The sequence below is a fragment of the Pistacia vera genome, unplaced genomic scaffold (assembly GCF_008641045.1).
Source record: "Pistacia vera cultivar Batoury unplaced genomic scaffold, PisVer_v2 Contig277, whole genome shotgun sequence".
Taxonomy (NCBI): domain Eukaryota; kingdom Viridiplantae; phylum Streptophyta; class Magnoliopsida; order Sapindales; family Anacardiaceae; genus Pistacia; species Pistacia vera.
In genome coordinates, this window is record NW_022196087.1 from 510284 (window position 1) to 580736 (window position 70453).

A 70453-nucleotide genomic window follows, 5' to 3' on the forward strand; every position below is an offset into this window, starting at 1 on the left:
CTGTGTGGTAATTGGAGGAGGATCACAGCTGAATCAAAAACATACTGAAATAATGGCTCAAAATGTTGGAAATCTGCAATGTAATTTTCATTGGTTTATAGAAGTACCTGAAACTGGTAATAACTAAATAAGAAGCTAGACACCTCATGCATATATCACTCTTGATAATGTGTCCCTACTGGCACAATATAGCTGTTTGTCCTGATGTAAGATATAAAATGGTTCTTTCATAATTTTGTACTGAAAGGTCGGTACTAAGTACTAGGAGACTATTAAATCACCTTTTCTATCTCAATGTCTTTTTCTCTCAGAATTGCAGCAGAATCAGATATATTAGAAGTTGCTCCTGAACTTCTCAACTCATTCTCCAATCTAGACAATTCTCTTTGCAAATGTTTTACCAATGCTTTATCAGACATGACTATGTTGACTTGTGCATTAGTAGCCACTTCTTTAGCACAACTTGCAAACAAGAGGGTATTCCTGGATTGCTCAACATGAATTCGTGCAGGGCTCAAGGTACAGATGATGGCAGTTCTAGCGTTGCCTCCTAAGGAGGACTGCAGTATGCGAGTTAGCTTTGAATCTCTATAAGGAACATGTCCACTTCTTCCCTTGCTGCATACAACCATGTAAGCTATATAGATAAATATTAAGTATAATATAATATTATTCAATATTCACTGAATGCTAGAGCTTAGTTACAAATGCTAAAATAAAAGGATTAAAAGAAAGAAAGAAAGAATACCAGAGTGAGCTAACATTCTTAATAACTAAAGTGAACTACAGGAAAGAAATATGGCAGTTCCTGATGTAATAAGTCAATCCATCACAGTATGCCAACATATTAAACTTTCTGATAACACATTACAAACTGTTGGAAGAAAAGGAAGTTATGTAAAGTTTTAAGGCTAACAGGTTGTAACATATTGAACTCAGAAGGTACATACTGAACAGAGAAGGAAATATCAGCGATGATTTTTAAGTATTGTGATACAGCATAATACATTTTCTTCAAGCAGACAACAGAATTGCCACAGCATAGCAACATGATACACTTTTAATTAAATAGAAGGTAAAAAATTTGATGACAAAGTGCAGAAAACTACGACTTTTCATCAATTAACCAGCCATTAAGGATTTTGTTGAACTGTTAGCTTTTCAGAAACACCCATTAGAGGAAGGAAAAATGGGAAGATCTTTGCAATCACTGCAAGAGCAACGAAGGAGATAAGACCGAATGCAACTTGCTCAACCTATGGGTGCATCCAATTCTCATTATTAAAATGCATCATCACTAAAGTTACAAGTAGTTTAATGCACTTTAGTTGTTCCTACTGGTGCGTTTTGTTCTCCTTCTACAATGCACTAAATATAAGTGGACAGGTATCCGAAGAAATTTATCCTTCCATATGACAAGCTCTTATGCACACAAACTAACCTTAGCTTACGGATAACAGTTCCCAGTGTCAGTAAACTACGATTTATATGGCAACCTTCTTTCAATCGTGTGCCAGCTGATAAAGCCTGAGAAGCACGTTCACTTCCTGCAAGATCAACAAAGTTCTGCAAAGGAAAATAAAAAAGAAAAGAATGTTAATTATGTTTGTTTCAGCTTTAGCAATATTACAAATCAAATCATTCATGGAAAAAATGTAATTTTGCATACCACAGTGGCTGCAAGGCAGCTAGTACCATTGCCAAAGAACTCACGTACAGAGCTTTCCATTGTCTGAAACAGAAACATAGGTCAATAGAAGGAATATCATTTAGTTTACCCAGCAGTGTTACATACAAAATTTTGTAAAAATAAATCACAAATTACCAGTCTCAAAATCTGATGAGATCTGGAGCTTGTTTCATTCAGAGAAGTCTCCCCAATCTGTCTTTGAGCTGCCAAAATGCAGTAGGGCATATATAAATATACATTTATGGGACATACAGCGAAAACAACATTACTTCAAGCCATCCCTACCTTCACAAATGGATAGAAGCTCCTTAAAATGACTCCAGTTCTTCAGAGTTTCCTCTGTGAGTTTCTCAACAATAGTTCCTTTCTATTAAGATTGATATATCAGCTTGGTAAAATATATTAAAAAAAAAATTTAGTTCACCTAGCCAATAATGAAATCACCTCTGGATCATCAAGGACTCTAAGTGGACTGCTGTCTGTACTAAGAAGGTCTCTAACAGATTCATTATAAATCTCCATAGCAGATAACTTCAAAATGAATTCTCTTTCCTTGTGCTACAAAAAGGAAACAGAATTATTATTTTTTTTTTAAAAGGGGGCAATGAATAATTGTGAAAATGAGCATAATTGCATGTAAGGAAAATTGATAAATATATTAAGGTTGTCATTACCCTATCTATGTAGTCATATATATCTGCCATGCTGTACTCAGTAATTCCAGTCATCGTGTACGTCTTTCCACTGCTTGTTTGCCCATAAGCAAAAACACTTGCTGAAAAATAAGTGGATGTAAAATTTAGTTGATGGAATTCAAGGCAAAGTTCATGTAACCTGTACAAAGGGAGAAGAGCCTGTATATCACTCACAGTTTATGCCACTGACTACTGAAAGAGCAACCTCCTTAGCTCCTTCCTCATACACCTTCCTTGTAGTGCAATCATGGCTAAACACTCTATCTAGAACCAAAAATTAAACCAACAAATAGCCCAGAAAAATCAGATCATAAGAGTATGAGCACACCAATTCTTGGAAGATAAGATGCTAACAGATGCAATCTGTCAATAGAACTTGGTGGCGACAAACACCAACTTCAAGTCTTCTAAAATCTTAAAAAGAGTTGACAAAATTCAATGCGGCAAAAAAACAATATATCTTGAAACTAAAGATTGGAGGTAGAACCATCATAAAAAATTCATAGACAATGAATAACATCCATATGAGACAAACTTATGGAAAACGTGGTGAAGTCTATCTTATTACAATGGTCAGTCTGCTAATAAATTCACATATTGAGAAACTTAAACCAACTTAACATTCAAATAAATCCTTACCAAATGTATAGGCAGTTGGATACATGGACCGTTCAGCAACTGAAAGATTGTTCCTGTATATGATAGTGGTTTCGTTGATGCATTCCCAGTCTGACGCATCATTTCTTGCAATTTCTTTCTCATTCAAAGGCCGCAATCGAACTGAAACAAAAATTCTCTCCACATTGCTGCTTGGCCCTTGCATGGGTTCCTCCTCATTGGCTGCTCCCATCTTCACCTTTTCCCCTTCTTCACAAACCGAACTCTAAAGAACATATATAAGATGAGACCATATACAAAGAAATCAGTGTACTATGACCTAGACTGTATATCTTTTGCTTCTTTTTTCTTCACCACCTCACAACTTTTTCTTCACTATTCAATTAATGAATCACCATTCAGATTCTGTTGAATAAAGCAAGTGTTGATCTTCTAGAAAACATAAGGGCCACTCAACTTTTTCATACCTTACAATCATCTGCATCAACAAACTAATCATGGATTAGTGCTAAATCCACCCACCATTTTCTCTGTGTTCTATCTCAACCCAGACACCCATATCTTAATTTGACTTTTTTTTAACTCAAACAAGTCATATAAAAACACAAATCGTCAATCATCAGCTACCATCATTCTACGAAACAAACAAGCAAACAGTTGTTTATGGACATTTAATAATTCATTTAAACTTTTTCTAGTATGGTCCCCAATTACAGTCTGTCAAAAGTCTTCGCTAATATAAAATACCTTGAATAATTAAAAAAGAAAAAAAAGTTGCAATACAATAATTTTTACCTAGTAGAAACGAAAATGACAGTCGTTTTCAAGGAATGTTTGTAATTTTGTGAAGATTATTCTTCACTAGCTCCATGTGCAGCGCCGTGCAGAATTGTTCGTTCAAACTGTAAATGATTTGTTTGGTTTTCTTCCAAAATTCGTCTTTTTGGCTGTTCCTTAGTTGTCTGAAATTTATTTCTGTTGACAGCAAAATCCAAAGCGTATGAATTAGCTAGAATCCCAAACATAGAATCTAGGAAACACACCTTAATAATAAAACCAATTTGAACCATGAAGAAAAACAATAACTATATTAATATCATGAACCAAATTCAAATTTTCTGGCATTCAAACGATAAATTCTCTTGACATAAAAATTTTAAGATATAATGTGAGTACAAAGCTCTGCAAAATTCAGAATTAAAATCAAATTTAAACTCAGCAAAACCAAACACAACCTTGAAAATGCTTATATTTTTAAAATTGACTATGAAATCTTCATGAATTCTTTAATAATTATAAATAAATAAATAAACAAAAGTAAGCACATCTCACCTCCTCATGCAGATGTGATGTTATTTCGAAAAAGGAAAAGAGAAATAGACGGAGAGAAGATCCTAACTCTTCCCTCTCCCTCTCTTTTTATCTGATTTCGAAATTTTTAAAAGAAAATGTAAATGTAAAGTTAAGGATGCTTAAGTCATTCTGTTTAAAGACCTGCAAAAAATGTGAGTGGTTATGGCGTCGGCTTCTCCATTATTTGATATTAACCTTTGAATTAAAACTACCGCGCTAAACCAAGTCGTTAACTTTTAATATTACTAATCTGCCCATAAAGTTGCGCCACAATTTCTCATCACGCCCTCATTAACTAATAAATTATTAATATATAGTACTTTTTTTTTTTTTTTTTGGCCTTCCTTACGTCAAAGTACAAATATATTTAAATTTCCACCGGTCCATGTTCAATACGATGCAACTGTCATTCAACAGGAAAACAATTTTTTTTTTTTTTTATAGATGTTCGACCAATTTACGTATATTTTAACTAATTTTTTAGGATCTTGAAGTTAACGATCAGATAAACCCCCCATTGATTACCTTTAATAGTAATTCGGGATTTTGAAGTTAACGACCGAATAAACCTTCCGGTGGTCACTCCTCTTAGTAACCCAAGACCCTTGAAGTTAATAATTGAGCAAACCTTCCAGTGATCAGTGATCACCTATATTAGCAACCGAGAGAAATTGAACTCAAAACCTTTTAAATAATACACCCAAGAATCTTTATCGTCTCGCCTAACCATTCAATGGTGGTTAAAACATTCCTTACTACATCTTTGCAAAATAAAATTACTCGCTTCAAATATTTAAAATAGATTTGACGTTGTATTTTAAAATTAAATTTATATTGAAGATATGAATAATATAAATATAAGACAATTGATTATTAAAACATTCACATCTATATCAAATACGTTGCAGTCTCATTAAATAAAAATAATTTATTTCTTTATTAAACTTCATAAATGTGAATTGATAACACAGCACTGTCTTATTGTTATTGATTATGGCAATCTCATCTGCCACAACATCGATCAAACAATCACTGAAAGCGCCATACTGCCAATAATAAAAATAATACGTTCAAAGATACGAGTAGAAATATACAAAGTAGAATACATATTTTATAATGTAAAAGGATATTAGCTGGCTTTGAATTAATTTCTTTCCCCACAAAAGGGCGGGAGGGAGGGAAAGAAAAAAGCTGCAGCTGCGAAAATGCATTGAGGAAGTGGGGACCCTAGTTAGTAAATTCGCGTTTTATACGCGAATTATACGGCTAGCCGTATAATTCCCGTATAAAACACGAATTCACGTATTTTATTAGGGCTGCCGTATAATTCGCGAATTATATACCCTATCCGATATAATTCGCGAATTATTGCCGAATTTTGCAGACAAAAAAATATTACATGATAAGGCAAAACGACGTCGTTTTGTGGTGGGTGGGGGTTTGACTAAAATTAAAAAATCTCCTTCTCCTCTTCTCGGTTCTCTCTTCCACAGTCTTTATCTCTCTTCAAATCTTCAACAATTCAACTCTTTTTTCTCATCTCTTGACTCTGAGTCTTGATCTCTTCTTCTCTTCTCTTTTTATATTTTAACTCTCTTCTCCAAGCTTTAAGTCCAAGACTTCAACTCTTCAAGCCTCAAGCTAACACTTCTTCTCTTCTCTTTTAACTCTCTTTGAATCTTGTATTGGTGATTGTGTGTGTTTGTGTTGGGGGGTGAGTAGTAGTAATAGGGGCTGTGGATTGATGGATTTGTTATGTTGGTGGATTGATAGATTTGTTTGAAACATGTTTGATGAAATGCTTGTGAGAGTTTATTTGGTATCTGTTTTAAACATAATATTCATTTAGTTCTATTGTTTTGTGTTGTATGGGTCAAAATGAAAAGACTAAAGATCATCTATGAAAGCAAAAGGTAAAGGCAAAACTGCAAAAGAAAAGCATGATTCATAAAAATAATATTGTCGGGCTTGAGTTGGAATTGCAGATACTTAAAGAAGAAGAAAAAAAGCAACAAACCATCAGTTTACAACCAACGCCAACTGCAAATTGTAAACCATGTGCACTTTGTCATGTTTTTAGATTTCATAACACTATTATTATTTGACCTTTGAATGTACTGTCCAATTAAATTCAGAAAATAAAACAACTATACTAATTAGAATCCAAACTTTGTATGCGTAGCTATAAAATTAAGGATAAAATACTAGTCTAGTTATTGTTCAAATATACTTTAAATTAAAAGGAAAATAAATTGAGGACGACCACAATGGATTATTTAAATGGGGATGTTTGAAAAGTGCTAAAACCAAGATTGCTATTGCCGTATTTTTCAAAACGTATTATTGACAATGTGTGTATTAAACCCGTATATATCTGAATCGTATTTTTTCCGTATCCAAATTTTATGACCGAATTTTTACAAACGTATTTTTCACCATTTGCCGTATCATACCCGTAAAATTCTCGTACCGTTTTTTGCCGTACCCGTATTTACTAACTAGGGTGGGGACTATTTTGACTAAGAGTGTATATGATAATAAACACCCCATGTGATGTGATCCGTCAAGTGTTTGAAATTTGGTTGTTAATAATTAACTTGTTAAAGGAGAAACCAGAATGGGGACTTGTAATTTATAACTTTGTGCTATCAATGCATGTGCATGTGCATGTGCATCTGTTATCTACCCATAATCCATTTTTCTTTTCTTCTATTCCAATTCAGTTCATTGCTGCGACAGTGATGTCTCATAAAAATTGAATTTGAATTGTATTATATATATTCATATAAGGTCACTAAAGTCTAAAGTATAATAAATCCTATATACTCTTCTCACTTTTTTTTTTTTTTTTTTGGTAACCGATGTGTCCGGACTAAATTGCGAGCACCTCAACAAATTTAGTAGTCTATTGAACACCCTACAAACCCAAGGATTAGATAAGTTATAATGTATTATAGTAGGTGGTCCCACGGTTTGAACTCAAAAACTAAGGAAGTGAACAAACTTCCTTAACCCGTTAACCCAGGGTAACCCCTTGGGGTTATGTACTCTTCACTTAAGTTTGTTTGTAATTTTTTTTATTTATTTACCAGGAGTGTCCAAGCAAGCTTATGCGCACCTTAATTAATTCTCAAGACTTTAAAACTGTCGACCTCCCTATAAGTGTCTGGGGGACTCAAACTTAGGAGCTTATGAAACGTCTTTTGCTCCTGTATACTCAAGAGCTTATATATATTATATAAGGTCACTAAAGTCTAAAGTATAATAAATCCTATATACTCTTCGCTTGTTTTTTCTTTTTTTGGTAACCGGGGTGTCTGAACTAACTTGCGAGCACCTCAACAAATTTTTGGAATTCGTTGAACACTTTACAAGCCCAAAGGATTAGGTAAGTTACAATGTTATTGTAGTAGGTGATCCCCACGGTTTGAACCTAAAAACTTAAGGAAGAGAACAAACTTCCTTAACCCGTTAACCCCCAGGGCAACCCCTTGGGGTTATGTACTCGTCACTTAATTTTGTCTGTAATTTTTTTTTTTAATTTACCAGGAGTGTCCAAGCAAGCTTGTGCACACCTTAATTAATCTCTCAGGACTTTAAAACTATCGACCTCCCTATAAGTGTCTGGGGAGACTCAAACTTAGGAGCTTATGAAACGTCTTTTGCTCCTGTATACTCAAGAGCTTATATATATTCATATAAGGTCACTAAAGTCTAAAGTATAATAAATCCCATATACTCTTCTCACTTTTTTTCTTTTTTTGGTAACCGGGGTGTCCGGGTTAGCTTGCGAGCACCTCAACAAATTTCCAGAATCCGTTGAACACTTTACAAGTCCAAAGGATTAGGTAAGTTATAATGTTATTGTAGTAGGTGATTCCACGGTTGGAACCTAAAAACTTAACGAAGAGAACAAATTTCCTTAACTCGTTAACCCCCAGGGCAACCCCTTGGGGTTATGTACTTTTCACTTAATTTTGTCTGTAATTTTTTTTTTTATTTACCAAGAGTGTCCAAACAAGCTTGTGCGCACCTTAATTAGGGGGTGTTTGTCTGAGCTTATGAAAATTAGCCTATAAGCAACAAGTGCTTATAAGCTAATTTTAGCTTATAAACATTTGAAATTTTAAGCAATTACGTGTTTGGTTAAAGTACTTAAAAGTGACTGATAAGTAGTTGACGTGTTTGGTAAAATGTGGCTTATAAGTACATTTTATTATAAAATGACTAAAAAAGGTACTACATTAAATAAGGGTATACTATGGAATTTTAAAATTAAACAAGGATAATGTGGTAATATACTTGGTCAAACTAACTTATAAGCAGAGTGCTTATAAGCAAAAAAAAAAAATAAGTACCTCCCCCCCAACTTATTTTTTTTTTTTTTTTGCTTATAAGCTCAAAAAAGTTATAAACAAACAAGTCAGCTTAATTTTAGAACTTATAAACTAGTTTGACCAACTTATAAGCTTAGACAAACACCCCCTTAATCTCTCAAGACTTTAAAACTGTCGACCTCCCTATAAGTGTTTGGGGAGACTCAAACTCATGAGCTTATAAAACGTCTTTTGCTCCTATATACTCAGGAGCTTATATATATTCATATAAGGTCACTAAAGTCTAAAGTATAATAAATCCTATATACTCTTCTCTCTTTTTTTCTTTTTTTGGTAACCGGGGTGTCTGAACTAACTTGCGAGCACCTCAACAAATTTTTGGAATTCGTTGAACACTTTACAAGCCCAAAGGATTAGGTAAGTTACAATGTTATTGTAGTAGGTGATCCTCACGGTTTGAACCTAAAAACTTAAGGAAGAGAACAAACTTCCTTAACCCGTTAACCCCCAGGGCAACCCCTTGGGGTTAGGTACTCGTCACTTAATTTTGTCTATAATTTTTTTTTTTTTATTTACCAGGAATGTCCAAGCAAGCTTGTGCACACCTTAATTAATCTCTCAGGACTTTAAAACTATCGACCTCCCTATAAGTGTTTGGAAAAACTCAAACTCAAGAGCTTATAAAACGTCTTTTGCTCTTTTACCATCAAGTCATCCAATGATGATTAAAAGAACGTTTATTTCTATGTTATTATTTTTTTTTGTGAAGTCGAGAATAACGTTTATTTTAGTTAAAAGAATAACATCTATAAATTATAAGAAATTCTAAAAATATAGGAAAGTCCATGCACAGGATACATCTTAAGATGAGCCGCTACTCTCGATCGGTCACATAGTTATTGTCTTCATCTACAGTCATACACTGAATTATAATAATTCAGGTACAAGAGCATCTGACTTGTTCCAATGAATCCAACAGAAAAGGTGATTCCTTTGAAATATAATTAGGGGCGTATCAAATGGGCCTTCTGCCCTATATCATTTCTAGACAAGGGACATGCAGTGGGATGTGTATTGTATGAAGCCTTCGTACCACACCTTTTAAGGTCAGGGTCCACATACCCAAAATTTTGGGGCCGGAGTTGGACATTGTCAAGGCAACGCCAACTGCCGTTTATGTCTACCCATTTCAAGTATTTTCTGTATCTTTCCACTATATCTTTATAATTTAGTGAGACAGATAATTGTCATGTTGCTTGTCAATGGACTTCCAACACTCAATTTAATAATAGAAAACCAAAGAAATTATATAAATAGAAAACAAAATCATAGAAAAATAGAATATTCTTCTATCTTTTATTTTACAACATACATTAGTCGATAACATTAATCTAACAATACTATTTATTCGTAAGTGTATATAATTATATTCGTGAGAACGTAGATTTAGGAGTATTATTTATTCGTAAGCTTGATCGGGCAATACCCTACTTGTGTCCATCTTCAAAGATGGATGATTAGAATATAGATTGAGGCCTAAACTAATCTAATTGTCCGTTTGCCACAATAAGAACATAATTTGTTTGAGACATAAATAAAAAAACAAATGTAAAAATTAGGTAGGTGAGTAACACCTCTCTGATAGACTCATCAGAACCCCTGGAAAAGACCTGCACTTAAATTAGGAAGGTATATATAATATAATGGCTTAATAAAGCCAGGTACTAGCAGCCATGCAGCTTGTAGACGTAGTAGTTGTGGAACAGGTAGCCGTAAATTAATTAAAATTAACAAACAATTTAGGTAAAGGCCTGCCGTTTAGCTATGACATGCAGAGCGGCTGTCGTCTATGAAAAAGTTGGACTTAACACAGTATGTCAATAGTGATAAACTCAAGCCAATCATGCTAAGCTGCCATGAGCTATCAGCCATTTGCTTGCGTGAACCCGCACTTGGATTAATATGTTTAATCTATATAGGAGTTAACGACTTTATTTTCCCATCCAAATAATGGTTTAACGATACTTTTCTATTCACAAACTTTTAAAATTCTAACGACGAATAGAGAGCAAACTGAGTTCAGGTTGTTGGGGCTCTTAAAGTGAAGAAACTGATGAGTCTTTTAGTGGTGAAAGGTTAGATTTTGGTGGTTATAATTGATTAGATTTGACTTGGAAGTGGTGATTACGTAAACCCTAATCGTTTGATTACCGGCAATTGACGGAGTCGATGGAAGTAGGGTTTGAGGGGTTTTGGTGAGTGATGATCGGGGAAGAGAATGATGGTGGTGTGGGGTCACAACGATGCCAAAATCAGAAACGGAATATAAATTTGGTAGTAAAGTGGTATTTTAAAAGTCTATGAGTGAGAAAGTGTCATTAAACCATTATTTGAGTGGGAAAAAGTCATTTACTCATCTATGTGGAGAGAAATTCTTGCATAATTACAATATAAAAAGGACGTAGAACGTCTGGCGGATGAATTCATAGAGCGGGCTGAACGTTAGAAGTCCATGCGGAAAGCCCAAATGTCTTAAATGAGCATGCCTCATTCAAACAGCCACAACTTTTGATCCGGGAAGAGTTACGGGGCCCGTAAGATACCATTGAAAAGTTTATTTCGAGCCCATCGAAATGGTAACCTACTTTAGCTGGTTGGAGGTCATTTTTGAGGTCAAAATCCACTGTATTGGCGTGTTTTGGGGTTGTTTTAGTTGTTTGCGTGTTTTTTTTCCCATTTTATTTTGGGTTTTCTTGTTTTAATTAATTTTGTTTTTGTTTCATTTTGTTATTAGGAGTCTTATTAGGGTTGGTTGTCATCCTATATAAACTTATTTTTCGTTTTGGATGTTATTCAATAAATTATCCAGTTTTTACTTCAGATTTTGCAGTTTAAGTTTCTGGATTGAGACTTATGTTATCAGTTCTAAAAGTTTAGTTGTGTGTTAGCCTTGTTTATCACACTAACTCGCTGTGTCAGTTGGTATCAGAGCAGGCAAAATTCATCTGATCTAATGGCAGGTGATGTAGTTATAAGAGGCGACGGTTCTTATGACCAAGATCAGGGAGCTGAGACCTCGCAAGGGGTGGCGTTGAGGGCTTTGGAGCAACGAATCGATCTTAGATTCTAGTGTTTGGAATGACGTTTTGAATGACACTTTGAAGAAATTGTAGATCGACTTGATGCTTTGAGCGTAGATGCCAACAGAAATAGGAATGACGAAAGGCAACATACCGAGGATGATGCCGCTCACGAACGGCCTATTGGCAAACTTGTTTTTGCAAATAGACGTAGATAGCCAATTTATGTGGAAGAGTCAAACGAAGAAGATGGTTATTATGAAGAACTTGAAAGGAACATGGGGTATGGCAGAAATCAGTATGGTGACAGAGACTCCAACGAATTCATATTAAAGGTAGATATCCCTTGCTTTAGAGGAAATTTAGATATTGAGGAATTTTTGGATTGGATGGCAGAAGTAGATAGGTTTTTTGAATATATGGAGATCCTAGAGGGGAGAAAGGTGAAACTGGTCACATGTAGGTTGAAGGGAGGAGCTTCTACATGGTGAGACAGATTATAGACAAGAAGATTTCGTGAAGGGAGAGCACCAGTTAGAACATGGTATAGAGAGAAATAGTTGTTACAAAAGGATTTTCTTCCTCCTGATTATGAACAGATCTTGTTCTAGTAGTACCAGAGATGTCATCAAGGACATAAATCTGTGCATGAATATACCGCAGAGTTTATGAGGTTGGCGGAAAGGAATGACTTGCGGAGAGACGTGACAAAGTCTGTGCAGCGGTGTTACATATGCCAAACTGCCAAGGGGTAATCCCAAAACATTGGTTTATATATGCCTTTACTAGTTCCAGAAAATATTTGGGAAGATTTATCTATGGATTTTGTGCTTGGATTGCCTCGGACACAAAGAGGCATAGATTCTGTTTTTGTTGTGGTTGACAGGTTTTCTAAGATGGCGCATTTTATTCCTTGTAGGAAGACATCAGACACAAACAGAATAGCCAAATTGTTTTTCAAAGAGGTTGTCTGTCTGCATGGAGTGCCTAAATTTATTACTTCTGATCGAGACAACAAATTCCTTGGCCATTTGTGGAGAACATTGTGGAAGAAGTGTGATTCATCTTTGAATTACAGCAGCATTGCTCATCCACAAACCAACAGCCAAACTGAAGTTGCAAACAGAACTCTCGGCAATTTGATTTGAAGTATTTGTGGCAATAAACCAAAACAGTGGGATGTAGCTTTATCACAAGATGAATTTGCCTACAACAGCGCTACTCATAGCGCCACTGGAAAGTCTCATTTTCTATTGTGTACACCAAGCCCCTGCAACATGCTTTCGACTTGATCAAACTGCCGAAAGTTCTTGGTGTTAGTGCAGTTGCAGAAATATAGCTACTTAGTGGCAAGATGTTCAAACAGAGGTGAAGCAAAAGTTAGAGCAAGCTAATACCAAGTACAAGAAAGCTGCAGACCAACATTGCAGAAAACATATTTTTGAAGTTGGTGATCGGGTTATAGTGTTTCTTTGAAAGGAAAGGTTTCCAGTAGGGACTAATAATAAGCTATAGCCTTAGAGGTATGGGCGTTACAAGATTTTGCAAAAGATCAATGACAACGCCTACATTGTGAATCTACCAGACACAATGGGAATTTCTAAGACGTTTAACGTGGTGGATATTTACCCATTTGACTATTCTAACGAACCCTTGTATCTCGATGCCTAACTTAACTCGAGGTCAAGTTTTTCTCAAGTGGAGGGGACTAACGTAGAACGTCTAGCAGATGAATTTATGGAGCGGGTTGAACGTCAAAAGTCCATGCGTAAAGCCCAAAAGTACTAAATGAGCATGCCTCATTCAAACAACCATAACTTTTGATCAGGGAAGAGTTACGGGGCCCGTAAGATACTAGTGAAAAGCTTATTTCGAGCCCGTCGACATGCCAATCCACTGGTCGTTTTTGAGGTCAAAATCCACCATTTTGGCATGTTTCGGGGCTGTTTTAGTTGTTTGCGCGTTTTTATCTTATTTTATTTCAGGTTTTCTTGTTTTAATTAATTTAGTTTTTGTTTCCTTTTGTTATTAGGAGTTTCATTAGGGTTGCTTGTCATCCTATATAAACTTATTTTTCGTTTTGGATGTCATTCAATAAATTATTCAGATTTTGCGGTTTAAGTTTCTGGATTGAGACTTGTGTTATCAATTCTAAAGGTGTAGTCTTGTGCTAGCCTTGTTTATTATGCTAACTCGCTGCGTCAAAAAAACATATGTCAACTAAGTTGTATTTATCTTTATTTATATATCTTTGTATTCACAGGATTACGTTAAATTAACTGGCACATGATGTAGAATGACAATTCTGCATATAAATCTACGTACAAACATTTTCAACAGTAAAATATGTTGTGGGCTTGGGATTTGCGATTAGGTTGCTGTTGTGAAATTTCCTCTTGAGCCAGCATTGAACATCCAAAATATGTTTCTGGGCTGAAGCCCCGAATTTCTTTTGTAGACCCAGCTTTGAGATGCGTCAAGATCTTCACGGCAGCCTTTGGACCGAGAGTGACTGTAGCTTAAAATCTGTCCCAGAATGAGAGGCCAATTAACAAATAATACTGGTACTGTATATCAATAATCAAGACAAACCATGCGACTGCAAAAGCTATTACTGCTGTGGCAAATGGACCATGGGTAGAAATTGTTAAGTTCGTTAGTTATTTCAGGGTTTGAGCATCAACGTTTATGATAAAGATCTTAACAGTTTTGAGGGGAAAATTTCGTGCAAAGTACTTAATGCAAGGTGGGTTATACCAAATTTCTGGCAGAAATCAAAGTTACTTGCCAACAGCAACTGCTATCATGTGGAACTGAAAAGACAATATAAATCAAATGCCATTGGTTATCATTATCATCTCTCATAGTAATAGTTATATAATGAGAAAAATATGTAAAATGGTCAATATTATCACTGGGCAAAAAGCACACTGAATCCAAACAATGAGTATTTTCTATTGCAAGCTCCTTGTTGAGAGTTTTGATTTACGCATTTGTTGAGAAGCAGCTGAGTTAGATAATATATCTGATGTGATGTGAATCATGTGATACATGCTATTTCGTAGAAGCTGATAGTGTCCACGGACTCTCTGTCCTTGTTAATGTTGAGTGAGTATCAGGGAAAGAAAGTGATGGTATCATGTGAGACGAAACAACGAAGAAGTTTCTTGTATTTTGGAACCTTCTACTTTCAGTCTTGTGAAAGCTTCGAAGAGCTAACGTCTACTCGATCGAGGAACGGGACACCTGCAACATTTTAGGAACAAACCAACATAGAATTCAGAAAAGTTTGGCATCCTTCATCAAGCCATTAGTTTAGCTTATTGTTCACTTGACCAGTCATGCTGGAGCTACCACTATTCTAAATCATTTCGGGCTCAAGTAAAACAAATATATGTCATGAATTTGAATGGTTTTGTTTGCACAGTAGTTCGATTTTCAAATTCACCCTTGATTCGAAGGAGGAAAAACCATAGTCATTTCACAAAATTGGATGAGCTGATATCTCCAAACTCTCTGAGTACAAAAAGGGGCGTGCTAAATTGAAATCACATGCAAGGAGATGTTATTGTCAAGGCATCTTCTACGAAGCCAACAAGAGAGAAGTGTATTAATTGTACCTGATCAAATAAGTGAAATGAACAAGATTGATGATTTCACAGGCTTAATAATTAAAACAATTTAATCTGAAATTAATTCATGACCCTTTTTAGAGAATCTAGTTAAATTTGCATCATGTAATTGGTTATTTAATTAGCTTAGTAGTATTCTAAAGAGTAAACGACTTTTTCCCACCTAAGGTTTGCCTTAATGACACTTTTTCATCCAAAAATTTCAAAATATCACTTTCCCACCCAAAGTTTATATTTTGTTAATACTCAAAATACACTTTATTTTCTTAGCCGACGTTCAACGAGTTACTATAAGTCGAAGTGAGAGGAGTTTTGTAAAGAAGAGATCCGAGGTTGGTGATGACGGAGAGAATTTTTACCTCTAAAATCAGTTTTGGATAGTAGCAGAATATTAACTTTAAGTGAAAAAAAGATATTTTAAAACTTTTTAGATGGGAAAGTGTGATTAAGGCAAACCTTTGGTGGGAAAAAGTCGTTTACTCTATTCTAAAATGTAACACCGAGTGTTACCGATAGTATGTTGTATATATATGTAATTAAACTGGTAAAATTTATAACTCTCCTATATATAATTATATTACAAGATGCATGCAATAAATACGGTAATTAGAGTGCAATTACACACAAAAAAATCCGTATCCCATAATAGAATATTAATGGCTTTACACTAACGTATAACAAGGGTTGTTGCTTGGACTGTTTTATGTTTTTGATGTGACATGATATATATAAATATATCAGAACAAAAACAAATGTGCAGTTAATTAGACCCACACAATGCGAGTACGTGGTCATATTGGCTCAAAAAATTGAAGGGAACGAAATGTGTATCAGACAATATCTATCCGATGGCTGCATTTCATTTGTCTGATTGGAATGAGAGAATCTGCGAGGAAAGTTCCTCTCTCACAACTCAATTTCTCATAATGCACATGACCGTTAGTAAGACGGTAGTCCAAAATATTTCTCTATATAAAGAGCAGTGGTAGTAATGTGGATATGCATACAAAGCAGAACTTAATAAAGAAGAAGCAGATCTAGTGCAAGTTAAGGAAAAAAGAAGAAAGAATTGAGGATGAGGATGGAAATAGAGGAAGTAAGCAGCTATGAGGCATTGCCACTTCTCTCACTGAATCATGTGTCTCTCATGTGTAGATCAGTGTGGGATTCAGTGCGGTTCTATGAAGATGTATTGGGCTTTGTTCTCATCAAACGCCCTTCTTCTTTCAATTTTAATGGAGCTTGGTTCGCTTTCCAATCTCTTATCTCTGCTTGTTATATTATCTTACATAACTTCATGCATATTAATTGATCAATCTGTTTTCTTTAATGCAGGTTGTACAACTATGGTATTGGGATACACTTGATCGAGAACCCGTCAATTGATGACTTCGACACCATCAATGAACCACGACCGATTAATCCTAAGGATAACCACATATCCTTCCAAGTAAGATGCAAATTCAGTTTTTGAAACTTAAATAGCATACTTGTTTATTAAAACTAGAGTTAAATTTGAATTTGAATTTGGAACAGTGCACGGATGTTGGGCTGGTGAAGAGGAGGCTGGAAGAAATGGGAATGAGATATGTGACAGCAGTGGTAGAAGACGATGGGGTGAAGGTTGATCAAGTGTTCTTCCATGACCCAGATGGGTACATGGTGGAGTTATGCAACTGTGAGAACATTCCAATTCTGCCACTGTCTTCCTGCTCATTCAAGCCCAGAATGGGGAGTTTCAAGAGACAAGCACCAAACAACTGTGGATTTATGGAGAATGTGATGATGGAGAGCCTCAGCATGGACATGATGAACTTCTCATTTTGAGGTTGCAAGATGTGACCCATTTCATTTTGTTTAAATTAAAAGTATATGTTATTTTGAAATGTGAATTTGTATGTTATGTTGCCAATGCAATTGTACTAAAGATCTTGTAAGGTCTTGTACATTGGTTTGATGCAGAGTCTGTCTATGGTACTTTGCAATAAATTGTGAAAATGAGTTGACTTGTATGGTCTATCCTATCTTCTTCTCTACTGTAATTTATATGCCTTTCAATCAACAAACTAAATATATATGTATAAAAATAAGTAATATATATACCTATATCTATTGATAAGTGTTATCTGACAAGTAACAAGGCTTGGGGCCTTCCGCAGGGCACATTATATCAAGGGTCAGTTTATGCATATCTCAATTAATCCTCAAGGGTTTTGGAATTATCAGTTGAGTAAGAGTTTTAGTGCTTATCCGTATAAACAATCTAGGAGACTCGAACTCAAGATCTCTTGAGTAATACACCTAAGACCACTCAATCATCCAGAGATAGTTTGGATCGATTTACTTTAATAAAATGATATATATCGCAACTACTGACTAACTAAATATGGTTTCAACTTATAATTAATCATTCTAAATTAATGACCATATGGGACTGGGATATGATCAATAAATCAAATAAAGAAGCACCCTTAATCAATGATGTTACTAATTATACATGCAGCTTAACTTAAACAATGTATACCGTCCATTCAAATATTCTCTCACTAAAAACAGAAAGATAAAATTAACACTCATATAAACAATGCATTTTCTTAAACGGATCGAATAATAGACACCTCCCGATTGTCTAATCCTTCAGGGATGTCACGTCTCGGTCTCATAATGTGCCACTCAAATTGATGTTTATTGTTTAGGCCCGGTTTTGTCTCTCTTACTATTCAACTTTAATTATAGCCAAATATATCAATCTCAATCTGTTGATGCAAGGACATTTATAACAATTTACATCAAATAGAGCACATGATTGATAATACTAGAATCACGTAATAATTTATATATAATCTTAATGGATCAACGGATAGGAGTAATATGATAATAAATATGCAAAAATTAAACATAAAAAAATAATAATAACGAATAAGACTTTTTAAAGAGTTCACTGCTATTATAGAAAATTTATGCACTATTATGTTATAAGTGTATGTATTAGTTGTTGATTTACAAATAGTTAAAATAGGGAAGTTGCACAATCATCGAGCTTGATTATAGAATCCATATCCCGAGATATTTGCACGTCAATTGGAGATTTATCCGTTTCGGTTTTTGCACAACAGAATCAATTTCAGCATTTTTTTTTTTAACTTCTTTTTTAATTTATAAGAATCTGCACTTCACTTCAAAAAAATGACAATGTGAGGTCATCTAAAATAAGTTTCTTTGATTTATGATGTGTGTTATATTTAATTTTTTTCCTCTACAAATTTAACTATAAGGATAGTTTTACTTTATTATAATTTTGCTGGTTATATTTTTTTTACAAAAATCAAAGAAAAAACAGGAAGAATTTAAATATTATGAGCTATGTCCATAACATAAAAAAAATAAAAAGTACATCTTTTCTCTTTTTTCTTTTGTAAGAAGGGAAAAAAACAAAAAAACGTACACAGTGGAGATGCTTTTTCGTGGCGAGCCACAATAAAGCAAGACTGACCAAAAGCTTGTGGCCACAGAGTAATCAAAGTGAAGACAAACAAGGCCGCCCTAATTTCCTTTCTCACTACGCTCGCACATTGCCCTTCAAAGAATCTTCCCAAGCACCGGCCCCCCGTTCTAAGACCAAGACACGTTCCCTATCTCTACTCCTAGTCTGTAATTGTCTATCGTCATCTGAAACATAACATGATCAGATAGAAGTAAAGGCTGTTATGTGGACTGGGTAAGTGGGTCTTCTGGTGGTTGGTTCCTCATATATGTTATAAAGATGGTGTTTGGTTGTTCAAGTAGAGAAATGAGAATAGTGTAACTAGGTAATGAGTCATGCGAACTCTTGTGACGGTTGTGATTGTGATCCTGGCCTTTTCTGCCCTGGAGATGCCGTCTTTGTGGCGTGCCGACCAGATGGGAGCTTTACTTCACACTCAGCTCCCGTTCATTCATTGCATTTGACTGGAGCTTGCTTCGTTATGTTCATTTTTCATGTTGAGTTTTTTACGTGTCATGAGTTTGGAGAAAATATGTTGGTTTTCGGGTAAAATTGCATGTGGGATTCTGAGTTTTTACATTGGTCGCAGGTACACATGTGTGATAATGTAGCCAGTAGACATATAAGACTTGGCCTGGAAAGTCCCAGTGATGTTGCCCGCTGCGGCATATGTGAAGTTTCATCTGGTACGTTAAGTCCAGTGATGTTACCCGCTGCGGCATATGTGAAGTTTCATCTGGTACGTACGCTAGTCCCTTTCTTTCTGTTTTCCAATTACAGAAAATTTTACATCATATATATTACTTGTGTTTTACTGAGGAGTTGCGTAGTTATGTGTCTCCTCTAAACATATAAGTAGCTTTCTTTACTGTAAGATACATGGAATTTGCCTTTGTTTGGAATGTGACATGGTTGTTCATAGGGGTCAAGCGAACTCACGCAAGGTTTTCTCTTTGAGGCAGAGGATACAGGTTGGTTTCTTCCCTCTTAATATATAGAGAGATAGAGTGACTGAGGCTCTAGTGCGGACTCTCGGACTTACATAAAAGAATTTCATATTTACATTAACCTCTCTTTCACATCAGATTGTCAGAATACATCTCAAGATCAAAACCGTTTCTGGGAGATTCAGAAGGTTGCAAAAGCTTGTATGCATAACGAAATCAATTGAGCACCATGATATGGATTTATAACCAAAAACAAATCCGAAAAGCTTTTCACTCCCAAACATAAACAAGAACGCGTAAGCAAATCGTGTAGTGAAGAGAGAGTAAAAAGATGCACTGATCTGTAGTTTTGAATACATGATTGAAATGATGGTGTAGACATTTACAGGCATTTAAGTTTAGTAAGAAATAGAAAGAGACAGGTGAAGAAATTGGTTAAGTCGGCCGTCCGGGAGTCCACACTAGACCCTCTCTCTCTCTCCCTCTTCTCCTCTCTCCTCTCTCTCTCTCTATATATTATATTATATATATATATATATATATATATATTATTAATTACTATATAAAACCCTTATAATAATTGATACGGCACTCGTCTTTTTGCAGTTTCCTGAGAAACTTCATATTTTTGAGGCCACAGCTTCACAAACCACGGATCAAGCTGAGAAGTCAAGTGAACAAACTTTGTCACTGCCACTCACTCTGGCAGGGCAGCGACAAAATCACAAGGTCCTTCCCGTTCCCAAGGCAGCGGCTAGCTCCAGTGGTCAAACCAGGAAGGTTAAGAAAATGATAGATTTGAATAGGAAGCCTCGCAACCGCAAGCCACCTCAAAAAAATAAGGTTAATTGTTTGTCCATAACTCCATATAACTGGAGTGATTCTTTATTCTTTATATATATTTTTTTTTTTCCTTTTTATTTTGCTATGCTCTTCTGGAGGTTAGGTCTTGGTGCCCAGAAGAAATGGGATTGCTTCAATCATATTACTTAGCTTTAGAACCCACATATTTTTGAAATAACTAAGGAGCTTTAGGAAAAATAATAATAATAACCACACACAAATATCAAATTACTAAAGAGAAAGAAAACGGGCTTAATTTATCCTAATTCACCCAAAACCGGACTACGTCTAAAAGAGTAAATATTGTTCTTCTTTTTGCAGACCCTAATCGTATAAATTTGGCACATAATATCATATGAAGAGCCAATGTTTGTTCTTCCTTTTGCAGAGGCTTACATGAATCTGGAAGCAGAGTTGCTGCAGTATTGTAGTTATGGGGAGGGACAGTTCCCTTCTCTCTTATGTTTAAAAAAGCTAAGTTTATATTAATCTAAGCATTATTTTCTTTCCACCTTGTTCTAAGATCCTAAATCTTGAATGTTTAAATACATTATTTGGTCTCTTATGCTTAAATACATTATTTGCAGTGAAGAATAACTTGAAATGAGTTGTAAATTCATTCCCTTTCTAAAGTTTGATCCATACAAGATGCTAATTAAAAGGTTTAAGATTTAATTAATGTATGTGAATATTAATTATCAAACATATGTGACATTTGTCCCAATCATAAGGTTTGAGTTCTCATTACAAACTAAAAGTTAGAGATATAAAGAAAATTAAAAAAAAAATCCATTTTTCTTGATGTCCAAACAAATGTGACCCAAGCCTTTTCTTCGAAGAAAAGCAAAGACATGCTTCCAAGAAAATAAAACGAGAACCACAAAACTACAAGAATTCCTAAAAGAATTTCAACCCACACTTTCTTTAGTCTTGTCACAAAATTTATTACACTAATATATATAAATCTTGTGTGCTTAAAAATTTAAGGAGTTAATTTCGTATTACTAAGGTCGTTCCAATGCCTTATGAGTTACCTTGCCACGCCACTATTCTAATTCTTCTATATCCTGGGCGTGATCTCGTCAAATCGGTCATGAATCTAGGTTTTTTTTTTTTAATGATCGAGGTGTTCGGGTCAGTTTACGCGTACGTTAATTAATTATCGGGGTCCAACCTAATATTCTAAGGTAAATCACAAATGTGATATCCTAAGGTTCGAACCTAGGAAATTAATGAATGGAACAAACCTTCTTAACCATCAGGTTAATCCCTTGGATCAACCCATTGGGTATTCTATGGTAAGGGGCATTTCAAATCGAATGGATTTAGGTGGCAACATGTGTGTTTAAAATTTAAATGGTGGTCTGATTGTCTCAATTAAGAGCATATCATGAATGAATTTTGGTCATTGAAGTAATGACTAAGATTTGGGAAATTTACTTAGTTGTAATGGTGATGTTTTCTAGCATATAATACAGTAATACCTCTCCATAGTAATATTTTATATAGGAATAATCTCTATATAATTATAAAAAAATCTTCAATTATATGAATTTATAAATATATTTATAATTTAAAGTCATTCAATTATATTAAAACACATCATTTGAATAGATAAGTTTGTATATGTAATATTCTTTATAGTTTAGAGTTTCTAAAATTAAAAAATTTGGGTGTATTTGTCAATTTTAAAAGGTGTTACAAGTGAAGGCATCTTAAATTTAGTGGGTGAGTGAATAATACATTACCTTATCTTTGTATCTTATCATGGATAGAACAAAGAAGAGTTAATGCCAAACAAGGGTGACTATTCCTCACCTCCCCTGAGGTTTGAATTTTCTTAATGACACCCCAAAAGTTTAATATAGTGTCCTTCAAAAGTTTAATATAGTTTCCTAACACTAACAGAAACCGTTAGGTTCACTAAATTTTATAAAAAAATTACTATAAACCTCCCTATATACACCTACATTAAAGCCCATCAAATATTTGAAATTATTCTCAACCCCCTATCAACAGAACCAAGTTACTCTCAACTTTAAAACTAATTAAACAACTTATTCACTCCTAATTCCACTAAAATAAAAAATTAAAAAATACAATTTAATTTTAATGTTTACAAATAAAATTAGTAGATACAATTATAGCATAGGGGGTTTTTGAAATATCTGTACACTTAGGGGGTTTAAAGATCTTTTCCTTGACGGATTTTGTTAGAATATGGTGAATTGGCCCGATAGGGGAAGGTTTGAGAGAATTATTGAAATCTGAAGGGAGGTGAGGAATACTATATTAAACTTTTAGGGTGTCATTTGAAAACGAAAACCTCAGGGGAGATTAGGGATAATAACCCTAAAAAAACAAAAAACAGAAAACCCAGCTCTTTAAGTAAACTAAACTTAAAGTACAAACAAGAAGCGGTGAATTATCTACCGAGTGAAAATAGAAAAAACCGACTTGGCGTTCTGCGGTGAGAAAGAAGAGTGAATGGAAATGACGACGTTGACGATGGTGTTGTTCTTGTTGTCGATGCTGTGGAGTGTCTCGCATGGATTTGTGCCACCACGGACCTTTCGTAACAGCTTGTCTAGGTCTGGCAGCAACAACTACTTGACCACCGAAGAACTCTGGTTCAATCAGACTCTCGATCATTTCTCTCCTTATGTATTCCCTCTTTATCATCCTTCTACTATAATTTTCTGCATTTATCTTCATATATGATAGGTTGAATTAATTTTATAGTTCCATATTGATATCTCCAATTTTTTAGTGTAATTTTTTTTTTTTTATTAGCAATGACGATAATGAAACTTAATTACCTTATTCTTTTTAGAATAAATGAAGTATCACAAATTCACAAGCTGCTTCTAAAACTACGTGATCAAATTCGTGTGCAATTTTGTGATTGTGCCTTTGAAGTTGAATTTTTATAAGGTTTCTTTTTATTGAAGTGTTGTTGCAAATTTCGCTTAAATGGAACTTTTAATTGCAGGATCACCGTCAATTTGAGCAGAGATATTATGAATTCCTTGACTACTTCAGACCTGCAGAGAATGGTCCTATTTTTTTGAAAATCTGTGGTGAATCTGCGTGCAATGGTATAACTAATGACTATATCAGTGTAAGTTTCAGCTCTTATCCTTAATTTCAATTTAAAGCTGAATTTATGGTAAATAGTCTTAAGCAGGCTAGTTCATCAATACCTGGTTCAGTGTGGTATCCTTAAGGTCCTAGTTAAAGTGGTGTCAAGCATATTGTTTGGCACCAAATCCAAGGTTCGATTCCTCAATGCCTTCTAACAGCCTTCTAAAGGTGAAAAGTCACAGGTGTCCTGTGCCCAATAGATTGTGGGGCTCTGTATTGACTTCAGTTTTAAAACTCAGATTTATGGCTTATCAAAAAATAAATAAATTTTATCAAGGTTAGGACAAAAAGGTTCTAATACAGTGCAGTGCAGTTTGTATCACTATTGAATTGTTTTTTGTATTATATTTAAAAGAAAGAGTGAAGTTTTGGTTGTCTTTAAGTTGACAAATGTGACTGTTCGACTCAATAAGTTCTTTGTGGTTCATTGTACAACTGAAACTCAATTGTTCTTGTGAATTAGGTATTACTAGTTTGATGAAAAAAAATTATAAACCATCTACCATTCTACAGGTTTTGGCAAAGAAGTTTGGAGCAGCTGTTGTTTCACTTGAGCATCGTTACTATGGCAAGAGTTCACCCTTTAAATCACTTTCAACAGAAAATTTAAGATATCTTTCATCTAAGCAGGCACTCTTTGACTTGGCTGTATTCCGTCAGCGTTACCAGGTAATTACTATATAATTTCTGAACTTGATTTCCTAGTCTACTTCAGATGATATCCACGTACAATGAAGCTCAAATCTGTTAATGAATATGGATATAAATTTCAATAAAATTTAATAGTTTGTTATCAATTTGTATGTTGGGAAGTTATATTTTTATGTTTTTTGGCATGTTTTCTTGTGTATGTCTACATATAACAACACAAACAAAGATGTGCATCTGAAATTTTCCATGCCTGAGGATTTTTGCCCTATGCTGTATATATTTTCATTTCTGCTTGAGTTTGCAAGTTGTCTGTGGAACAAGAGGTAGAGATCTGTTTATCTTTCTTTCTGTTGCTAATTCTTATTACATTTAAGACTTCATTTGTTAAGTAGTTTTCGTTGTATATTTGGTGAATTTCACAGCCATTATGTATCTCAAATCTTTCACAAAGAATTTATATTATCTTTATTTCTACCAAGCTCATATTTTTATGTGACAATACTAATTTTTGTAGGAATCTTTAAACCTGAAGCACAATAGAGAAAGTACTGAGAATCCATGGTTTGTTTTTGGTGTCTCATACTCTGGAGCTCTTAGTGCATGGTTTCGGCTTAAGTTCCCCCATCTAACATGTGGAAGTCTGGCAAGTTCTGCAGTTGTACTTGCTGTGTACAACTTCACTGAATTTGATCAGCAGGTAGAGAGAATTTTAATTTGATGAATCCGTGCTTATTGAAAAGATATATTTTTTTAAATCTGTACTTGACTGTTTTATTTTTAAGTTTAAATCTTGCAGAATTTTTTTTTTTTTTTTTTTTGGTCTTTTGAGCTTAAGTTTTGTTTGAATATTTCTCCTAATTTTGCAAATCTTGCCGTTACCTTTCAATCTTATTGTCTTTGTACAGATTGGTGAATCAGCTGGTGCTGAATGTAAAGCTGCACTACAAGAAACTACTAAACTTGTAGAGCAAAGGCTTGCATCAAATGGAAAAGCATTGAAGAAATTGTTCAATGCAGGCGAGGTTTGATTTTCTTTCCTTGCTGTGGTTCATTGATATGTACCTGAAACTCAAGTCAAGTGCAAAGCAATGAAGAAACTTTTACTGCTTATTATGGATGCTGAACGTTTTGGTTATGTTTGCAGCTGGAGATTGATGGCGATTTCCTTTATTTTCTGGCAGATGCAGCAGTTACTGCGGTGAGTGTGGTTTTTTATTATGTTCTGTTGCTTGATATTTTCACATTAATGATCTTCAAGTTAAACTTTTCAGTTTCAATACGGAAATCCAGATACACTATGTACCCCCCTTGTTGAAGCTAAGAATGCTGGAGAGGATTTAGTGGTATTGCTTCTCTTTCTTGCCATTTATCTCTTTTTATTGCTTGAGATAATCCAAACAGCTTTTGCTCATTCACTTATAACACCACTGAGATTTTTTATTTATTGGCCATTTGTAATAATCAGTTCTATGGTTGAGTTGAAATTGGTATCTGGTAAAAGATAAAGTATGAGACATAGTCATTACATCCATCAAGTCCTTTGTGCGGCCCAAAAAAAATGATGGTTGAGAGCATCCAGTTTAAGGAATAGATTGATCATGCAGTGGATTGATTTATTTGTCTTTATCATTAGTCTTTAAGTTATGCAGTTAACAGGAAAAGAAAATTAAAAATAAAGAAAAAAATATGCTAACGTATTATGCACACAAACATGTAGCATATTTTGCTGCTTCACTTGTAGATAGGTAACTAGGAGCTTCACCTGTCAAAAGTTTTCATTTACCACATATGCTATTGAGTTTGTGCTTTAGCACTTGCACTTAATGAGTGGATATATTCAGTAGGCCTTAGGCTTAGAGTCCTTACTAAGCAATGGAGAAAAAAGATACAGGATTCCTGATTAGTAGTTCTTTTTATAGGTTTATATTACTACTGTTATCATGTTCATGTTGTATAATTCTGAAACACAGTAGAGCTCATGTTTAATTGGCAAATTTAGATTCCTTTATCATCTTTCTCTAACTTTTAATATAATTTTAAGGTTTTCTTTTTTCCTCTCTAATGCAGGATGCCTATGCCAAATATATTAAAGGCTATTACCTCGGGAAGTTTGGTGTCAGTGTTCAGACATATAATCAGAAGCACCTGAAAAATGCGGCTGTTAGTGAAGGGAGTGGTGATCGGTTGTGGTGGTTTCAAGTTTGTACAGAAGTTGCATTCTTTCAAGTAGCACCTTCAAATGATAGCATTCGCTCTTCAAAAGTGGATACAAGGTGTGTCGTTAATTAGTAAATTTTGTTATGTTTATTCNACTTGCTGTGTACAACTTCACTGAATTTGATCAGCAGGTAGAGAGAATTTTAATTTGATGAATCCTTGCTTATTGAAAAGATATATTTTTTTAAATCTGTACTTGACTGTTTTATTTTTAAGTTTAAATCTTGCAGAATTTTTTTTTTTTTTTTTTTTGGTCTTTTGAGCTTAAGTTTTGTTTGAATATTTCTCCTAATTTTGCAAATCTTGCCGTTACCTTTCAATCTTATTGTCTTTGTACAGATTGGTGAATCAGCTGGTGCTGAATGTAAAGCTGCACTACAAGAAACTACTAAACTTGTAGAGCAAAGGCTTGCATCAAATGGAAAAGCATTGAAGAAATTGTTCAATGCAGGCGAGGTTTGATTTTCTTTCCTTGCTGTGGTTCATTGATATGTACCTGAAACTCAAGTCAAGTGCAAAGCAATGAAGAAACTTTTACTGCTTATTATGGATGCTGAACGTTTTGGTTATGTTTGCAGCTGGAGATTGATGGCGATTTCCTTTATTTTCTGGCAGATGCAGCAGTTACTGCGGTGAGTGTGGTTTTTTATTATGTTCTGTTGCTTGATATTTTCACATTAATGATCTTCAAGTTAAACTTTTCAGTTTCAATACGGAAATCCAGATACACTATGTACCCCCCTTGTTGAAGCTAAGAATGCTGGAGAGGATTTAGTGGTATTGCTTCTCTTTCTTGCCATTTATCTCTTTTTATTGCTTGAGATAATCCAAACAGCTTTTGCTCATTCACTTATAACACCACTGAGATTTTTTATTTATTGGCCATTTGTAATAATCAGTTCTATGGTTGAGTTGAAATTGGTATCTGGTAAAAGATAAAGTATGAGACATAGTCATTACATCCATCAAGTCCTTTGTGCGGCCCAAAAAAAATGATGGTTGAGAGCATCCAGTTTAAGGAATAGATTGATCATGCAGTGGATTGATTTATTTGTCTTTATCATTAGTCTTTAAGTTATGCAGTTAACAGGAAAAGAAAATTAAAAATAAAGAAAAAAATATGCTAACGTATTATGCACACAAACATGTAGCATATTTTGCTGCTTCACTTGTAGATAGGTAACTAGGAGCTTCACCTGTCAAAAGTTTTCATTTACCACATATGCTATTGAGTTTGTGCTTTAGCACTTGCACTTAATGAGTGGATATATTCAGTAGGCCTTAGGCTTAGAGTCCTTACTAAGCAATGGAGAAAAAAGATACAGGATTCCTGATTAGTAGTTCTTTTTATAGGTTTATATTACTACTGTTATCATGTTCATGTTGTATAATTCTGAAACACAGTAGAGCTCATGTTTAATTGGCAAATTTAGATTCCTTTATCATCTTTCTCTAACTTTTAATATAATTCTAAGGTTTTCTTTTTTCCTCTCTAATGCAGGATGCCTATGCCAAGTATATTAAAGACTATTACCTCGGGAAGTTTGGTGTCAGTGTTCAGACATATAATCAGAAGCACCTGAAAAATCCTGCTGTTAGTGAAGGGAGTGGTGATCGGTTGTGGTGGTTTCAAGTTTGTACAGAAGTTGCATACTTTCAAGTAGCACCTTCAAATGATAGCATTCGCTCTTCAAAAGTGGATACAAGGTGTGTCGTTAATTAGTAAATTTTGTTATGTTTATTCTATTATACACTATTTATGTGTAAATACTTTACATGGTTTAATCAAATCACCAAAACGCACAAAAAATTTGGAATGTCCTCTCATTTCTTTCCCTTGAGTTATCTTTTCTACTTACCTGATTACACAAATTGTTCCTCTTATGTGGCAGATACCATTTGGACCTTTGCAAGAATGTCTTTGGAGAGGGCATCTATCCTGATGTTGAGATGACAAATATATACTATGGAGGCACAGAAATTGCTGGTCTAGACACTTAACCTTCTAATCTCTGTGTTGGATTGTCAAGCAGAAACTTGTTTTTCTTTCCTTTTTATCTTCATTCATAGTTCAATGTTCTCATCAAATGGGTATGCAGGTTCAAAAATTATTTTCACAAATGGCTCACAGGATCCCTGGCGTCATGCCTCCAAACAAATTTCATCTCCAGATAGTAAGTTGCTAGTTATTTTGAAGAGAACCCAGTCAAAGAAAGCTAAGGGGAAAATAAAAATAGGTTCATTAGTAATTTTATATATTTCCTGAGTTTGACAATACACATAACTACATGGTGTTGAGAACATTAGATGTCAAGGGCTTCTATTTAGGTCACTCTGGTCCATCTTACCACTAATTTTGAAATTTAATGGGCACAAACATTTTGTGTTGATCCATATTAAGCTTGTGTCATCTACTTCTTCATAAAAGTGTCTGTTCTGTGGTAATGTGGATTCTCTTCATCATTTCTAAACCACCTCTTTAAGGTGTGATTATTTCCCCTTATCTTTGGGGTGATATAGCAAATTTAATTATTTATATGTTGATAATCCATGTTGGTATAATGTTCGGTCAATGAGATAAGGACCTTGCTATGGAGCATTACTATGCAATGTCCTCATTCTTGGATAACTAACATCCACCCTTTTTTTTTTTCCTTTTTTATGTCTTTTGTACTCTTCTACTAAGATGTGTTCATTTGAACTGTGCAGTGCCTTCATATGTCATCACTTGTCATAATTGTGGCCATGGAACTGATATGAGAGGATGTCCCCAGTCTCCCCTAAGCATTGAAGGTATTTACAGTTCATTATTGACTTTTTTGTTGCTTCAACCTCTAGTTCTAGATCAAATTTTAAAAACACTTGAACATGAGAAGTTTGCCATAGGATTACTTGAATGTATACATTAAGATTCCAAATAGTCATGTCTGGTCAGTATGGTACTTGATCTGTTTAAAACCACCTTCTACGAAAGCACTGAAGGTCGCTGCCCGGTAGAACTTAAATATAAAAAGATACATTCTTTTGTTCAATTCCTTTGTAGTTTTGGACTTTTAGTATTGCTTAAAAAACATACACGGGCATGGAGATGGAACATGACCTAAACCTGGAATTTTCTATATAGGAGGAAATAGCCAATTTGAAAACAGCGTTCCAGAAGTGTCTAAGATAGTATCTTCTGCTACTAGCTTTTCTAGAAGCAGACTAAGCAGTCATAGTAACGAAATTTTTTTTTGAACTGGTTTTTCATCATGTTATAAGGATTAATAAAAGCCATATACCTCTGAGAATGTGATAACATAAAATTTTGACAGCAGTTTGTAAGGTTTATGCTTGTTATAGCCTTCCACCAACTATGCATGGATATAAATGATTGTAACTCATAAATTTGTTCCTTAGTATTTGGTGCTGAATTTGTTATAATAGTCAATCTGGTGTCCTTTCCATTTCAGGTAATGCCCAGAACTGCAGCTCCCCTGATGCAGTTCACAAAGTAAGGCAGCATATCATAGAGAACATTGATTTGTGGCTGTCTCAGTGCAAAGAAACAGGTAGGAGTTATATGTGATGTCTTTATGACAGATAAATAGATATAATTATTCTGTTGACTGATTCAGATAGCATGCATTTCCATCTCAACAGATATTTAATTGCTGATTCATCAGTAGGCATCTTGTGTTGTATATATTATACACGTATGTCAAACATTACTGTTAGAGACTTTGAATGATACAACTCTTTTCGAGCTCCTTAGTAAATTTCTCTCTAAAGTGATAGTCTGAATTGATTGTAAATATCATATAAATTATGTGATGATGTGATAAGTAATATGAGAACATTACACTGAGTTATCGCATCATTTGATTTACTTATTGTGCACATATTAGTACATTCACTTATGATTATTTTTATTAATCGGTGTATTCTACTGTGTCGAATAACAATGTCATCAGTTGTGTTAAGTACCATTAATTGTAAAGCTTTTCTAAAACTTAGCATCCTTCGATCTAAGAGGACTCCTTAAACTGGTGCATTCATACAACCATTGAACAAGCTTTGTACTCTTGACTTGAACTCCAAACAACGAAATCGTCCTATCTGCATTAGAACCATTATTCTCAAGTTTTGGCACTAGGATTCTGATAGGACCTGGCCTGCAAATCAGACAATACTACCAACAAACAATCCACACTCACACGCCAAAATCACAGTTCAATGAAAGGACTATGTTATATTAACCTCAACAGAACAATACAGCCCTATATATAGCTAGTAGTCCTATGTTAGCAATATTCAACAACAAACACTTAGCAAAATAGTGCAAGTACACCAGAAAATGATAAGCAACAGACTGACTTCGAGGGTCAGCCACCTCCCAAATACTGACTTCGAGGGTCAGCAGCCTCCATTCCAATTTACTTTCTAATTCTCAATGCCTTCCCATTTCTCTCCTCCTCTTTTGATTCTGTCCTGTCACCTTTCCGTTCAAACCAAATTCCACCTCATATCATGCCACCTGTTCCACAAATATTCCCTCATAACAAATCCCAACTTCCTAACAAACATTTGGCAGTATTCGTCTACTTCCTACTTCTACCCTTCCTGTGGTACACCAGCTTTGTTGGTTGCTCATCAGATTCATTCGGAGTGGATTAATGGAGTATCGGTATATCATCCTAAAAAATAATATTATTATTATTGTGAACACTGCCTCTTCCTTCCAGCTTAGACCTGAGCATTTTAAAGAGAGGACGCGTAGGATGAGTAACTGCTATGTATCTCTCAATTTGAAGGAATTCCACCTGTGAATCATGAAGTATCAAGGAATTATTTTGGACATCTGTTTATATGGATTTTGCACACAAAGAAAGGACTAAGGAATGCAGTTTAAAATTGATTGCTTTTTTGATCTATTCTCTTTAGAATATCCGATCTAAATTTGCTTGCAATTTTGATCTTCGCCGAGGCCCCTCTAATAAAGCATTTTCGTCATAAAACACAACATTCTTCAATTGGTTTGCCGAGTTGAGTTCTATTTTTACTGCATCTAACTGAGACCAAAAGGAAAGAAGGCTCTAACATTTCAAGCATTTAACCCCAAGGGGTTAGTCGGCGGTCATTTGAGTTTTTGAGTTCAAATCTTAGGATCATCTATCGGTTAAAACAATAATATTATAATTTACCTGATTCTTTGAGTTATAGAGTGTTCAATAGATCCCGGAGATCAGTTGAGATGTGCACAAGCTAATACAACGTATGTTGAATGTTGATACGAATTTCAACTAATAATAGAGCTGCAAGCTATCTCATGGTAGCATTAAAGCATGATAATGCGTTCTCACACGGGAATTTTTTAAGGTTGCTAGAAGCACAAGCTATGAACAAGAATAGTCTCCGCGGTTACAGGAACACTTCACAATACCATCATCACCACCGATTTTTATTACAGATTTTTTGTTTAGTGAGCCTAGTAAACGTAGCCTTTGACAAACATTCCCTTCTTTGCTTCTTCAGACTCTCCCTCACCTGTGTATTTTCCGAGCTGAGCAAGAGAGTTGGCTTTAGCCCGGACAAGCAGGGTTTCCTGAGCCGCCTTTACATTCTCAGGTCTACCTCCCCAAGTCTTCAGGCAAGTGTTCTGAAGGGCTCTTGCATATGAGAACGACACGTGCCACGGGTTGGGAGCTTGGTTCATTGCATTCAAGTTCAGGGTAGCCTCAACTTCAGATTGCCCACCGGACAAAAACTGATCAACCAAAAAAAAAAAAAAAAATTTGTCAATTTAGCATCTATGATTAGTCTAGTTGAATATGTTGTGTGTGTTTGTGCCCATGTCGTAACAAGTTAAGTTCATTAGGGTTATTGGTCACTTGCCATGATTCCAGGCACAGCTGGAGGAATTCTTCTACGTAGGAGACTGAGAGTGTAGTCAGCAACTTGTTTTGGTGTAGCCTTGTCCTTGCACTCAGCACCAGGAGTGACCATGCTAGGCTTGAGAAGGATACCTTCAAACATCACATTGTTCTCAGCCAGGTAGAAGAACACCTCAGCCCACACCTTCTGGGCTACTTCAAAGGTCCTGTCAATGCCATGCTCACCATCAAGCAAGATCTCAGGTTCCACAATTGGGACCAACCCATTGTCCTGCCAAAACCCATATAAAATTTACTCAAAAGAACTCACACGATGAAATAACTTGGATCATGTTATTAATTTCTATATTATTACCTGAGATATGGCAGCATAGCGAGCAAGACCCCAGGCAGCTTCCTTCACTGCAAGGGCAGATGGACCATTGGGAATGCTCACCACTGTGCGCCTATAATCAAATCAAACATGACATGCTGCCAAGGAAATGATAAATGGAAAAAATTGAACAGAATTTGATGAAGAAGTAAAAGATACACACCATTTGGCGAAGCGAGCACCCTGTTGGTAGTAAGCAGCAGAGCGAGATGCAAGGCCATCAAGACCTTGGCACCATGACTCGTCATTTGAGCCAGCCAATGGAACCAAACCCTGTAATATTCATCATCCATCATTCATATCATAATCAGAATTTGAAACTTTGAATTATGTCTATCCGTAGGTAAAATAATAGCAATAAAAGCCACCCACCTTGTCAACTTTAATTCCAGGAACAATGTTTTGCTCCACAAGGACATCAACCATCTTCCTTCCATCAGTGGTAGATTGGTAAAGGGTCTCCTCAAAGAGGATGGCACCTGAAATGTACTGCCCAAGACCTGGAGCTGTAACAAGCAGTGTTCTGTATGCCTGGCGATTTGCCTCTGTGTTCTCTAGCCCGATTGATGCTAGACGTTTTCCACATGTCGCATTTGATTCATCCATGGCCAAGATTCCACGCCCAGGAGATGCAACAGTTTTCTACACCATCCAGTACTTTCTTATAACTAAAATGCTTGTTCCCTACACTAACTAGAATAACACTCTTTTTTCTAAATTGAATATTCTTTATATTGGCACAAAAATAAACCGTTTATATGCTAAAAAGAAAACTTTATATCCTGACATATAAATAATGGAAATGTATTACTGAATTATACTTAACATAACACACTGTATTTGTATTAACTGAGAATTCAAGCCCGGTTTGAAAGAAAGGATAATAAATATGGCATGCACATACCGCAGTCTTGACGAGCTCATCAGCATATGAACCAGCACGCACGGTGAGGCCAGAGGGGGCAACTGGGTGGCACCGGACAACAGATACTGAAGGTTGGCGAAGGGTCTGACCCTTAATCCAATCACTTTTGTCAACGACTGGTGAAGTCTTGAAGAGAGAAGCAGAGGCCATTTTCTTTTGATGAAACAAAAAATGTGTACTGCTCCTCTCTTAGTCTCAACTCCTTATCTCTCCTCAATTAAGCTATTTGTGCTCTCGTTGACTCAATCATTTTACTAAATTCATTGCATTTATAGTTCCAGAGAGTCACTCAGAGATCTCTCTTTTGAGGCTATAATGCATTCACCAATTGTGGAGTGCCAGGTGAGATGATAACTCTCCTACTTGTCACATTGCTTAAGCTGTTCAAATGAGCCACACTTCTTGCAATAAATGGTTGGGTTTTCTCGAATTTGTCTGACCACAATAACTAATTGGTGACCAAAAGAAATATGAGATCTTTTGGGACATGATTGCTGAAGGCTCAGTCACAATGTTTTCCTTCTTTTGCCTATCTGTATCAGAATCAATCACCCTAAAGGCAAGATGTGAACTGTCAGGTTTTTTTTCTTTTTTAATGATCGGGGTGTCTGAGTTCGTTTACATATACCTCAACTAATCTTCAAAACCTATTAAACACTTTATACGTTTACATATACCCCAACTAATCTTCAAAACCTATTAAACACTTTATACATTCAATGTTCTAAGATAAATCATAAATATGATTAATAACCTCAAAGTTGTTCAAACCCAAAAAGTTAATTAAGAGAGTAAATTTTTTTTGCCCCTATGCGAATCTCTTGGTGATTGTGGACTGTCATTTGACCCTAACAAAATTAAATCCTTATTCCAAACACATGTTATGGCATCAAGAAACTTTAAATTTGTATCTAACATCTCGCCCATTAAACTTAAAAAAGACAAAAAAAAAAAAAAAAAAGAAGGCCAAAGTGTAGCTTGTTTTCTGAGTTTATCATATGGCACACATTTTTTTGTGGCTGTTGCCTTGGAAATAGGAAACTATTTGTGACGGAAAAAGATAATGTGATGGCCATCGATTCTAGTTGCTGAATACAAGAGACAAGTAGCGGATATTTGTATGCAGGAAGCTCAAACCAAGACAATCGAAAAATGAAAGAGAATTTTTAACTTACTAGCTCCATGGCCATCTCCAACTGTAGAATCAGAGTGTGACTACATCAAAACGAAGTGCCGTTACATCAATGGCCCATCAGTTTACAAGATCTTAGAAAAATATATTCAAACAAAATGTAACCCCAGAAATAATGTAATAAATTGTCAGAGAATGAAGAAACTGGTAGGAGTTATTTGTGGACAGGGTCCGACACTGGTCCATAAATATTTGAAAGATTAAAAGACTGGAAAATAATTTTAAGGAACCATCCTCAACCACTGAATTGTTCTAGAAACAAAAGTTCTCTTATGCCCATCAATCTAGCCTCACAAAAATTCACCTAAATCTGATAAGTGAGAGAGATTATTCTCCAAAGGTTCCAGAATATTGGTTCAGAATATAAAAAAAAATGAGGAATATATCATGTGATAAATCATGAAATGCTCAACCTACTCTTTTACATCCATTCTCAAAAAAACATAGTAGACAATTTCACAATCTTCCCTTTCTAAATTGGGAGGCCCTAATAATTTCAAGGCTATATGATTAGAAATGTGGCATGGCCTTTTGTAAGAAGACTGCATAACCGATGAAACAATAAGTTAACGAAGAAGATCTTGCTGTCTACTCCAATCTATAATAGCACTTATCTGGCACTACTTAAGATAAGTTGAAGAAACCCAGAGTAGCACATAGGTTATCAGTGACGTTGTCACTTCAAAACTCCTCAATCCTTTAATTAAAGGTATGGGTGGAATCACAGATACCATCAAGAAAGTTCCCAGCAACCAGGAGAAAATAAAAGCTCCAGCACTGCACCATAGCAACAAAGACATGATTCAAACCTTTCACTACTGCAATAATTCAGAATTTGAAATGCCAGGGTTTCATAAACAATGCATTTAAAATCAAGACAGAATGTTGTAACTCTGTAAGACTGTAATCAGCAACCGTAACGTGGAACAACCATGACCTTAGAGACACGTTCACTCATCATAAAATATTAGAAATGATTTAGAAATTTTTACTTTGAAGATTTTTAAATCCCGTATATAAATAAACATTAGGAACATCATAGGATATATTTGACAGATTTAAAAGTAATTAAACAGACATCAGCAACTTACGAATAAAGAAAAGCTCGGAGTTTGCTCTTCAGCCGCTCATTTATGAAGTATATGGTAGCAATCAGAGACAAGGCTACCTGAAGAGTTGGGCCTTCTTCAGTTGGAAAGAGTACAGTGAGAGCCCCAAGCACTACAAAGGCAATGGATGTTTTTATGATGATTTTTGTTGATGGAGTTTGGAACCTGCTCATGACAGCCTGCACAACACGAGACTGATGGACTTCCCTTACCTTTTTTTTCATGTCAATTTTTGGATTCTTCCTTTCATAAAACTTCTGCATTATTATTTTGTCATGGGCAGATTCAATAGCATCTAAACTTGGTTTGTGCCCTGCATATTTCTGAACAAGGAAGGACCTTGCAGCTTGAATTTCATCTTCAGAAGCCTCCCGGCTTATTCCTAGTCTTTTGTATGGATCCCGAACATTAATTCTAGGGAAGATATCTGAACTTGGACAGGAAGATAAGAAGAGAGTCTTAGAAAGTGCACGTGAAAGTTGTAACAGTATCAATAAAAAATAAAACATATTACCAAAGAGGATCACTAACAAGAGTACAGAAATTAAGAGTTATAGAATCCTACAAGCATATATTTGATAGGAAACACCAAAAGGAGGGGGAGGGTCGGGTCATATACATGATTTAACATGAATTTATAAATTGAAATGTTAACTTTTTTATCATTAACTATGGGATAATGCAAGAAGAACAGAAAAAAACAAGTAGTCATATAGGACCCAAAAAGTGGTCCAAGTTAAAAGTTCTTATGGATAAACCTTGTGCTTAAGGGAACAGGGCAATACCCATAAGTCCACAATTATTTTATGAGCACATAAGCATGATGGAAGGGGGTCTAGATAGAGACACTCACGTCATTTCAGATGTGCAGCTAAAGTTACCGTTATGGGCTTAATCACTACTACAACGGAATCAGTTGAATCTACGTACCAAATCACTCTCACAGGTGAAGAGCATATATCATCCAATAAGTGAAATCTTACATCTTTATTTACAACTGATGAGTTCACAAATGCTTCCACCGGCCATTACTCATGCATTAAACAATATCACGCATTTCATTAGTAAAGAGTGCTTTCAACAAAGACCAACAAACTAATGTATCTCAAGAAAGTAAACTGGCTAGCCTAATATTACTAGCAAACTATAGACATAATTTCACCATAAAATAAGAATCAAATTGGCCTATTAAACATGAATATTTGACCAGGATTCTATAACGATGGCCTTGCAATGAAATTTTCTGCATTTCCCCATGTCAATTATGCAGTTGTCAATGAATCATATATTGATTGAATTTTTTTTTTTTTTTTTTTTTTTTAAATTGAAAAACTACAAGATAATGCAAGAAGCAGGAACAGAAAAGGCTACTAGGCATATAAGACCCAAAAATTGGTTCAACTTAGTTAAAGTTCTTATGCATAAACCTCGTGCTTAAGGGAAAAGGACTGTATCCATAAGTCAACACTTATTTTATGAGCACATAAGCATGAGGGAAAGGGGTTCAGATAGAGACATTCATGTCATTATATGCAGCTACATTTACTGTTTGTGGGCTTAAATTACTCCTAGAATGGAATCTGTACAATCTATGTACCAAATCACTTCCACAGGTGAAGGGCATATATCATCCAATATGTAAAATCTTACATCTTCATTTACAATGGGTGAGTTCACCGATGCTTCCACCATCCATTACTCATGCACTAAACAATATCATGTATTTCATTAGTAAAGACTGGTTTCAAGTTTCAACCAAGACCAACAAACTAATGTAACTCAAGAAAGTAAAGTTGCCAGCCTAACGTTACTAGCAAACTGCAGACATCAAATTTTGCCAGAAAATAAGGATCAACTTAGCCTACTAAACGTGAATATTTGACCAGGATTCTGTAACCATGGCCTTGCAACGATTTCTGAGTTGACTATAGGTCCCTATATTAATTATGCAGTTATCAATGAATCATATATTACCAGTTGATCCATTTGACGTATCACCATAAGAAGCACCCATTGTACACTTGATCGTGTGAGTTTGCTGTTTCTTGCATCCTTGAGCAGAACCAAACCAATAATTTCTGTATGATTGCAAGAGGGGAAAAAATCATGATCGAGACAACCACCATTTGTTTTTTCCTTTTGCCAGGAAATATAGATATTATATTAACCATGTATACAAGAAAAAGATAGTTACTTCAGCCTGTAATAATTAAGCAGTACCTTTCTAGACTGGGTATTGTAATCTTATCTTTAGGTTTCCAAGAGCTAGGGAAAGCTGAAACCCTCTTCAGTGAACCCAGGCCACCTACAGGTGTCCTAAGACAACATCTTGATGGACTACCCATCAATCCATACACAAACATTGTAACTCTACTTTAGAAGTTCACTGCTAAAGCTCAAATTACTTGACAGACAACGATAAGAGGCTGCAACAGAAACAAATAAAATAATAAAGATAAAATATCAATCAACTGCAGTATTATGATTCATTTTTTTATTAAAAAAAATGAAAATCATCACGGTGACACCTACAATAAAATTTCAGAGGGAACAAGATAAACTTGTGGCAGAAAAAAAAGAGTGATCTTCCACAACATTTCTCTTCCTTGAAGAAAAACATAAGAATGTCGACACCAAGCAATTGAATTCTCGTCTATCAGCCAACAAACATTTCACTTCTCTAAAAAAAAAAATTAAAAAAAAAAAAAAGTTATTCTGTTCTTTCACAGACTTACTTTAACAATGAATATGAGGTTTTCATGAATTTCCAAACATGATTACAGAATTAAAACATTTTATTTTGCAAGTCCTCTTCCAAACACAACCATAGTTAACAACATACAGCTGTTTAGTTGAAGAGTATCAATTGCGCCCCAATTGCAATGCCAACAAGTTGTGTTCCACAGAGGTAGGTAAAAAACGAACCACTAAAAGAACTCTTTTGAGACCCTTTTGAATCAAAAGGCATATAAGACATTCAGGTCTCTAGATGAACTTGCCCATACAACCAATTGAAATTCATTCATATCACTTGCCTATACAAATCTTGATTTAAGAATAAAAAGCGCTTAGAACAATCAATCAATTGACATTTACGATTTTCAATCAAGTTTTGCTTTTCTAAGTGACATAAAAAATAATAATAATAATAATAATTTAAAAAAAAAAAAAAGGGATAAAATAATAAGAAGAAAACATCATACCTTATATGATTGAGAGTGGTACTGTCTTAACAAACGGATAGAAGAGAAGGCAGAGTGAGGGGTTAGCGAAAACACTAAACCCTGCTTGGACCAGAGCAGCTGCCGGACTAATCACCAAGGATATAATACACTGCGTTTCTGCCTACTACCTCAGCCTTTAGCTAGACTGGACTCTCCTTGGACAAAATACAAGAAATTGAGAAAAGATGTGCTTCCGCAGAAAAACTGACATTCAAAACGGTGCGTTTTGAGATATCAAAGCGGTGCGTGCCTTTCGCTGGGAAAAAGAAAATTCCGTTGCCGGGACTTGAACCCGGGTCTCTCGGGTGAGAGCCGAGTATCCTAACCACCTAGACTACAACGGATTACTTTCTAGAAGCTACTTACATTTAGTTTTGAGTTAAAGATTTTGGACCCCCATATGGTTTATGCTACCAATAATACTATACTTACAGTGAAATTTTACAAAGATTTCCATATACAGTGAGGTGGTCAAAAATGAATAAAAGAGTGAAATAAAAAGCCAAACTTATTAAATTCACTATTCTGTTTATTTTTTGTCACATTACTTTGTATAGAGATCTTTATAAAATTTCTTTATAAATGTAATATTACTCTTCTATTATTATGTAGTATTTGGTATTTGTGACGTAATTCTGATTTCCTGTCATAAATTGTTAATTTAGACGAGGGAACAGAATTTAGGCTATGAGGTGGGCAGTACTCAAAGTAGTAAAAGTGTTTTGAACCACGTGGTAATTTAAGCGAATCATGGTGCCAATTTCAAATTTTCAATGTATCTTCATCATCTATGCGACTTATGTTGCATCTCCATCATGAATGTATACGCATCTTCAACCCCTTTTGTCATCTTCTACCACGCCACTGCCCAAAACTCACCATTTCCCTTGTTCTTTCTCCTATCACATTACCAACGTACTTCACTCAACAAGAAGAAGTGAAATTAAAAATGGACCACANTTTAGGTTTTGAGTTAAGGATTTGGACCACCATATGGTTTATGTAGTATTTGGTATTTGTAAAGTAATTCTGATTCCCGGTCGTAAATTATTAATTTAGACGAGGGAACAGAATTTAGGCTATTAGGTGGGCAGTACTCAAAAGTAGTAAAAGTGTTCTGAACCACGTGGTAATTTAAGCGAATCATGGTGCCAATTTCAAATTTTCAATGTATCTTCATCATCTATGCGACTTATGTTGCTTCTCCATCATGAATGTATACGCATCTTCAACTCCTTTTGTCATCTTCTACCACGCCACTACCCAAAACTCACCATTTCCCTTGTTCTTTCTCCTATCACATTACCAACGTACTTCACTCAACAAGAAGAAGTGAAATTAAAAATGGACCACACCCATCATGCTCTGTTCACTGCACCATTTACTATTTACTACATAGCAAACCAAAAAAACAAAAAACCTTAACTGGAGTGTTCAGGTTAACTTACATTCATTTTAACTAATTCTCAGAATCCATTGAATATTCTACAAACCCAATAAATCAGGTTAAATACAATTACACATTGAGATAAATGACTCTAAGGCTGAACCCAGAAAGTCTAAGGAATAAAACACACATCTTTGACCATCAGACAATCAGTTAAGAGGGCATTCTTACATGGTCCATTTCCCTGTTATTTTCAGGCTTTTCTCGTTGCTGTTGTTGACAATACAAAATGCCACTGACAGTCAACAGTAACTGCAAACTAAGTAGTAAGTACAATCACGGAAATACCATATGATTGATTATCTGATTATAGGTGTAGAACAGCTGCTAAACCACTATTTTAATACTTAATGTTGGGTATAATTCTAAATACATTAATAGAGACAAAAAGAAACGCCACCCCTAGACTGAAACTCACTGCTTGGTCTAATGGATATGATAGTAAGAGCCAAATAGGATACAGCCACACCTAGTCAGATTCCTCTGCCCTTTTCTTACTTTTTCTTCTTAAACTTCTCATTGTAAACTCTTTTCACCTTACCTACTGTTACTTCAAACCTTATTTTTTTTTTTTTTTTTCTCTTTCTTCAACAATGTTTTTGAAGCTATTCTTGTTAGTTTTATTGCTGGAAAGAGCAAATTGTTGGGTTACTTCAAACACGTCTAATGAGTTGATTGCAGTTGAAAATGCATACGTGGAGTGGGTTAGACAGCGGGCTTCCATGAAGCAACCTGTTTTTCAGGAAGGAAAGAAAAACCTCAAGCCTTGTAGAATCATTAAAGTTAACAAGAACCCCAAATTTGGAGAGTTTGCTACAGTGCAAAAAGCCATCAACTCGCTTCCAGTTGTAAATCTCTGCCGGGTTGTCATCTACATTAGTCCAGGAACTTACAGGTGATTAATGAGTTTGTCTTAATTAATATATATATGTATCACTACAGCACTTTGGTTTACATATCCTGAAAACAGTATTTTGATTGAAAAAAATGTTATTCTTGCTTAGTAAAATTTTTAGTTCTGTTAAATTAATTAGAGAGAAGGTTGAGATTCCTGCGACCATGGCGTACATTACCCTGGTAGGTGGTGGTGCAGAGAGGACAGTAATAGAGTGGAATGACACAGCAGATCGAATGGGGCGGAGTGGTCGTTTACTGGGTACCTTTGCTTCAGCAACATTTGGTGTTAACTCTCCTTACTTCATCGCTAAGAACATCACCTTCAAGGTTACCAAACCTTTTCATCTTACGCTTGCATTTCTCACCATTTTAATCCTGAGATAAAGTTTCTATCACCAGTAAATGATATGCATTATTTTCCTTTTTCGCCATTCATTCTTCAAACCTCTGTTTAAGAAGTTTTCTATATACAGAGTCCTTAAAGAAATTCTGGTGTTGTACTACAGAATAAGGCACCATCACCACCATCAGGAGCTCTAGGAAAGCAAGCAGTGGCATTTCGAATCTCAGCAGACAGAGCAGCGTTTATAGGTTGCAATTTTATTGGAGCACAAGATACACTTTATGATCACTTGGGCAGGCATTATTTCAAGAACTGCTACATTGAAGGATCGGTGGACTTTGTATTTGGAAACGGCCTTTCCTATTATAAAGATTGCCACTTACATGCTATAACCAACAGCTATGGAGCTTTAACGGCCCAAAAGAGGGACAGCTTGCTTCAGGAAACTGGATTTTCATTTGTGAATTGCAAGGTTACAGGGTCAGGTGCCCTCTACTTGGGCAGGGCATGGGGCACTTTCTCTAGAGTGGTATTTGCTTATACTTACATGGACAAAATCATCACCCCTAGAGGATGGTACAATTGGGGAGATAAGAACAGAGAAATGTACGTTCCTTTATCCTTCTTCAACACTTACATTTGCACACATATAAATTGAAATTCTCGCTATAAAACCCAATCAACAAATGATCAAATTCATTAGAACTGCTGTTGCTTGTGTTTAGATGACTAAAATTTATTGCAATGTCACTTGCCATGCAGGACTGTATTTTTTGGACAGTACAAGTGTTCGGGACCAGGAGCAGATTATGAAGGGCGAGTGCCATGGTCTAGGGAGCTCACTCAACAACAAGCTCAACCGTTTATTTCAATTGATTTCATAGACGGACATGAATGGATTCAGCTGTAAAACTGTAATTCTTATTCTCAGCTTAAATACCAAAGCCGTTCAGAATCTGAAAATATTTGCTAGAATTTTCAAGCTCCATCATACCTCGTCATATTTCAGGGTTTCTCTCTCCGTTTTCGTATTGATTCTAATTAAAAGTTTGTTTTTCTATTTTAGAAAGGATAATGTTAGATCTATAACTCAATCTCACAATCTTCTCTCACTATCTCCAATATAACAATTCGCAATTGATCAGCTCACAAATAGGTGCAATTGATCAGCTCACAAATGAACAGGCAAGACCCATTTACGAGTCGACTAATTACGAGCTACCACATCAGAGATTGCGAAAGAATGTAAATGTTATGAGATTAGATTGTAAACCTAATATTACTATTTAGGAAATCTAAAAAGAAATCATAAACCAATATTTCTGATTTAAGAATTTTTTGCACATAGTCCTATACACACGTGAAGCATTAGACCAAAATAAGATGAAAGTTGAGTTAGAAAATGGTTCAATCGATTAAACAACAGAAAAATAAGATAAAAGTTAGATTAGAAAAACAACCACAAAAGCCAATGAAGTAGAGCCGAAAAACTTCCTGCATAACTTCAATTAGTATAAAATGATAACCAAGAAGTTAATGGAAGACACTAGCAAAAGCCACCAATCAATAATTCGTATGACATAATAACCTGAAAGTAAACAGAAAACCACAAGCGAAGAAGCTTCCACCGTGATCACTCAGGGCAGTGGCAAAGCCAGATACAAAAATTTTGAGAACTAATAGTATACTTTGAGTCAGCCTCAAAGATCATTGCCAAGGGTGATAAAAAATAACTAATAAAATTCTACAAGGCATATATACAATTAGTACAAGATGTGAAATCAAACATACATCTGAGGCTGGTTGATACTGACAATAAATGAACCACACATTATGCACGCCTTTTACTCAACCGCCAAGAATTAGGCTCATGGTATCTATCATATAGTGGTTCAATGCGTTCTTGACGCTTGCGCTTGCTCATTTTCGTGGGATCTGAAACCTTGAAGAATCTTGGTGCCAGTTCCACAAGCCACTTTGGATCTATAACTGTTACTTCACGCATGTACTCTTTTGTAGTCATGACAAGTTCATGGTAGATGACCCAATCAGGTTGTCTCTGAAAGAGAGAACTGCTTGGGTGGATATAAACAGGCTGATTCTCAACCAGAGTCCGATAGCCCTCCTGTGGATCCTTTCTGGAAGCATGAAAGAAGAATCCAGCTGTAATCGCCTTCCGTATCTTCGTAAAATTTTTTCCAGCACTCACAATGTCCAATTTATATCTGAAACAAAGAAGTTTCAAGTAAGATATGCACTAACATAATCCACCCATAGTACAAAGATAACATTTATGCATAAGCACATAAAGGGAAAGATGTTATGACTGAAACCAGCCCTGAGAAATTAAGCGAGAGAGAGTAGAAGGGAAGAAGAAGGGGAGAAGAGAAGAAATAGGAAGGAGAATTCTGGAGAATTTTGTATTAACCCATCAATGAATCTCTTTACAGGCGTTAGTACACATGGTGGTTCCTTAGTGACACCCTCTAACCAACTACAGCTGATAGCTGGCAGTGCCTAGGGATCTAAAGGGGTATAACAAACTCTTTTAGAAATTATGAAAAACATAGCAGCCAAGAAAGCATCACTAATTTGCCTTTGCCTTTCCCCTTCTTTTATACGTAACAAAAGAGTTCTGGTTTATTCACTATAATGCAGGTAGTCTACGATTATCATTTCATAGTTATTAAAGAATAACAAAACTTGATACAGGTTCCACAAAATTCCATCCAACAAACAACAGCTAGGATTCAAGCATTACTATACATAATTACCAAGCCTTATGCTATTATTTACAGTCCATACAACATTATCTAATGATAGCTATACACTGATTGATATGGATAGATGAGAAGAAACAGAAAGTACATACAGAAAATCATCCAGAGGCTGGCCATTTCAACTAAATAAACTAAATGGACTGAGTGAAAAGCATAAAGAGAGGAAATCAAAATCTAATTGAGTAAATCCAAGAACATTCTTTCTGCCAAATATACATGTTGCCACAAGATTTAATCTTTGCACAACATGCTGCTTAAGATGACCAACTTGTATAAGAGAAATCCACCATGGACCCAAACACAATAAAAGTCAAGAAGCCATATTTACCACTCAGGTGCATCCAAAACCAAAGTTAGAGTTGACAAGATCACCATATAATAATTAAATTACTAAGATAAACAAATTCCGGTTACTAAGCCTTCATCTCAACCACTATTTACTATAATTCTAATAGTACACCCAAGAGAATCTATGATGCTTACTGGTGTACCAACCAGATAAATAGTTAGACACTAAGCACAAAACTTAATGACACTTAACAACCAATAGCAGATGAATAACACCAATCATGTAATTACCTTTACCACCTATATTAATATTGCAGAGCAAATTAGAAAGAATTATTCCACTTAATCTACCAAGAGACCTAGAAAGCAATATGACAAATTTTAAATATCATTACAACAAAACTGCAGCAATTAAAGGAATAGATCATCGCAAAATACAAGAGTTGAAACAAATGTAAAGTTGAAACTATAAGAACTTACTTATCCATGATGCTGAGAAGTTGCTTTCTGACATCCTGTGCTCTCCTCAGGGATCGGGACTGAACAAAGTTCTCAAAGCACCATGGCCCTGAAAAATTCTTAGCTTTCCATGCCTCATACACAGCTAGCAACGTCAAATGATCTCCCTCAGGCTGAAAAAATTTTGCCCTCTTCTGGTCTGCTTGAGCTTGTTTTTCCCTAGGCCTGTAGAATATGTTGCCAGTTTGAATCATCGCAATGATAGTCAATATCTCATCACTACATCCAAGGTCCACACTGGCAAGCAACATCTTTGATAAAGGTGGATCCAGAGGAAATTCAGCCATTTTCCTACCCAATTTTGTCAGAAGTCCCTCCTCATCCAGAGCTCCAAGACTATACAGCTGCTCCATGGCAGAGATAAGAGCTTGGGGTGAAGGTGGATCCATAAAATCAAATGACAAAAGATCATTTATTCCCATAGCCTTCATTGTAAGGGTAGTAAATCCAAGATTGATCCTTTGAATTTCTGGAATTGAAGTAGGCGACATCTCATTACGATATGCACTCTCTGTGTATAGGCGGTAACATTTTCCAGGCCCAGTACGGCCAGCACGTCCAGCTCGTTGCTTGGCTGATGCTTGTGAAATTGGTGTTATGACCAGCGAATCAAGCCCTTGCTTTGGATTATAAACATTCTGTTTTGCAAACCCGGGATCAATAACATAAAATATTCCATCAATAGTCAAAGAAGCCTCAGCAATATTAGTGGCCACAACCACTTTTCTCTTTCCTGGAGGAGCAGGGTCAAAGATTCTTGACTGCATTTCACTGGGGAGGGCACTGTAAACTGGTAAAATAATCAGTTCCGGAACATTTTTACCTAAACCTTTCATCCTCTCATAGAGAGACTGACATGCAAAATCAATTTCCTCCTGACCAGTCAGAAAGAGGAGGATATCACCTTCCGGTTCTGTCAAGTGGATCTGCAGGACAGTGATCAGTGATGCATCTAGATAATCGCTTTCTGGCTGTTTGGTGTATAGTATTTCAACAGGAAAAGTTCTCCCAGGAATTGTAAAAATGTTGCAGTTAAAGAAATACCCAGAAAATTTCTCTGCATCTAATGTGGCAGAGGTGACAATCAGACGAAGATCTGGTCTGCGCTTCACAAGCTGCTTAAGTAACCCAAAAAGGACATCAGTGTGGATTGTCCTTTCGTGAGCTTCATCAAGCATAATGACTGAATATTGAGAAAGATTGTCATCGATCAGAATCTCCCTAAGAAGCATGCCATCAGTCATGTATTTGATGACAGTGTCTGGTCCGGTACAATCTTCAAATCTTATAGCATATCCAACCTCCTCCCCCAAACGACAGCCAAATTCTTCAGCAACTCTCTTGGCCACAGACATTGCAGCCACCCTACGGGGCTGTGTACAACCAATCTTACCTCTTGTAGTGTAACCAGCCTCTGCAAGATACTGAGTTACTTGGGTAGTCTTACCTGAACCTGTCTCACCAATAACTACCAGAACCTGATTATCATGCACAGCCTGAATTAGTTCCTTCTTCAATTTATAGATTGGTAAGCTCTGCCTCTGGTCCTGGATGGAGAGCTTTGACCTCTGCCCAAAAGTTAATGCTTTCCCAAATGCATCCTTCTTCCATTCAGGCATGTCATAAGCTGATAAACCAACACCCCTAAGCTCCTGTGCTAGATGCCTCTCACCAGTCTCTGGCATTGGGTCTTCCCAAGGACGATTCAGATCCTTTGGTATTGAATCAAGCATTGTCCTCTGCTGTTGTTCCCGGACTTCTCTCCGCTCCTTTATGAGAGCAGATTGGAGAGCAGCAGCACGGCTCAATGACCCCTCTGGATTCTTGAAAATTTTCACGGGTGACATGTCCACAGAATACCTGGTTTGCCCGTTTAAAAATGCAGGTTCATCCTCATTCAGTTCAATCTCAAGCTCTTCCTCAGCACCCTCTTCCTGATAAACTATCCCATCCCCTTCTTCATCATACATAGGGTACTCATTCACAGATAAAACCCCCGAAGCAATCAACTGTTTTGCTTCCCATCTCTCTGGGGAGCTCATTCTCTTCAATGGCCTGCGTGATGGAACTGCATCCTCCTCCTCCACAATTCTAATCCCTGAAAGACCTGTCCTAGACATTGGCCCATCTTTTGACCCCGAAGGATTAATCCTTGATGCATCATCCTCACTCTTCTTCAATGGAAGCAAGTCCTTACCAGTATTCTGATCAACATCCCTCATAGAAAGACTCAACTTCTGACCAGACACCGAAATCACCTTCACATAAACCTCCTGATCCCGCTTTACAACATCTTTAGCATTACTAATCCTCCTGGTTGCCATCTGTGAAACATGAACCAAACCCTCCTTGCCCTTGAAATCACTCAGTTGAACAAAACAACCCGTGTCCATCACTCTTGATACTCTCCCCCTATACACGTTATACAATTCAGGCTCATCGTACCTGTACCGTCCAGCTCTCCTATCTCCATCATCATGATTCTCCCTATCAGCCCCATTCTCTTCATAATCATCATAATCATGTCTACTCCTCCTCTCACGCCTGTCTCTATCCTTGTGCCTTCTACTCCTATCACCATCATCATAATCTCTGTCTCTATGTCTATCTCTATCTCTGCCTCTACCATCTCTATCTCTATTTCTATCTCTATCTCCATCTCTATCCCTCCTGTCTCGTTCTCCGTCCCTCCTATCTCTGTCTCTGTCTCTACGCCTATATTCATCTTCCCTTTCCTCATTCTCCCTGTGCCGCTCACGAACTTCCTCTTCCATCTCTCTCTCAAGTTCTTTGACTCTATCTTTACCATCAGCAATCGCGAGAGCTTTGAACTTCGATTTCTTACCATCACCACCAATCTCTTTCTTTACATCCTTATCCGATTTTGGCTTAGGAGGAAGAATCGCGTGAATAATAGTCAATAATGTGCGTACAAAGTAATCGGGCATTTCAGCACCATTTTCTTTCAACTTAGAATCAAATTCCTCAACAGTTTCACAATTACGACCTAACTCGGTGATAAACTCGGCTAAAACTTTGTCTCCAAACCCTAAATGTGTTTCTAACTCGGAACAAACTTTAGAGACAAGAGAGAAATATTCTAATTTCTTAAGACTATCGTCTCCGGTGGGCGGATCCATTGTGGTTAGCAATATATAAAACAGATTTTTTGAAAGTTAGGGTTTTTCGAGTACCTGATGGCCGAGGTAGAGAATTCGAGAAATCTGCCACACAATAAGACGGCCAAAAAACGTTGCAGGGGATGTCGTTTTGAGCTATCAGCGAGGATGGTTAGTCGGCTTATTAGAATGGTAAAATCAATCGATAGGGATTGCGAAAACTAAAAGTAACGTTTGGATCATTACTTTTTTTTTTTTTTTTTTTTTTTTTATCTCGGTAATAACATTATTGAAAGGAAAGATTACATTAGAGATTTAAATTATTATTGTGTTTTGTTGTTTTGTTCAATTAGAATCTATTAATAATTAATATGTTTAATTGACAATAATAACAGATATTCTAAAATATCATTTTACAATGATGTCCTTAGGATGATTACTTGTATTATTAATTAATCTATTGGGTTGGTTGTAAGAACATATGTCTTAATTACATTTTACCAAAATACCCTTTAGATGATTACTGGGTATAAATAATTAATGTATTTGGTTAATAAAATAAATGATCAATTAACAAAATTCTTTTTCTTATATTTTAGCCAATTATTTTATTGTTAAGTCATTGTCAGGAGCAAAGAGACGAAGACCTGAGGTTGTTGCGGCGAAGATGGTCGACCAATGGCAGAGGGAAGAGGGAGAAGTTAGACTAACGAACGCAAACAAAACAGAAAATGAAAAATACAAGGGAAAGATGGTGAGGGACTTACTGGAAATGGCGAATGGAGTGTTGTCCGAATCAAACAGAGGGGACGAAGACACAAGGCGCTGCGACAAAGATGGTCAACCAACGGCAAAGGCAAGAGCGAGATCTTAGACTAACGAACACAAAACAAACCCAAAATGAAAAATACAATAGAAAGAGGACATTTGACTTATCAAAAAATAGCGATCGGAGTGATGAAGTTGCGAATAAGATTAAGAAGAAGAAGACTAGTGGTGGCAATGGAGGTTTAAGGCAGAGTCTCAATCGAAATGTGTATTACGGCTGAGAATTTTTTCCTTTTTATATTGTAGTTTTAGTGAAATAAAAAGGCATATTAGTCACAATATGCAAATATGTGAGGATAATATGGGCACACCAATATTTCGTGGTATTTATGAAAATATTGATAATAAGCACGGCAATTTTGTCTGAAAAATTATAAAACCGAGGATAAATCCGTCTTCTTGTGTAAATTGGGTGTTTTGTAATTATTAACAAAGCCAAAGATATTTTTGTCCACATTGTCCACTGTTTTGGAGCAAAATTGAATATAAATTTAAATTACCGAAGTAATATTTTAATAACACTCTTCCTCTAGGTAATATTATTCCCAATGATGTACTCCCAATTTGACACTGTTTGACTTTTTTTTTTACGGAATGTTTTTTAACAAAACAACCAAATATGATTGTCAAACCAATTTAAAATATACTACCCTGTTATATAATATCAACCCGATTCAAACTGCCCCAAAGATGTAAATTCGGCCGGGTGAATAAACCCATCACTGCGGTAAGTCATACTGGCCTACTGGACCTATTGGATCTAACATGTTGAACAAGACTGCACAACACACCACTGAATTGGGCTTATAACAAAGCCCCAACCTGTATTAAATTCTGGCTGATGTTGTTTCAATTAAACAAAGTGATTTTTAGCCTGTCTAATTGACACGACCCCCTATGGCTAAGTATATCTATTTTATAATTTAAAAAAAAAAAAAATTTCTTTAAACTCTATTTAATACTGAAAATAACCCTTAATTAGGTTTATTTTTCCCAAATCAAACTTAGTTAGGTTTTATCTTTACACCTTTTTTCCCCCGATTTCTTAAGTTCAACTTAATTTCTCTTATTTAGATTCATATTTATCCCGTTATGTAATTACTTTTTCCATGGTTTTAGTATTATATTTTTATCAAATAAACAAATATTTAAAATAAAAATAAAAGGTTTCAATGATTATGAAATTTAAGATTAGGTTATAAAAATTTAGTGTTAGGGTTGATGTAAGATTTACTGTTAAAAATTAAAACTAAAATATAAATAGAATATAAGTGTAATTAGAAATTATAATGTTATTTCCAGTAATTTAAATTAAGGATAAATTTGTCAAAACAAAAAATAAATTTAAAAGTGAGAGATGAAGATCAATTGTACAGAGTCTAAAAATCACCTCCTTTTAAATTGGTTATTGCTAATCCGTAATCATATAGCACACAAAGATTGTTTTCACTTCTCGAGCTTAGTTTGAGATTGTTTAGCTTCTTCTTTGATCACTTTTAAGTATTAACCTAACTTTATAAATAATCAATTTTTGATAAAAGTTTTTAGGTGTTTGTTTTGTTAAATTTTAAAATCGTTTTTACTTTTGAAAAACTATAGATGTCAAATGTAAAATGAGCAAAATATGTTTATTTTTTAAATAAATTTTTTTCATCATGAAAATATATTAAAATTTTTTGTATATACATAAATTAAAATTTAAAGAGTAATACTAGCCTTACTCACCTTTGTAAATATAAAGTATAATACGAGTATTATATGTTATTTTAATAAAATTGAGAAAGAGAAGTGAATAGGAAAAGTAAATAAGGCTAACATTTCTCAAATTTAAAAGCATTGTGCATCTGATCGGAGAGTCGGTGGACGTCATCTTCGGAGAGTCTAGCGACACCTCCAGCTTTAGCTCGAGCAGTGAATACGTGTTTCACCAATTAAAATAACTTCTTGTGAATCTTGTCATATTGTTGAGATTCATCGTACCATTATTATTAGTTTATAGTTTATTACCATAACGACTTCTTTTATAAAAACAAAAAAAAATAAAAAAAGGTTGCATAACATTGTGGATGAACAGAAAGAAGAGTACAAGACGTGAAATTGCAAAAAAGACCCGCAGAGCAAAACGAAGTACATTGGATCTTGGAAGTTGAAAGTCATAAAGTAAAGGGTGTGGTATAATGGGGTATGGCCGTATGGCCCATGCCACTCAAAATAAATACACAGGACTAGACTGCGATGGATTCTACAGTCTCATCTAAATCCCAATAAATGACATTTGCCTNTTTTTTTATTTTTAATTTTAGAAATAGTTTTTAAATATTAATTGAAGCTATTTCCGCAAATCATTTAAGCAATAATTGAGCAATTAAAACTCCATAATATTTGATTATACTAACTTTTCAGCTGTGCATAATATGTTATGGTGAAATCCACTTTTATAAGTTGAACCAAACTCATCTAACTCATTTAAAGGCAATTTTAAAACCTTCAATATGGGATAAAAATTGAGGTTATGGTTTGGGAAAAATAGATATATATAGGATAATATTGTAATTAAATATATAGTATAAGGGTAAATTAGTAAAATTAATACTAAAATTTTCGGGTCGGGCCTAAAGATGTACCCATGCCCGGCCCGTACCCAAGGTCGGGCCTTAAAATCAAGCCCAGGCCCAGGCCCAAGCCCGCCAACCTCGGGTAAAGCCCGCCCCTTTCGGGCCGGGCTGGGCCGGGTACCCGAAAATGTCAGGCCCATTGCCATCTCTACTGACAAAGCGGGCAAACTTGATGAGTACGAGACGAGTCCAACGTGTATAGCTCAAAATAGATCTGTTTTAAATAAGTCCAAGGCTCCGTTTGGTTGCCAATTGGGAATACTTCTTTTAGTATTCCCAAAAAAGTTAAACAGTAAAATACCCAAAAACTTTGATTTTTAGAAATACTACTCCCAATATTATTCAACTTTTTTTAAACCCCTTAAATTTGATAATTTAATTAAATACCCCTAATTTTTTTTTAAAAATTACTAAAACACCCTAGTAATTCATATTTACCAGATTCCGGCCACCACTGCCGGAAAATAGCCGGAATCTGTTAGGATGGCGCACTACTGGCTGAATCTGACCGGTAGTAAAGGCCAGATCTAAGGCCAAAGATCTGGCCGTTGACGGCCAGATCTTTGGCCGTAACGGTTTATAACGACGGCCAACAAACGGTCGTCGTTGACCATCAACGATGACCGTTTGTTGGTCGTCGTTGACGAGAAAATACGGCCAGATCTGGCCGTAGATCTGGCCTTTGCCGGCCAAATCCACTGTGGATCTGGCCGGCAAAGGCCATATCGGCGCACGACCGGCAAGATCCAGCCGGTCATGCGCCAATACGGTGAACCCACCCTCCGGCGATGGTGGCCGGCTGTCCGTATTTGACATTAGGTTGGGGGTGTTTTTGTTAACTTTTAAGATTTTATTATAGGGGGTGTTTTGTAAATAAACAAATATAGGGGGTATTTTATTAATTTATAAATCCTACATCGTAATACCCGCCCAATTCAACTTTTTTTTAACTTTTTTCAGAAAACTTTTCCCAAAAACACCCAATTGTGAACCAAACGAAGCCCAAGATTTTGGACCCGTATCCTACCTTATGCAGGTACAGGTGGACCCGCAGATACCCATATTATTCACTCTAGTTTTCAATTTTTACAATTACACCCCATAATTTGTAGTTTTTATTTTTTACAGTTACACCCCCACAATTTAACTCAACCTGTTTCTTACAGAAATTAATAGATGCTTCACTCTTACTTAAAGTTATCTCATTACTCATTAGTTTATCAAATAACCAAGGTAATAACAATATCTTTATCAAAAATTTATATTACAATAAAAATTTTCTCATAACTCAATCTTACAAACTTTTTCTAATAACCTCGACATGACAACTCGCAATTGGGTAGATAGGACCCATAACAAGATGACTAATTACAAATCATCTCGGGGTTGTGAGAGAAAGTTTGTGAGATTAGATTATAAGTCTCAATCAAATATGGCAAAGTCCATTTAAGGAATGGTGAATGGGGAATACCTTAAGACGAGGCAACTGTTTGTTTTATAATTTCTCTTTTCTCTGGAGCACAAGCTGCCCATATGCATCTCAGTCCAATCTCCATCATCAATTTAACTGGTTTTTTAAACATAAACAGAAGGGTTGATATTCATAACAGCAGCAGTTTCACTCAACTTTCATAAAATAGACTATTACACTAGCCTGATAGAAAAGTAAAGATAATAAAGAATCGAGGATTGCATGTTACTTGTTCCTGCATTTTTATACATATATCTGACTTCTTGGATTTAAGCAAAACTTAGACATATGTGCTGAAAGGCATTTGCACATGATACTAAATGATAATTATCTTCTCATGACCATCAATTAATTGGGTTTTTTTTTTTTTTCTTAAACCGGGGTTTTCGGACTAGCTTACGTACACCTCAAATAATCCTTGAGGCCCATTAAACAGCCTACAAACACAATATTTCAGATAAGCCACAAATATGGTAGGTGCTTAAGATGGTTTAAACCCAATAGAATAAACCTTCTTAACCACCAAGTCAACCCCTTAAAGTTAAAACCATAATTTGTTAGGCCAATAATCAATGTAAAAACCAAAATTATTATTCCAGCATCAAATAAAAACAAATTACCTCAAACAAACCATTAGGTAACGTTTCTTCTAAGATTGAATAAGGTCCAATTGATCTGGATATTCGCTCTAACTTTAAAGCTACAGTGCATTAGTTTTTTCAAATTATATAAGTTATGCAAAAAATCCCAATTAAAAACCATCCAAGTCGAATTACCCATCAATGCAACATCCAAATCCAATTAACAAATTATCATACAGATACAAACCACAATTAGACAATTGCAAGTTTCTTCACAAAGATAACCAAATCTAAGATCAAAACAATAAACAAATTAGATCTAACAATCCAATAAAAATCCGATCCAATTAAATGAGATCGCATCTGAAAACACTTCATAGAAGATTCAAAATTGAAATTTTAAAACCAACCAATAACACTTTCATAAATGAAAATTAAAATAAAAAATCCAGATCATGAATACTTGTTACGAACTGAGGCCAAATTTTGGATCCAAGTGCATAAATTTTTAAATGGAATTAGCGATAGCTTGAATTCATAATGATGATGCTTGATTTTGATACCAACGACCTCACACGTGCAAAATGCTAAACGGATCATAAAGTTACGCGTGATTAATTTAAGAGTTAGGATAAGGTTACAGTAGTATGCAAACACTTAATAATAAATGAGACAATGAGAATTTTATAGTTGTTTGAATGCTTAAAGCGATTCCTACATCCACTGTTTTCTTTTTATATAAGCATTCTTGGTTACAAGCCAAGTTACAAGAGGTTGCAAACAGCGAATAGAACTACAAATGCTTGGTATTCAGAGAGAGTATTAAGCCAATCTCTTTCTCGTGGGCTGTCTTTGTTATTTGTTTTTATGAAAATCAGAGATCCCGATTTTATGAAGAGGAGTCCTCTATTTATAGCCGTTGAGTTCAAGGTAATGATTGTAAGTCTGCAAGTGGGTAGGTGTTGTGCAAGTCCTTCCTTACGTCGCATTGGGTGATAACTTAGGAATATCCTTAAATTATATGAGGCTTGGACAGGTGTGCGGACCCCATTCATTCACAGACAAAACTTGAGCTTGCTGAGTTAGTGACAGCCGTATTCTCCCTATCTTGGGGCAACACGGCAGATCTTGGACGAGGCAAAGCCTTTTTGAACTCTGATTGGTGCTTGCTGATATAAGCTTACGTCAACCCTAATTTTTTAGGCATAATAGAAGCTCCCCAGTTCTTGAGATTCAAGGAATTGGATTTCAAGAACTTCATGATTATGCCGAGACTTGACTTGTCTCAAAAAATGCTTGCTCGAGTTGAGAGCTGAGTGTAGTCATATCGTTGTAGACGACCTGAAGTTGTCTGTTCAATTTGACCTCTGAAGTACTATCTTGATTGGACTAGTGAATTGAATGTAGGTCATGAGCTATGTCTTGGGAGTAACACAAGTGACATGAATGATCATTTGTTGAGATCTACCAACATAAGCTTGATCTTGTCTTGAGTCATCGGGATATGTTTTGAACTCTAACTGTCATTCACGACCTGAAAACACTAAGAATATTTTGTTGTTGAAAAATCTAAATCATCTTGTTTGGTGTTCGAGTTCGACATCTTGAATAAATGTCTTTTTTGAACGACCTCTTTAGATGTTATTTGTTGCGTTTGACAGCTGGCGCAATCAATAAAGTAAACTTTATCTGACAGAGATATCTCTGCGCTCAGTAAGTGTCAACCATGAGCATTAAATGCAAGCTCTCTTTTAGTGCATTAAATGCAGATGAAGATGCATTTAATGTGGAGGAGATAATTAAGCCAACAATTGGCATTTTCAATAAAGAAAAGCGTCGGTTGGCTTTCATGAAGCGTGAGGGTTACTCTTTTTGTGGATTGATGATATGTGGTTGCAATCTACAGTTGAGAGCACATTCTTGTCCAAACGTCACTTATAAAAGGAGATGTAGCGTCGTTTCCACCCTATAAAACTCTAACTTTGCCCTAAGTTTTTAGAAAACTCGAATTCTTTAGAGAGAAAACATCGTTTTCCTAATCCAAAAAAATTTGTTCTTCCTCCACCAGTTCTTGCGAACCCGATGGTACGACAGAGCACCCATTCCAAGCAATATGAGGTAAAGAAATTTCTTCCGTTTTTCTCTTTTTTCCACTCTTGCAAAAACTTCTTTTTTACAGTCATGGTGGTCAAGGGTATCTGGTAGGCTTAGACAGGGAGCATTTCTGGGTAGTGTTCGAAAGAGACACTTGAAGGTTCAAAACTTAGGGTATAGAGTCCTAGATGATTGCTTTAAGAGTTTTTAGGGTTTTCAAAAGTTTGACGACTATGGCAGAAAAACCAAGGTTCTTTTACTCCTCCAAGTCATCATATGAGGTAGATTATTCACGGTTTGAGTCTCCTCTAAACATCGTACCTTTACAGACTCTAAGGGGAACAACGATTCTTGAGATTAAAACAGCTGGTGATGGGAGCTCATATCCACCGGGCACCTCGACAGGTCCCGAAAATGTGATACGATCCACCGTCACTATGAACGAAATCCAAAGTGCATTAGAGCAATATGCGATCGACATGGATGTGTACCAAAAGAGGTCGTACACTACCCAATAGCCTCTCGAGGGAATGGCTGCGATCTTAGAAGCCATCTTCAAATGCGGAGTGAGATTACCTCTCCACCCCTACATTAGGTCGATCCTCAACCACTTCTAAGTCACACCATTCCAGCTGACACCGAATGCATATGTGATAGCTATTGCTATGTATATATCGTTCAGCAAGCACAAACTCGGGGAGCCAACGGTGTTGAAGCTTGCTTGCGCCTACATCTTAAAGAAGAGTAAAGATAAGGACTCGTACTACCTCTTCAAACGATCAAGGGAGGAATATTTGGTTACCCCAGCAATGTGGGGGCTTACGAGACTAAATATTTTTTCTTTAAGTACGACGGTGTCTGTAAATTTCGGGAACCAAGTAGGTTTTCCTTTCAATTTTTAGGTCGTTCATCCTTTAAACTTAGATCTTTTTCAAATAATAAGCTAACAAACTCTTTTCTTCAAGACATAAAGCTGCTCGTGATGTTCTCCTCCCCCCCCCCCCCCCCCCCAAAAAAAAAGCATACTTAGACGATTTAGCTCGTAAGTTTTTCTTAAATAGAAAAAACTCAAGTCTTTTACAAAGTTAGACTCTTTTTGCTAATGTGTTCGTATGCCATGCAGCAGCCATGCAATTGAAGACATTGAAGAAGTCCGAGGGAATCACTTTCCCAAGGTTGAATCCAGATGCACCAGTTGGACTGACCTCCAACAATGTCCTTATAACAAGGATTCAAGCTAATGCCAAAAGGCAACCAACTATAAAGTGACATGAAGAAGCTCCCCAGCCTACCACTGCTCACCCAATGAAGAAGATCATGGCCTCAAGGCAGAGGAAGATACTAACAGCCAAAGCATCTGATTCTAAGTCAAATGACTTCGGAATTTGCAGCCTACCCAACTTCCTATCTCGAAGGTTACCTCAAAGGGTGCCCCGGGGACTTCATAATCAAAGGAAGGTGCGGCCACTCAAGAAGAAGCTAGCCAAGAACAAACCGAAGAGGTCCCCGCCACAGAAGGTTAGGATCAATCCGTGTTGGACCTTCTGGGGCAAATGTCAAACCATCTAAGGCTAGTGGTCTTCACCCTTCTAGAATGCCAACTGACATCGACCTTCGAGATGTATGTAGCCTCCTGACTTTCTGACTTGGTGGCCACTATGCTTTAAATGCAAAGCCAGATAAAACAAACCTTTCTCTTTGTGAACTCTTTTTCGATGGTCGGGTTCCCTATTAAAAAAAAAAAAAAAAAAAAAAACTGACTCTTTACCCCTTTCTTTTGCAATATTTGCTCGCCTTGAACATTGCTCACAACAAGATGAAGATAAAATCCTCTAGAAAACTTCACGAAATGAAGAAGGAGATTACCAAATTGAAGCAAGCCCTCGCGAATTCAAACGAACTTGCAAGCAATGCACAGGTTCAGGCGAGCACAATTCTGGTAGAAAGGGATTTTGCTCGGTGAACAGTAGAATTCCATAAGCAGGAGCTTCAAAAGAAGGACGACCATACCAAAGAGCTCCAGATAACAATAGCAAAGCTCACTAGAGATCTGAATCAAATAGAAAATGAGCTGCAAGAGAACGTAGATAACAACAAGGCGATAAAAAAGACTCGAACTGATTTGTGGGAAAACACAGAAAAGGAAATAAAGGCAAAAGACATAGAGCTCGAGATGGCTCATGAGCTGATCACTTCGCTGACAGAGCATACGAAGCAGCTGAATAGTGAGGTGGAAAGGAAAGCTAGTAATTGGGCGTTGCAAGTCATTCACAGCTTGCAACCGAACAATCCAAACTTAGATATTTCCAACCTCCCTGAAGAGTATCAAATAATGCTTGCATAAATGCAATCTGCTGACGAATAGGAATATCGAGAATCTGCCCAAGAGGAAGATCAACAAGAAACAGAGAACCTTGAAGATCAAGCGATCGACCCTAAGGTCGTAGCAACCGAAGTCAGGGATCCTGAAGTTCAAGATAAATGATCGACCTCTCTTCTGCCTATTCTCAAAGAGCCTTTTTTGTTTCTTCTTGCTTTCGTTTGTAACTCACTGTTCGTCCATGTACATATTTTGATAATATATAAATAGACTTTTTGACCATTTGTGATAGCACTTTATAGCTTAAGTACTTCACAAAACAAATATAACTTTTCTGATCGTAAAACTTGTAAAACATTGTAAATAATAAGATTATTAAAACTTGAGATTGCGACACAAGTAATTCTTGAAGAAGAAATGGGATAATCTTATTCACAATATTTATAGGAACAATTTTCAAGTAAAACAGATCGTGTAAGCTATACAAGAGTTTGGAATTATTGATAATAAAGACAAAAGTGTTCAGCATTCCAAGCTCATGGCACTTCAGAACCATTAAACCTTTTGAGATGATACGTGCCAGGTCGTATCACCTTAGCGACACGATATGGACCTTCCCAGTTAGGCCCCAACACCCCTGCGCTTGGTTCTTTTGTACCAAGAAGGACTTCTTTGAGAACCAAGTCACCAACCTGCAAGTCTCTTTTCCTAACTTTGGAATCGAAGAATATATTTGCCTGCTGCTAGTAGGAAGCTATCCTTAACCGAGCTTTGTTGTGGTGTTCTTCAACTAAGTGTAGACTTGCACACATAAGTGTTTCATTGTCTGATTCATTGTAGAATTTTCTCCAAAGTAAACTAGTTCCTACTTCAACTGGGACCATTGCCTCGCAACCATATGCTAACGAGAAAGGTGTTTCTGAAGTAGAGGCCCTTGAAGTACGATGTTCTATATGCCCATAAAACTTCTAAGAGATCGTCAGCCTAATTGCCTTTTACCGCGCCAAGCTTGGCCTTCAAAGTGTGTTTAATGGTTTTGTTGACAGCTTCAACTTGACTATTAGCTTGCGGTCTTGCTATTGAGGCAAATTTCTTATGAATCCCCAACTCTTTGCAAAACTGCTTGAATTCCTCATTGTTGAACTGTTTTCCATTATCTAAGATAAGTGTATGAGGAATTCCATAATGACACACTATATTCTTAAAGATGAAGTCTTTGAGGTTTTTAGTAGTGATTTGTCTTTGAGCTTTTTAGTAGTGATTTGTCTTTGAGCTTTTTAGTAGTGATCGTGGCCAAAGGTTCTACTTCAATCCACTTAGTGAAATAGTCCACTACGACTATAGCATATTTGATGCCACCATTACTGGTTGCCATGGGACCAATAAGATCAATTCCCCACATAGCGAATGACCAAGGATTAGTCATCATTGTCAATTGGTGGGAAGGAGCTCGCAGGATGTTCACGAATCTCTGGCACTTGTCACACTTCTTCACAAATTTGTATGTGTCTTCATGAAGTAAGGGCCAATAATATCTCTGACAGATAATTTTATTGGCAACAAATAGTGCAACAGTGTTATTACCACAAATCCCCTCATGTATCTCTCTCATGATGTAGTCTACTTCTTCATCTATCACACATAAGAGGAAGGGAGTGCTAAATCCTCGTTTTTATAACTGATCTTTGATGAGAGTGTAACAAGCACCTCTAGTCTGTAGGAGTCTTGCCTCAGTCTTGTTGTTAGGAAAAACCTCTTCTTTGAGATACTGAATTATTGGAGTCATCCAAGACACAAATTCAATTGTAGCCATTGTCTGGTCGGGTAAGTTGATGTTGGAAACTTCAATGCACTTGATCGACATATTATTTGGTGCATCGAAGTCTAACGATGGAGCTATCTTTGCTAAAGCATCCGTGATAGAATTAATATCTCTCGGGAATTGCCTGATCATATAATGCTTGAAGGGCTCGAGTGCAGCCTTGGCTTTCTTCAAGTAATTGATCATATTCTCTTCTTTGGCTTGATATTCTCCTAAAATCTGATTGACTGCCAGTTGAGAGTCGCTATTGATGTCGATTATATCTGACCCTATCTCTCTTGCTAGTCACAAACCAGCAAATAAAACTTCATACTCGGCCTCATTATTGGTGGCTTTGAATCCGAACCTAAAGGGTCTATAAATGCAAGTTCAATCAAGACTAATGAGTAGAAGACCAGCTCCAGCTCTTTTTCTGTTAGAAGACCCATCAACATAGAAACTCAAGGTTGATAAGTTTCGAACAGTTTCTTGGATAACTTCATTAGCTGGCTGTTTGAGTTCCTGATCTGGCTAATAAGAAAACTCTGATATAAAGTCAGCAACAGCCCTTTGATAGTTACTTTTGGTCTATAATGCATATCGAACTGACTCAATTCCATGGCCCATTTGAGCAATTTACCTGACGCCTTTGACTTTTGGAGGACTTGTCTAAGCGGATAGTTTGTCAATACCTAAATAGTATGGGCATGGAAGTAAGGTCGTAACTTTCTGGAAGAGATCACCAAGACATAAGCTAATCGTTCCATCTCTGGATACCTCGACTCGGAATCTAGTACTCATTTGTTTGTGTAATATATTGGCCACTAAATTCTACTCTCTTCCTAAATGAGAGTTGCACTGACCGCATGACGAGCGGCGGACAGGTAGAGAAACAAAATTTCCTTAGGAAGAGGCTTGGATAAAAGAGGTGGTTTCCATGATGCTTTTTTATGCTTTGGAAGGCTTGCTCACACTCTGAAGTCCATTCAAATCTCTTGTTGGCTCTAAGTATATCAAAGAACAACGAACAACGATATGTTACCCTTGATATGAAGTGGCTGAGAGTCGTTATTCTCCCATTCAAGCTCTAAACTTTTTTGTGTTTAGTAGGACTTTTCATATCTAGAAGGGCTCGGATCTTGTCGGGGTTGACCTCAATTCCCCGATGGTTAACCATATACCCTAAGAATTTTCCTGAGGATACTCCAAACAAACACTTAAGGGGGTTAAGTTTCATTCTATCTCTCTGAAGTATATCGAACATTTCTACGAGGTTGGCTATGTGATCTGAAGCGACATGCGACTTGACCAGCATGTCATCGATATAGACCTCTATTGTTTTCCCGATCTGCTCACAAAACATTTGGTTAACTAGACGCTGGTAGGTCGCCTTAGCGGTTTTCAGACTAAAGGGAATAACTCTATAGCAGTATAATCCTCAATCAGTGATAAACAAGGTATGTCATTCATCTGGCGTGAAATTGGAATCCGATTGTATCTCGAATAGGCATCCATGAAGCTCAATAGCTCATGCCTGAAAGTGATATCAATGATCTGATCTATTCTTGGCAAAGAGAAACTGTCCTTTGGGCAGGCTTTATTGAGATATGTGAAATCAACGCAGGTCCGTCACTTACCGTTACGCTTTTTCACCAAAACAGGATTGGCTACCTAACTTGGGTAATGAGCTTCCCGAATGAACCCGATTGAGATGAGCTTATCCATCTCAACCTTAAGAGTCGCATAGCGCTCTAGGTCTATAGCTCTTCTCTTTTGGCGAACTGGCTTGACTTCATTGTCAATGTTGAGTGCATGACATATAACATCCAGGCTAATCCCGACCTTGTCAACATGAGTCCATGCAAAAAAATCTATGTTTTTTTTAAGAAAGCTCATCAAATCAGTTGCGAGCTAAGGGCTAAGATTGTTTCTGATTCTCAGCACACTAGTCGACTCATTCTCATCGATAGAAACCTTAGCCAAAGTTTTAATCGGCCCACTGTGGGAATACTCATAGCTTTGAAATTTTGTAGTAGAGGTCATCCAAGGATGCCATTAAAAACTGATGGACAATCCATTACAAGAAATTATGTCATCTTGGTCACTTCATGGGTCTCTCCCAAGGTGACCGGAAGTGAAATCATTCCTCTGAGAATTAGATGATCCCCAATAAACCCATACAAATGAATGAAGACAGGCTTCAGATCTGTCTTTTCTAACTTCATTTCCTCAAAATCTCACAAAAACAAGATATTCACGGCGCTCCCATTGTCCACCAACATCTTGTGGACTTCACACTTCCTATTTTAGTCGCGACAACTAATACATCCTCATGAGGGTGATGCAGTCGTACCGCGTTTTTTTTCAGAGAAGGTAATCTCCTCTTTTTTGCACACTTTCTAGGTCGCAGTGCCAGATTCAAGACATTTAAGGGCTCATGTCGAGCCTCTCGAGCATATTTTTCTTGTGCATTCCAAGAGTTCCCGGCTATATAAGGTTCCCCAATGATAGTCCTTACCATATAGAGACCCATGCAACCTCAACGCCTATTTCCATCACCCTCTTCTTGATCCTTCTCACTCACGGGAGTTGGACCATCAACATACTCCTTGAAGTGTCTTTTTTGAATGAGGTCTTCAATTGCCTACTTAAGAGTTCGACACTTATCGGTGTGATGCCCATTTTCCCTATGGTAACGACAATATTTCTTGCCATTCCTTTTAGATGCCGGTTTCTTCATGGGCTCAAGCTATCCGAGTAGACTAGCTTCTTCTGATTTATTCAAAATAGCTGAAATCAATGCATTAAATGGAGTGAAGTTATCATGATCGCGATCACGACAAGGAACTTGGGATAGGATTTCTTGGGCTCAAACCGTTGTTTCTTTCCCTTTCTCAGATCGTCATTAGCGCATTTGCGATCAGATCTTCTACTACTCTCTCCCCAGTTTTTTGCCCTCTAACTGAGAGAGTTGGTCGAAGGCCTGGGGTCATGACAATTTAAAGTTGCCATTGAGTTCTCTATCCGCAAATATTTCTCTATTATATTGTAGAAGCGGGGGAGGGGAATACCGTTCTCAAATTGCAGTTTCTTCCACAGGTTGGTTTGTGGGCAAACCCCAACAATTATTAGAGTCTGAACTGAATCCTTAGGTGTATTAGCCACCTTATTTAGTTCCTTGTGAAATCTGTCAATATAGGATTGGAGAGACTCATTCTTCTCCTGCTGTATGTTGCTGAGAGAGCTTAACGGCATTGATAACTTCTTATTAGCCTAGAAGTGTTTAAAAAATAATGAACTCGTCTACTACCATGAGTTGATTGACCCTAGTGGAAGCGATATGAACCAACGCTTGGCGTGGGCAGTCAGAGTCACTGCTAAGCAACGACATTTCGCCAAGTTAGAAACTTGATGAAGCTCCATGAGGGTAATAGCTGCTTGATACTACTACACTCATACAAAAATATGTATAATAAAATACGAGTAAATTAATAAAATAGTTGGACCCAAATTTTTCTTTTATTTAATATACATATTCTTTTACAAAAGTCAGTATCCTTTACAAAAGTTCTCAAAAGTGTGGTGGACAGTGTAACTACTCCTCTTCACTCGCCAACATCCATCCGACTGTGTCCTCATCTAGAACCTGCAAAAACACAAAAAAACAACGGGGTGAGCAAAATAATGCTCAGTAAGTAAATCCTCTACCCGTCTATCCCTGTAACTCTTTCTCTTAATTCTTTCCTTACTCTCTTCTCTTCTCATTTCTGTTCTTTTTCTGTTTCTGTTTCTCATACTCTTTTCTATATACTCTCTAGTATATATCACGGCCTCATCTTACCGGAGGCATGGCTAGGGACTCAACCCACTCTTCGTGACTCTAGGCATTTTCTCTTTATGTTCTCTCTATTTCTCTGTTTCCTATTCTACTCATGCGAATGTCACGGCCTCATCTTACCAGAGGCACGGCCGGGAACTCTCATACTCTACGTGACTTCTACTCATTATGTACCGATCGGATTCGGTTATGCATGGATTTGGAACCCTTGGCCATATGAGTGTACATGTTTTCTCTCTCTCTCTCTCAAATGTCACGACCCCTTCTTACCGGAGGCACGGCTGGAACCTCATGTTCCACTCTTTGTGATGGTCACAGCCTCATCTGACCGGAGGCACGACTGGTGATCACAAAGCACCCATTCTCGTGACTTTATTCAACACTCACGGGTTCCCCTTCGCACAACCTTCTCTATTCTCTTCTTTAGCTCTTAAAGTAGTTTAAGCACAAAAGTCTCTACTCTTAGTGTAGAAATTCTCTACTCTTTCTCAAACTAATACTCAATGCACAATTAATGCATATGGATGGTTCATGCTCATTAATGCACTTAGGAAATGTCAATATGCAATGTTGCAAGAATTAAGGTTCATAACTTATTCTCAAACTTCTCTTAGGCATTTCATCAAACAACTCATGTGCATACAAAAACTCTTCTCTAACTACAATTCTCTTTCTCTTTGTAACCATCCAAAATGGGAAGAAACTCCCTTCTATGGATATAATTCCTATCATAGAAGAACACTCCCCAAATATATCTACTCAATTTCCTCCAACTTCCTCTCAAACTCATCACACATCAACACTTCCCATAAAGGAAATATATCCAATAACACAACATGAATACTCATCTTAACTCAATTTCTCAACAAGTAGACATATATATCTACTCAATTTCTCAACAAGCATCATATATACATACATAAAGAAATCTCTACTCAAGGATTTCTTAAACTTTAGCTTAAGTTGGATTTACTTACTTTGTGATGGTGTGATTCCACTAGCACCTCTCTTTTCCTTTGGTAGATGTCTTTTCTCTACACTTTTAAACAATAACACAATAAGACCTTAACACATTTTATAGGTAAAAATCACATCTAGAACAAGGATCTTTACCTTAGGATGCCTTAGATCACCTCTCTACCCAAAAACTACTCAAAAGCCTTTTGAAATCCTTGAAGGATTGGATGGAAAGTAGAGAGAAAATGGTGAATGAGTATGGCGGTGGAAGAAGAAGAATGAAAGGGTTTCTAAGACTTAACCCCTATTTACTCATCTTTTACACCTTCTTTCCCATTTTACCCTTACTCTTTCTTAGGAATTCCACCTTTGCCCTTTTTAATTCTTTGCAAATGCACCCCCATTTAAACGATTCTTCAGGCAATTTCCTTGCATTTCACTCCCCACTTTTCCTGCTAATTAGGGGTAGAATGGTCATTGTGCTCCAAAGGAAGAATTCTCTAGAAACTTAATAAACATTTTGTCATGCCCTTCGCCGCGGTGAAGAATCTTTCTTTACCCCGGCGAAAACTTACAGAACCTACACCATAGGTTGCAAGACTTCATCGCCGTGGCGAAGCCTCTTCTTCGCCCCGGCGAAGTCTGTAACACAAAAATTCGCCAAGTCTTTACAAATTTCAAGGCAATCACTCAACCAACTCATAATATCAATTCAACCAAGGACCAACCAAACTATAACAACAACAAACCAACTCAAATGAGGACAAAACAATAAGCATTCAAGTAATACAACACAATTAAACTACGTACCTCAAGTGGGGCGTTACAATGAGGTCGTTAAACTCATAGAGATGATCTTGTGGATCAGAATTCTCATTGAATGCTCTCGTGTTGGGCATTCTAAATCTTGACAGGAGAGGAGCAATCAAAATTGTCATAAAAAACGGAAACGCCTCAGCGACCTACCCATGCCTGCTCTGTTGAGCTCTAAGTTAATCTAGAGCTTGCTGTTACTCCTCTATTTGAGGAAGCGGAGTTCTCTGGGGATCAGCTTCCACAATGTAGATACGCTCCCTACGATTGCGATTAAGGAAAGACTGCAAGTTGGAACCTTCCATGCCTTGGTCGGAGCCTTCCATATTCCTTGACACATGTTGGCTAGAGCCTTGTGAAGGCACTGAATGGCTTGGGGAGTTTTACCTACCTCCGTGGTGTTCAAAATCGACCTGCGGATGGTGGGTACTTCCCTCGTGGTGATGGTCAAAACCATCACTCATGCGATGGTAAGAATCTCCCTATCAAGCAATCTTGTGGGGGTGCCCTTGCGATTTGGTGCGGGATGGCTCTAGATGTGACATACTGCCAAGTCTCAAAGCTACAGGTATTCTCCATGGCTCACGACTAGTATTCGTTGGTCCCTTAGAGCCTTTCGGCTAGATTTGGGTAGAGACTGGTCCCAATCGGGCTCGGGTCTGGACCCGATTGGGACTGGTCCCAGGTCCATAAGAAATTTCAGGACTCGGATCGTTCCTATGGGTCTGGAAAATTATTTTTCACCCCCAATTTTTTTATATTTAGGGGGCCAAAAAAATTATGTAAGGGGGTTTATGTAATTTTTAAAGGCCTAGAAAATTTATTTCCACCCTGAGAGATTAGTAAATTTCTAATTAATTTTAAAAAAAAATAATTAATTAATTAATGGTTAATTATAATTAATAAATATTTATAAATATGAGGATTTAAATTTAAACTTTAAAGAGATAATTTAATTAATTAATTTTTAACATAAATGTAATATTCACACAATCATACATTCACACTTCACAAATAAACAATTAGATAAATTTATTTTTATTAATTCATCGTCAACAATATTTACATCATTCAAATCTGTGTTATTGAAGAATTCGAGTAGTTTAGGATCTTCAGGGTGCTACTGTAGTCTTTTTTCTACATGAGTCAAATCTCATAAATACGTTATCACTTCAATCATCTCACTGGTTAAAGAGCATCTTCTGTCTTCAACAATCCGACCACTCGTTAAGAATGCTAACTCGGATGCAATTGTAGAAACCAATACAGATAAAATGTCACGTGCCATTTTGGCTACAATGGGGAATCGACTTTGATGTTGTTTCCACCATTGAAGCACATCCATCTCACGTTTCTCCTTCTTCGTCATGTAGGACGTGTCCATTTGTAGGTAGCGATTCAGCTCATTTGGTCCATGTATGTACGCACTAGAGCTGCTACTTCCGCCGCCATGTTCCATATACGTCCACATGCTTGATTCTTGATAGTTGTCTTCATCAGGGTCTTATTGGTCATCTCTGCTGGACGTTCCAGTTCCATTGTACCTGCTCTAATATAAAGAAAAAAGGCTTTCCAATTTTTGCTTAAAGTTAATCAAATAATACGTATAATCATGTCCTAAATGCTGGCCTATCTCAGTAACTATACAATTAACTACGTGTAATTTAAATCTAGGATCTACAACAAGGCCTAATCCATATAAGAATGGAATATCTAACCAATATTTCTCGTATTTTTTTGCCATCTTTGAAACAATTTCAATTAAAACGTATTTATGTCTATATTTAGCAAAAGTTTTAGAAATTTGCAGTAAAATATCTAACGCTAAATTAGTAGTAGGATAATAAATACCACTTAATATAATGGTGGATTCATAAAAAACTTTAAGAAATAAATAAAAAAGTTCACAAACCGTCCAATCATCATAGCTGACAACTTCCAGCAGATTCTTCCAGTTGATGAAATCTCTAATTTCTGTTGCGTTTGGCAAAGCTTTTTCCAACATCAAGTGGGTGGAGTTCCAACGGATAGACATGTCCATACATAACTCCAAAGGTTGAACTGGTGGATCCTCTTGCTTATAATATTTGACGTACTCTTGCCATCTTTTGTTGCTACTGCCGACAATGAATCCGATAGTCGCGCACATCCTTTCAATCTTCAAATTTATAGCTTCTAAACCTGCATTAACAATCAAATTGATAATGTGGCAAGCACATCTCTGGTGAAAAAATTTGCCTTCACCAAGCGGATCCAATCTCTTTTCAAATAAAGAGATAGTTGCGGTGTTAGCAGTGGCATTATCTAGCGTTAGAGCTATAACTCTACCAGTTAATACATATTCTTGCAAAACTTTAAGTATTGTAAAATGAATGGTATCAGCATTATGTGCAGTACATAATGGTCTAAACCTATCAATTTTTGTTGTAAACCCCAACATGATCTAAGTAATGTATTGTGACAATTAAAAAAAATTTGTTTTTGATCTACAAGCTCATATATCTAAAGTAAGTGCAATAGATATAGTCATAAAATTTTGAAATTCATTTTTAAGTTGAATATTTATTTGGTTATAAAGTTTTAGTATGTCTCTTCTACTTGTACTTCTACTAATAGGGATATATGCTGGACAAAATGTAGTTTTAATAAGTGAATAAAAAAAGGATTTTTAAATAAAGAAAGCGGAGAGTCCATAGCAACTATGTATTTTGCTATTTCCTCCCGTGCTTGAAGTGCATTGTATTGTCATGTTGACAAAGTTGAGGATTGTGGATTAAAATTAAGTTGAGTTTGAATTTGCCTACCTGGTCCGGTTGAAGATGAACCAGATAGCTGCATTATTTGGGGGTGCTTCTTCTCCAAATGTCGTAGCATTGTCGAAGTCCCCTTCTCAGCGCCGATAACGGTTCCATAGAAATTACATACCCCGCACGACTCTTCCCCCTCTCCATTTGCCTTTGCCTGTTTTGATTTGGTGAAGTGTCGTCATACATCGGACACGACCCTCTTTGACGGTCTGGAGGGTTAGGCCGTGGAGTCGCAGCTCGCTTGTGTTTGGTTGCACCTCGTCCTGGCTGAATGTGGTTGTTGTTGTGAATTGCAGCTGCTGCTTCTAGAAAGGGTGAAAATGGATCAACCCTTCCATTTCTTCGGTTGATAGAACGTGGAACTCATTTGGCTATTCCATTATGAATTTATGATAAAATAATAAATAATTAAAATGAAAAAAATTAAATAATAATATGAATAAGAGATGATATTGAAAAAGAGAAAAAATTGAATAATATAAAATATAAATATAAATATAAATTGATTTGAAGAAAATATGAATAAGAATTGGATAGGAGTAGAGAGATTTAGAGAATGAGAGACTGAGAGCTGGTGTGAAAAAAATTGAAAGTGTGAGGATTATTTATAGTGTAGGATTAAAACCTTTCCCCCACAAGCACATGACGGTCATGTGTTGTTTATTTGTATTTTTTATTTTTTTTGTAAAATATCAATTTAACCTTTATATTTTTGTCAATTTGAAAATTATTAGGGGGTTTTTGGATATTTTACAAATGATTGTTTCAAAAAATTTTAAATAGGTTTGGGCCCGGGCCTTAGAGGAGGGCCCGATCAAGGGATCAATCCCTCCTCCCATAGGTCTGGTCTAGTTTGGGACCAGGCCCTCCTAGGACTAGTCCTTTGGGTTGGGTTTTTGGGACCAGTCCCAAAAGCCCAAGCTACTTTCGACCAATGCTCAGCCACTTGATTTCCCTTATCTTTATGCACTATAGTGCTTGTGGTATTAGCTTGTGCTCGTTTCCACGATTTAGCACAACCTACAGGCATTTTTGGAGGTGGTACCGTCTTGTCAAGGTTTGGCAGCACGACTTGATCCAAACAATCTAGCCTTTGGCTCATCGTTTGAAAGGTGTTGTTGAACCTTTCCAGGTAATCCATTATAGTCGGATTTAGCAAAGAAGTTGAGGGGTTGCCTATCGTAGTACTTTGAGGAGGCGAAGTTACTTCGGGAGGAGTAATCTCCTAAACGCGATAGGTCTCCTTGTTGTTGGTGCTAACATGCTTGGTTTCAAGACCTCGAGCCATGAGTTTGCTGGTAGAACTGATAGATCAATTGAAGTTACCAGATGAAGAGCTGATATGAAATCTCCCCTTCCTTCTGACGCCAAACTGTTGATACTTGATTTTGACACTAACGACCTCGCATGTGCAAAATGCTAAGCGGATCTTAGAAGTTACGTGTGATTAATTTGAGAGTTAGGATAAGGTTACAGTAGTATGCAAAGACTTAATAATAAATGAGACAATGAGAATTTTATAATGGTTCGGATGCTTAAAGCGATTCC

At 36.3% G+C, this 70453-nt stretch overlaps 7 protein-coding genes and 1 non-coding gene across 8 annotated transcripts in view; 3 read left to right on the top strand and 5 right to left on the bottom strand.

Annotated features, from left to right (window-relative positions):
* LOC116133910 (kinesin-like protein KIN-7G) overlaps positions 1-4431 on the bottom strand; it is a 7323-nt gene extending 2892 nt beyond the window's left edge. The window contains exons 1-11 of the mRNA XM_031419581.1: positions 4336-4431; positions 3799-3978; positions 3025-3481; positions 2560-2649; positions 2365-2465; positions 2135-2248; positions 1976-2057; positions 1826-1893; positions 1670-1732; positions 1442-1566; positions 282-618 (exon numbers count right to left, since the gene is read on the bottom strand). Of these exons, the coding sequence (XP_031275441.1) occupies positions 282-618; positions 1442-1566; positions 1670-1732; positions 1826-1893; positions 1976-2057; positions 2135-2248; positions 2365-2465; positions 2560-2649; positions 3025-3235 (1191 nt within the window). The 5' untranslated portion in view covers positions 3236-3481; positions 3799-3978; positions 4336-4431. The remainder of the gene's footprint in view (positions 1-281; positions 619-1441; positions 1567-1669; positions 1733-1825; positions 1894-1975; positions 2058-2134; positions 2249-2364; positions 2466-2559; positions 2650-3024; positions 3482-3798; positions 3979-4335) is intronic.
* An 11962-nt stretch (positions 4432-16393) lies between these two features.
* LOC116133958 lies at positions 16394-17300 on the top strand. The gene is made up of 3 exons (XM_031419619.1): positions 16394-16650; positions 16741-16855; positions 16942-17300. The coding sequence occupies exons 1-3, from the start codon at positions 16481-16483 to the stop codon at positions 17230-17232; spliced, it is 576 nt and encodes a 191-aa protein (XP_031275479.1). The 5' UTR covers positions 16394-16480; the 3' UTR covers positions 17233-17300.
* Positions 17301-23062: 5762 nt separating this feature from the next.
* On the top strand, positions 23063-30444 carry LOC116133947 (probable serine protease EDA2). Its single transcript, XM_031419611.1, has 12 exons — positions 23063-23343; positions 23672-23800; positions 24337-24492; positions 24989-25171; positions 25380-25496; positions 25619-25672; positions 25746-25817; positions 28193-28398; positions 28584-28678; positions 28791-28865; positions 29401-29484; positions 30144-30444. The coding sequence occupies exons 1-12, from the start codon at positions 23167-23169 to the stop codon at positions 30257-30259; spliced, it is 1464 nt and encodes a 487-aa protein (XP_031275471.1). The 5' UTR covers positions 23063-23166; the 3' UTR covers positions 30260-30444.
* Positions 30445-31957: 1513 nt separating this feature from the next.
* On the bottom strand, positions 31958-34117 carry LOC116133944 (fructose-bisphosphate aldolase 1, chloroplastic). Its single transcript, XM_031419609.1, has 6 exons — positions 33842-34117; positions 33310-33579; positions 33101-33210; positions 32920-33010; positions 32566-32835; positions 31958-32437 (listed from the first exon to the last, which is right to left on the bottom strand). The coding sequence occupies exons 1-6, from the start codon at positions 34010-34012 to the stop codon at positions 32159-32161; spliced, it is 1191 nt and encodes a 396-aa protein (XP_031275469.1). The 5' UTR covers positions 34013-34117; the 3' UTR covers positions 31958-32158.
* A 1308-nt stretch (positions 34118-35425) lies between these two features.
* On the bottom strand, positions 35426-39662 carry LOC116133909 (protein CHAPERONE-LIKE PROTEIN OF POR1, chloroplastic). Its single transcript, XM_031419580.1, has 5 exons — positions 39367-39662; positions 38384-38589; positions 38138-38241; positions 36146-36590; positions 35426-35831 (listed from the first exon to the last, which is right to left on the bottom strand). Exons 2-5 carry the CDS (start codon positions 38524-38526, stop codon positions 35675-35677), a joined length of 849 nt encoding a protein of 282 aa, XP_031275440.1. The 5' UTR covers positions 38527-38589; positions 39367-39662; the 3' UTR covers positions 35426-35674.
* TRNAE-CUC lies at positions 39659-39731 on the bottom strand. Its single transcript has one exon. It is a non-coding gene; the product is annotated as a tRNA-Glu (tRNA).
* Positions 39732-41427: 1696 nt separating this feature from the next.
* LOC116133882 (probable pectinesterase 53) lies at positions 41428-43006 on the top strand. The gene is made up of 4 exons (XM_031419552.1): positions 41428-41729; positions 41869-42058; positions 42238-42680; positions 42837-43006. Exons 1-4 carry the CDS (start codon positions 41428-41430, stop codon positions 42982-42984), a joined length of 1083 nt encoding a protein of 360 aa, XP_031275412.1. The 3' UTR covers positions 42985-43006.
* A 542-nt stretch (positions 43007-43548) lies between these two features.
* On the bottom strand, positions 43549-48876 carry LOC116133897 (probable pre-mRNA-splicing factor ATP-dependent RNA helicase DEAH5). The gene is made up of 2 exons (XM_031419566.1): positions 45623-48876; positions 43549-44299 (listed from the first exon to the last, which is right to left on the bottom strand). Exons 1-2 carry the CDS (start codon positions 48799-48801, stop codon positions 43906-43908), a joined length of 3573 nt encoding a protein of 1190 aa, XP_031275426.1. The 5' UTR covers positions 48802-48876; the 3' UTR covers positions 43549-43905.
* Positions 48877-70453: the final 21577 nt, after the last annotated feature.

Excerpts from the sequence above, each read along its gene's own strand:
- LOC116133958 (XM_031419619.1), top strand. The coding sequence starts at position 16,481 with ATGAGGATGGAAATAGAGGAAGTAAGCAGCTATGAGGCATTGCCACTT. Across the intron at positions 16,651-16,740 it reads TTCAATTTTAATGGAGCTTG|GTTGTACAACTATGGTATTG; the intron begins GTTCGCTTTCCA and ends TCTTTAATGCAG. Across the intron at positions 16,856-16,941 it reads ATAACCACATATCCTTCCAA|TGCACGGATGTTGGGCTGGT; the intron begins GTAAGATGCAAA and ends AATTTGGAACAG.
- LOC116133947 (XM_031419611.1), top strand. The coding sequence starts at position 23,167 with ATGGAAATGACGACGTTGACGATGGTGTTGTTCTTGTTGTCGATGCTG. Across the intron at positions 23,344-23,671 it reads TCGATCATTTCTCTCCTTAT|GATCACCGTCAATTTGAGCA; the intron begins GTATTCCCTCTT and ends TTTTAATTGCAG. Across the intron at positions 28,679-28,790 it reads TGGAGGCACAGAAATTGCTG|GTTCAAAAATTATTTTCACA; the intron begins GTCTAGACACTT and ends ATGGGTATGCAG.
- LOC116133944 (XM_031419609.1), bottom strand. The coding sequence starts at position 34,012 with ATGGCCTCTGCTTCTCTCTTCAAGACTTCACCAGTCGTTGACAAAAGT. Across the intron at positions 33,580-33,841 it reads ATGAGCTCGTCAAGACTGCG|AAAACTGTTGCATCTCCTGG; the intron begins GTATGTGCATGC and ends TGGATGGTGTAG. Across the intron at positions 32,836-32,919 it reads GCTATGCTGCCATATCTCAG|GACAATGGGTTGGTCCCAAT; the intron begins GTAATAATATAG and ends GGGTTTTGGCAG.
- LOC116133909 (XM_031419580.1), bottom strand. The coding sequence starts at position 38,526 with ATGTTTGTGTATGGATTGATGGGTAGTCCATCAAGATGTTGTCTTAGG. Across the intron at positions 36,591-38,137 it reads TACGTCAAATGGATCAACTG|ATATCTTCCCTAGAATTAAT; the intron begins GTAATATATGAT and ends GTCCAAGTTCAG. Across the intron at positions 35,832-36,145 it reads CTCCGAGCTTTTCTTTATTC|TGCTGGAGCTTTTATTTTCT; the intron begins GTAAGTTGCTGA and ends GCTATGGTGCAG.
- LOC116133882 (XM_031419552.1), top strand. The coding sequence starts at position 41,428 with ATGTTTTTGAAGCTATTCTTGTTAGTTTTATTGCTGGAAAGAGCAAAT. Across the intron at positions 41,730-41,868 it reads ATTAGTCCAGGAACTTACAG|AGAGAAGGTTGAGATTCCTG; the intron begins GTGATTAATGAG and ends TAAATTAATTAG. Across the intron at positions 42,681-42,836 it reads GGAGATAAGAACAGAGAAAT|GACTGTATTTTTTGGACAGT; the intron begins GTACGTTCCTTT and ends CTTGCCATGCAG.
- LOC116133897 (XM_031419566.1), bottom strand. The coding sequence starts at position 48,801 with ATGGATCCGCCCACCGGAGACGATAGTCTTAAGAAATTAGAATATTTC. Across the intron at positions 44,300-45,622 it reads CTTCTCAGCATCATGGATAA|ATATAAATTGGACATTGTGA; the intron begins GTAAGTTCTTAT and ends TCTTTGTTTCAG.